General features: G+C 36.4%; 1 protein-coding gene across 2 annotated transcripts; it reads right to left on the bottom strand.

Annotated features, from left to right (window-relative positions):
* Positions 1-12,384: 12,384 nt before the first annotated feature.
* RGS13 (regulator of G protein signaling 13) lies at positions 12,385-36,643 on the bottom strand. 2 transcript variants are annotated; one of them, XM_032136764.2, is made up of 7 exons: positions 36,473-36,643; positions 35,152-35,221; positions 34,609-34,648; positions 28,229-28,297; positions 24,647-24,708; positions 14,324-14,490; positions 12,385-13,358 (listed from the first exon to the last, which is right to left on the bottom strand). In XM_032136764.2, the coding sequence occupies exons 4-7, from the start codon at positions 28,291-28,293 to the stop codon at positions 13,173-13,175; spliced, it is 480 nt and encodes a 159-aa protein (XP_031992655.1). In that variant the 5' UTR covers positions 28,294-28,297; positions 34,609-34,648; positions 35,152-35,221; positions 36,473-36,643; the 3' UTR covers positions 12,385-13,172. The 2 variants fall into 2 exon arrangements, with proteins under 2 accessions (XP_031992655.1, XP_031992656.1); XM_032136765.2 differs by lacking the exon at positions 34,609-34,648.
* Positions 36,644-72,089: the final 35,446 nt, after the last annotated feature.

Raw genomic sequence — 72,089 nt, forward strand, 5'->3', positions numbered from 1 at the left:
AAGTCAAAGAATATGATTTTAACTCAAAAATATTAAAGTACTAAGGATAAAACAAATATGTCAAGATGCATTAATATGAATATAGGCGTGTAGCCATTTGATAACTATCATTTAAAATTGTTTTAATGAAATAAAATATTTAATAATTAAAAAAATCCCCTGAGAAAAATTAGCAATATTTAGAGTATTATTAAGTTAAAATAATCTGAAACTATTTTAACTATTTGTAAAATGAAACACATACTTCCATACAGTATTCTTGGACAGACAGCACTTAAGTGCAGATACAATTTAAGTTTAACTTCTCTGTTTCTAAGTCAAATACTTCAGAAGAACTCTTATAATTAGGGGTAAATGCAAAATATAATAAATAGATCATTATTAAACTCCTCATGAAAACTTCACCTTTTGGAGAAATTATTCTTGAAAATGAGTCCAAGTTACAGAAAAGAAAATGATGAACACATTAGTAATGGGATGTAACAAAACGTGGATAGCACGTGGCTTACTCAATCATCTCATCCTACTTTATTTTATAGATGAGGAAGCTGAAGCTTACTGGTCCTAAATGTACAAGAACATCAGGTGAATGAACAGATGCTAATCCAATTGCCTTGTACCTCAATCCAAAGCTTTTTGTTTCATGACACCACATGGCATCTTCTTTGTCCACCATGATGTGGAGGTGCTGAGGGAGCAGGGCAGAAAGCCTGTATTTAGGAGGTAAAATCAGAATATTAAGCAAAACTGAAAACTCTAGACTTACTCTGTTTTGGAGTACAAATATCCATCTATTCAAGGGGAAAAATAAGTAGTAAAGAATGCTAATTATTCTGATATCATTTACTAGTTATGTCCATATTAGGCTGATTTCATATAATTTGAATGAGAAAGACCCATGGTGTTCTGAAAGTGCTTGAAGCATGTGTATTGTGGCCATGCATTTGTATTAGTTCGTTTTCATGCCGCTGATAAAGACATATCTGAGACTGAGCAATTTACAAAAGAAATAGGTTTACTGGACTTACAGTTCCACTTGGCTGAGGAGGCCTTACAATCATGGTGGAAGGTGAAAGGCACGTCTCACATGGTGGCAGCAAGAGAGAGAATGAGAGCCAAGCAAAACAGGTTTCCCTTTATCAAACCATCAGTTCTCATGAGACTTAGTCACTACCATGAGAACAGTATGGGGGAATCCGCCCCCATGATTCAATGATCTCCCACCAGGTCCCTTCCACAACATATGAGAATTATGGGAGTACAATTCAAGATGAGATTTGGGTGGGGACACAGAGCCAAACCATCTGTGTAACATTTCCTACTTGCCCATATATTTATGGGTGTGTGTGTATAGATAGATAGATAGATAGATAGATAGATAGATAGATAGATACTCATTCACTGATGGAGTGAGATGAGGAGAATCTGAAATGTGGAAATACTTTTTTTTCCGCCGATAGTGGCTAGAAATCATCAAGTTTAGATATCTAGGACTTCAACCTGTGTTTTTATACTGGCATTTTTAAGAGAAAATAAATAAAATCAAGTGGCTTAGATAAAATTGGACTACTGTGGTAACATCTTCCACAACTAACAACAGTTCACCTTAATCAATCGTATACTTTTTAATGAAAATAATCTCTTTTACAGCTAATTCTCTATCTTGGAAATGAATCCCCCAATATTTATTGTGTGGAATATCACAAATAAAATTTCTCATATTTATATCCAGAATAATGGTAGTTTACTTTCAATATGGACAACATGCCTATAATAATCCTTTTGCTTCTTAGTAGGAATTCTAGTTAATACTCATTTTCATATCATATAGTTTGTAAGCATTTCAAATTAGTAATGACATTTCAGTTGAATTTGAGACCCAAGAAACATTTTTCATAGTAGAACTAAATATCTTCAACAAAAATTTTCTACGTTTAATTCTTTAGAAAAATAATTTTAAATATTTTAGGTATTTTATTTTTCATCAAAAGTATATTTATCCATTTTTACAGAACATTTATCCTGTGCTATGTGCTGAATAAAGAAAATGAAACAGATGTGAGTTTTTTCCTCTAAAATATTCTTACAAGTGCTAAGAATCTGCTATGATAGTGATGTTAAAACCTGTCTTTCTGTAATTGATAGAAATATTAAATGGAAGTCAATTAAAAATTTAGAAGTTCAGCTTTTAGAAATTATTTTGAAAGAAAATTTGATAAGCACATTTATTCACCTATTCATTCAGCTCACCTTTCTGACTTTGGAAAAGCAAACCAAGAATTCTTGGTTGGAAAAGGAATTAGAAATTGTTAGAAAAATCAAGGGAAAATTTAATATATTTGTTAATAATGAAAACAACCAGAATTATCCCTGCTTTATTGATGAGATAACTGAGCCTTGCTTTAAAGCCTGCTCTCCCTTCAACTAGCGAACCATACTCACTAACTTATACATTTTCCTGTCCCTATTTGGCTTGCATTGTCACACTGTTTCCAATATCAACAATATTTAGTAGAACTAATCTTTTGTTTGTCCAGTCTTTCTATACATTGGATAGAAGATTTGCTCAGTTGTTAAAATTCAGATCATAAGGCTCTATTTTTTATACATGTATTATCCTGAAATTTTACATTTTTTGTGCAATCCAGGAATTACTTTTTAAAAGTTGGCAGTGCTAAGTTACAGAGTCAAGGAGATTTGACACCAGATTTATTCATTTCTCATTGATGATGAATTGACTGATTCATTTATTTACTCATTCACTCATTCATTTATCTATTTTTTTTGAGTGTCATATGTTTCATGTCCTCTACGTAACAGTGAGGATATGATGTAAAATAAGATACGGCTGTAGTCTTAAGAAATTTATATTCTTCTGTTACCTTCTGGCCTCCGCAACAGTGAACAATATTACTCAGTGCTCCAAGAATCTTAATGATACCCTATTTTCTCCCATCCATTGTAAATCATACAGGTTCTAACACTTTATACATATTATCACTAAAGTTTAAATATAGTAAAGATACAAATACAAAGTTTAAATACAGTGAAGTTTAAATACTGTAAAGAGTATTAATATTGCTCCGGCTTCCAAGACGGCCAAATTGGAACAGCTCTGGTCTACAGCTGCCAGCAAGATCAACGCAGAAGATGGGTGATTTCTGCATTTCCAACTGAGGTACCTGGTTCATCTCATTGGGACTGGTTGGAAAGTGGGTGCAGCCCATGGAGAGTGAGCTGAAGCAGGGTGGGTTGTCGCCTCACCTGGGAAGTGCAAGGGGTTGGGGGATTTCCCTTTCCTAGCCAGGGGAAGCTATGAGTAACTGTACTGGAGGAATGGTACACTCCTGCCCAAATACTGTGCTTTTCCCACGGTCTTAGCAACTGGCAGACCAGGAGATTCCCTCCCATGCCTGGCTTGGCAGGTCCCATGCTCATGGAGCCTTGTTTGCTGCTAGTGCAGTGGTCTGAGGTCAACCTGGGACTCTGGAGCTTGGCGAGGGGAGGGGCATCCACCATTACTGAGGCTTGAGTGGACAGTTATATGCTCATAGTGTAAACAAAGCGACAGGGAAGCTTGAACTGGGTGGAGCCCACTGCATCTCAGCAAGGCTTACTGCCTCTATAGATTCCACCTCTGGGGGCAGGGCATAGCTGAACAAAAGGCAGCAGACAGCTTCTTCAGACTTAAACATCCTGCTGACAGCTCTGAAGAGAGAAGTGGCTCTCCCAGCATGGCGTTCAAGCTCCGATAATGGACAGACTGCCTCCTCAAGTCGGTCCCTGCCCTCCGTGTAGCCTGACTGGGAGACACCACCCAGTAGGAGCTGAGAGACACCTCATACAGGCAGGTTGCCCTTTGGGACGAAGCTTCCAGAGGTAGGATCAGGCAGCAATATTTGCTGTTCTGCAGCCTCCGCTGGTGATACCCAAGGAAAATGGTCTGGAGTGGACCTCTGGCAAACTCCAACAAACCTGCAGCTGAGGGGCCTTTCTGTCAGAAGGAAAACTAACAAACAGAAAGGAATAGCATCAACATCAACAAAAAGGACATCCATACCAAAACCCCATCCAGAGGTTATCAACATCAAAGACCAAAGGTAGATAAAACCACAAAGATGGGGAGAAACCAGAGCAGAAAGGCTGAAAGTTCCAAAAACCAGAAAGCCTCATCTCCTCCAAAGGAACACAACTCCTCACCAGCAAGGAATAAAGCTGGATGGAGAATGAGTTTGATGAGTTGACAGAAGTAAGCTTCAGAAGGTTGGTAATAACAAACTTCTCCAAGCTAAAAAAGCATGTTCTAATCCATCACAAAGAAGCTAAAAACCTTGATAAAAGGTTAGATGAATGGCTAACTAGAATAAACAGTGTAGAGAAGAGCTTAAATGACCTGATGGAGCTGAAAACCACAGTATGAGAACTTCCAGAAGCATATACAAGCTTCAATAGCTGATTCAATCAAGTGGAAGAAAGGATATCAGTGATTGAAGATCAAATTAATAAAATGAAAAGAAAAGATTAGAGAAAAAAGAGTGAAAAGAAACAAAGTGTGCAAGAAGTATGGGACTATGTGAAAAGACCAAATCTACATTTGATTGGTGTACCTGAAAGTGATGGGGAGAATGGAACCAAGTTAGAAAACACTCTTCAGGATATCCAGGAGAATTTCCCCAACCTAGCAAGGCAGGCCAACATTCAAATTCAGGAAATACAGAGAACACCACAAAGATACTCCTCGAAAAGAGCAACCCCAAGACACATAATTGTCAGATTCACCAAGGCTGAAATGAAGGAAAAAATATTAAGGGCAGCCAGAGAGAAAGTTCAGGTTACTCACAAAGGGAAGCCCATCAGACTAACAGTGGATCTCTCAGCAGAAACTCTACAAGCCAGAAGAGAGTGGGGGCCAATATTCAACATTCTTAAAAAAAAGAATTTTTAACCCAGAATTTCGTATCCAGCCAAACTAAGCTTAATAAGTGAAGAAGAAATAAAATCCTTTACAGACAAGAAAATGCTGAGAGTTTTTGTCACCACCAGCCCTGCCTTACAAGAACTCCTGAAGGAAGCATTAAACATGGAGAGGAACAACCGGTAGCAGCCACTGCAAAAACATGCCAAATTGTAAAGATCATCGATGCTTTAAAGAAATTGCATCAATCAACAGGCAAAAAAACCAGCTAACTTAATAATGACAGGATCAAATTCACACATAACGATATTAACCTTAAATGTAAATGGGCTAAATGCCCCAATTAAAAGACACAGACTGGCAAATTGGATAAAGAGTCAGAACCCATTGGTGTGCTGTATTCAGGAGACCCATCTCACATGCAAAGATGACATAGGTTCAAAATAAAGGGATGGAGGAAGATCTATCAAGCAAATGGAAAGCAAAAAAAGCAGGGGTTGCAATCCTGGTCTCTGAGAAAACAGACTTTAAACCAACAAAGATCAAAAGAGACAAAGGAGGCCATTACATATAATGGTAAAGGGATCAATTCAAGAAGAAGAGCTAACTATCCTAAATATATATGCACCCAATATTGGGGCACCCAGATTCATAAAGCAAGTTCTTACAGACCTATGAAGAGACTTATTCTCCCACACAATAATAATGGGAAACTTTAATGCCCCACTGTCAATATTAGATCAATGAGACAGAAAATTAACAAGGATATCTAGGACTTGAACTCAGCTCTGGACCAAGTGGACCTAATAGGCATCTACAGAACTCTCCACCCCAAATCAAAAGACTATACATTCTTCTCAGCACCACATCACACTTATTCGAAAATTGATCACATAATTGGAAGTAAAACACTCCTCAGCAAATGTAAAAGAACAGAAATCACAGCAAACTGTCTCTCAGACCACAGTGCAATCAAACTGGAACTCAGGATTAAAAAAACTCACTCAAAACCAACCACCTACATGGAAACTGAACAACCTGCTCCTGAATGACTACTGAGTAAATAAAGAAACGAAGGCAGAAATAAAGATGTTCTTTGAAAGCAATGATAACAAAGACACAGCATACCAGAGTCTCTGGGACACATTTAAAACAGTGTGTGGAGGGAAATTTATAGCACTAAATGCCCACAACAGAAAGCAGGAAAGATAAAAAATTAACACCCTAACATCACAATTAAAAGAACTAGAAAAGCAAGAGCAAACACATTCAAAAGCTAGCAGAAGACAAGAAATAACCAAGGTCAGAGCAGAACTGAAGGAGATAGAGACATAAAAAACCCTTCAAAAAATCAGTGAATCCAGAAGCTGGTTTTTTGAAAAGATCAACAAAATAGACCACTAGCAAGACTAATAAGAAAAGAAAGAAGAATCAAATAGATGCAATAAAAAATGATAAAGGGGATATCACCATCAATCCCATAGAAATACAAACTACCATCAGAGAATACTATAAACACCTCTACGCAAATAAACTAGAAAATCTAGAAGAAATGGATACATTCCTGGACACATACACCCTCCCAAGACTAAACTAGGAAGAAGTTGAATCCCGGAATAGACCAATAACAGGCTCTGAAATTGAGGCAATAATTAATAGCCTACCAACCAAAAAAAGTCCATGACCAGACGGATTCACAGCCAAATTCTACCAGAGGTACAAAGAGGAGCTGGTACCATTCCTTCTGGAACTATTCCAATCAACAGAAAAAGAGGGAATCCTCCCTAATTCATTATATGAGGCCAGCATCATCCTGATACCAAAGCCTGGCAGAGGCACAACAAAAAACAGAGAATTTTAGGCCAATATCCCTGATGAACATTGATGCGAAAATCCACAATAAAATACTGGCAAACCGAATCCAGCAGCACATCAAAAAGCTTATCCACCAAGATCAAGTTGGCTTATCCCTGGGATGCAAGGCTGGTTCCACATATGCAAATCAATAAACGTAATCTACCACATAAACAGAATGAACGACAAAAACCACAGGATTATCTCAATAGATGCAGTAAAGACCTTTGATAAAATTCAACAGCCTTTCATTCTAAAAACTCTCAATGAACTAGGTATTGATGGAACGTATCCAAAATAATAACAGCTATTTGTGGCAAACCCATAGCCAATATCATACTGAATGGGAAAAAACTGGAAGCATTCCCTTTGAAAACCAGCACAAGACAAGGATGCCTTCTCTCCCCACTACTATTTAACATAGTGTTGCAAGTTCTGGCCAGGACAATCAGGCAACAGAAAGAAATACAGGATATTCAATTAGGAAAAGAGGGAGTCAAATTGTCTCTGTTTGCAGATGACATGATTGTATGTTTAGAAAACCCTATCACCTCAGCCCCAAATCTCCTTAAGCTGATAAACAAATTCAGCAAAGTCTCAGGATACAAAATCAATGTGCCAAAATCCCAAGCATTCCTATACACCAGTAACAGACAGAGAGCCAAATCATGAGTGAACTCCCATTCACAATTACTAAAAAGAGAATAAAATACCTAGGAATCCAACATACAAGGCATGTGAAGGAGCTCTTCAAGGAGAACTACAAACCACTGCTCAATGAAATAAAAGAGGACACAAACAAATGGAAGAACATTCCATGCACATGGATAGGAAGAATCAATATTGTGAAAATGGCCATACTGCCCAAGGCAATTGATAGATTCAGTGCTATCCCCATCAAGCTTCCACTGACTTTCTTCACAGAATTGGAAAAAAAACTCCTTTAAATTTCGTATGGAACCAAAAAAGAGCCCACGTAGCCCAGACAATCCTAAGCAAAAAGAACAAAGCTGGAGGCATCATGCTACCTGACTTCAAACTATACTACAAGGCTACAGTAACCAAAACAGCATGGTACTGGTACCAAAACAGAGATATAGGCCAATGGAGCAGAAAAGAGCCCTCAGAAATAACACCATACATCTACAACCATCTGAGCTTTGACAAACCTGACAAAAACAAGCAATGGGGAAATGATTCCCTATTTAATAAATGGTGCTGGGAAAACTGGCTAGCCATATGTAGAAAGCTGAAACTGGGTCCCTTCCTTACACTATATACAAAAATTAACTCAAGATGGATTAAAGACTTAAATGTAAGACCTAAAACCATAAAAACCTTAGAAGAAAACCTAGGCAATACCATTCAGGACATAGTCATGGGCAAAGACTTCATGACTAAAACACAAAAGGCAATGGCAACAAAAGTCAAAATAGACAAATGGGATCTAATTAAACTAAAGAGCTTCTGCACAGCAAAAGAAACTATCAGCAGAGTGAACAGTCAACCTACAGAATGGGAGAAAATTTTTGCAATCTGTCCATCTGACAAAGGGCTAATATCCAGAATCTACAAAGAACTTAAACAAATTTACAAGAAAAAACAAACAACGCCACCTAAAAGTGGGCAAAGGATATGAACAGACACTTCTCAAAAGAAGACATTTATGCAGCCAATAGATACATGGAAAAATGCTCATCATCACTGGTCATCAGAGAAATGCAAATCAAAACCACAATTAGATACCATCTCACTCCAGTTAGAATGACAAACATTAAAAGTCAGGAAACAACATATGCTCTAGAGGATGTGGAGAAATAACACTTTTACACTGTTGGTGGGAGTGTAAATTAGTTCAACCATTGTGGAAGACAGTGTGGCAATTCCTCAAGGATCTAGAAGTAGAAATACCATTTGACCCGCCATCCCATTACTGGGTATATACCCAAAGGAATATAAATCATGCTGCTATAAAGACACATGCACACGTATGTTTATTGCGGCACTATTCACAATAGCAAAGACTTGGAACCAACCCAAATGTCCATCAATAATAGACTGGATAAAGAAAATGTGGCACATATATACCGTGGAATACTATGCAGCCATAAAAAAGGATGAGTTCATGTTGTTTGCAGGGACATGGATGAAGATGGAAACTGTCATTCTCAGCAAAGTACCACAAGGACAGAAAACCAAAAACCACATGTTCTCACTAAGTGGAAATTGATCAATGAGAAGACATGGACACAGGGAGGGGAATAGCACACACCAGGGCCTGTTGGGGGGTGGGGTCTGGGAGAGGGATAGCATTAGGAGAAATACCTGATATAAATGATGAATTGATGGGTACAGCAAACCAACATGGCACATATATACCTATGTAACAAACCTGCACTTTGTGCACATGTACCCTAGAACTTAAAGTATAATAATAAAAAAATTAATATTCTCATGAAACTTTTACATCTTATAATGATAGGATAGTCTGCGAAGGCTTATTTCAACAGCTTTTGAGACATTGATATATAAAAATCGTGTATATTTAAGAGGTACAAGTTGCTGTTTTGATATATGTACATATAGTGAAATGACCATCATAATTTAGTTAATTAACATATCTATCCCTCCACATAGTTACCATTTGTGTGTGTGCATGTGTGTGTTGAGAAGATTTAAAATCTATTCCCTTAGCAAATTTCAAGTATACAATACAGTATTGTTGACTATTGTCACCATGCTGTACATTAGATCTCCAAAACTCATTCATCGTGCATTACTGAAACTTTGTATCCCTTGACCAATATATCTTCATTTCCGTCTCCCTCCAGCCCTTGGCAACTGCCATCCTACTCGACTTCCATGAGTTTGACTCTTTAGATCCTACATACAATTCAGATCATGGTGTGTTTTTTTGTTTCTTGTTTTTTTTTTTTGAGATGGAGTCTCGCTCTTTCACCCAGGCTGGAGTGCAATGGTGTGATCTCGGTTCACTGCAACCTCCACCTCTCAGGTTCAAGCAATTCTCCTGCCCCAGCCTCTTGAGTAGCTGGGACTACAGGCACCCACCACCATGCCTGGCTAATTTTTGTATTTTTAATAGAGATGGGGTTTCACCATATTGGCCATGCTGGTCTCGAACTCCTGACCTTGTGATCTGCCTGCCTCGGCCTCCCGAAATGCTGGGATTACAGGCATGAGCCACTGCACCCAGCCCAGATCATGGTGTCTTTTGTAAGGTCTTGCTTACTTGGTTTAGCAAAATGTCTTCTAGCTCCATCCATATTAGCACAAATGGCAGAATTTCCTTCTTTTTAAAGCTGAGTAATCCATTGAGTATGTGTGTATAACTTTTTCTTCATCCACTCATTTGCTGAAGGACATGTAGTTTGTGTCTAGTTCTTGGCTGTTATGAATAATGCTGCAGTGAACACGGGGGTATAGATATCTTTTTGAGATATTGTTTTCAATTCCTTTGGATAAATATGAAAAAATGGGATTACTGAATCATATGGTAGTTTAATTTTTTGAGGAACCTCCATACTGGTTTCTACAATCTCTGAGGGCTTTTCTTGGAGCTAGAACACCAGCTTCAGCAGTGAATGGTGTGGGAAGGCCTAAGTTAAGGGAACAAGTGGGAAGGCCAGAGATAGTTCCCGATTTACAAACATCTGAACACATGATCTTAGAAGAGTGTTTTTGTGGCAAAATTCTGTTTTGAATATATGGCATTGCATTACATTTATGAAATCAGAAGAAAGGCAATGGAATATCACACAAAACCCCTCAGTTACTGAAGAACTAAGTAATTTAAAAGTACTTTCTGGCCGGATGCAGTGGCTCACGCCTGTAATCCCAGCACTTTGGGAGGCTGAGGTGGGCAGATCATGAGGTCAAGAGATCAAGATCATCTTGGCCAACATGGTGACACCCCGTCTCTACTAAAAATAGGAAAATTAGCTGGGCATGGTGGCACGCACCTGTAGTCCCAGCTACTTGGGAGGCTGAGGCAGGAGAATCATTTGAACCCGGGAGGCAGAGGTTGCAGTGAGCCGAGATCGTGCCACTGCACTCCAGTTTGGTGATAGAGCAAAAGTCTGTCTCAAAAAAAAAAAAAAAGAAGTACTGGCAGTAGTCAGGATTTTGAAGCTGGAAAGGAACTAAGGTATTATCTATTTCAATCACCTCATTTTAAAGGTGAGAAAACTGAGCAGCAGGGAGAATAAGTAATTTGTATAATTTTCTATAGTTTACTTAGACCTAAAGAAATTTATATAGCTAACCTGGGAAATCCAGAACTGAAACCCAACTTTCTTAACAATGAATTCAGTATTGTTTCCATTGTGCAGAATTAAGTGTATTTTAATTGTATCAGTGATGCTTCTTTGTTTATTCACTCTTTTTTATTTTTTATTTTTATATATATTTTTTTATTATTATACTTTAGGTTTTAGGGTACATGTGCACAATGTGCAGGTTTGTTACATATGTATCCATGTGCCATGTTGATTTCCTGCACCCATTAACTCGTCATTTAGTATTAGGTATATCTCCTAATGCTGTCCCTCCCCCCTCCCCCCACCCCACAACAGTCCCCGGAGTGTGATGTTCCCCTTCCTGTGTCCATGAGTTCTCACTGTTCAATTCCCACCTATGAGTGAGAACATGCGGTGTTTGGTTTTTTGTCCTTGCGATAGTTTACTGAGAATGATGTTTTCCAGTTTCATCCATGTCCCTACAAAGGACATGAACTCATCATTTTTTATGGCTGCATAGTATTCCATGGTGTATATGTGCCACATTTTCTTAATCCAGTCTATCATTGTTGGACATTTGGGTTGGTTCCAAGTCTTTGCTATTGTGAATAGTGCCGCAATAAACATACGTGTGCATGTGTCTTTATAGCAGCATGATTTATAGTCCTTTGGGTATATACCCAGTAATGGAGAAATACCATTTTTTTTTTTTTTTAACTAGGCTTTTTTGGTTTCAGAGCTGGAGGCAAGGTGGTTTAGTGACTTAGCCCTCCTTAGCACCTATGCTATGATTAGCTGTGTAGTTACTCACATTGCTCATCTTTTAAAAGTGGACAGTGCTATGGAAAAACGCCTGTGATTTCATGAACTACAGAAGCATCTGACTCTAAATTTACACTTCTAGGTAACAATAAAATGTAGTGACTCATGGAATAAATAATTCAGTGGTAAACCAATTAGTGAATCACTAGAAAGACAGAAAAAACTTTGCATCTGCAGAAGGGTAAAATAAGTCTATTTTAAGCCACTTTTCAAAACTAGGAGAAAGTATGCATATTTTAAAATAGTTCCAAGAGGGAAAAATCATTTTTGAATGTTTTCTTCCTTCGGGAATACAAGACTTGAAATTTCTAATTTGTTCCCTTTTAATTACAAAATGGAACAGATCAACTTTTACACTTGTAAATATTACGATGAGCTTCTGATTATGGACGTTGAATCTGGATTGTTTTAATATTTTGAAGTCATAGGAAGGTAATATCCAATGAATGTGTTAAATTGTCTACACTTTCCAGGAAATCTATGGAAAATAAAAATATTATATATTCTCACTGTATAGCAAATTTAGGCCTTTTGAAATTTGTACTGAAATATTATTTTGTCTTTGAAAAAAATAATGTAAGTCTTTAGTTGATATTTGACTTTATTGATTTCCAAGACCACGATGAGTTCACATTGTAAGGAAAAAACATCTCAAAATATAGAAACCATATTTTATATCCTTATAGCAATGTAAATGCAAGAGCAAATGAAGAAATTCGTACATTTTTTGTTAAAAAATCATCAGAAATGTTTTACATGTAGAAGATACATGTGATAAAGAAGTTTGTTTATGAACATAATAGTAGGAAAATTTTATAGATAAAATGTCTCTGAAGAACATCTTTTTGAGTTTCTCATGGTATAATACAATTGATTGTACTGTGAGTAGCATTCGTCTATAAATTCAAGTTATTTAGAGTACTCTATAGAACATATTCATGCTAGAAACACAATTCATATAACAACAATTTTTAAAGAACTAATTTGTAAATTATGACACCAAATTTCATTAACAAGGAAATATCCATTAATTGACTACTACAGTAAAAACTTCATAATGCTTGTATCATGAAGAAAGACCTTCCTTTTCCTTATATATTTATTGAACTACATAGGTATGCTGTACATTTTGTTATTCATGTTATAAGAATTCTAGATTCCATTGCTTTTGAGATATGTTTCTTTTTAGGAACTAAAAATCAACTTACAGTTTTTTTTTCTGTTTTATTTGTACTGTGTTCCTGATTTTGTGGGTTTCTAAATAAAAAGATCAAACCCACCTCTTTCAATATACCGTTTTCTATTTAAACTTTTGAGTTATATAGTCAGAAACTGTTGTTGGACTGCATAGTTTTCAAAAGTTTTTGGTACATTTCTGACTTAAGAAATCTGGGATAGGAATCCCTTTCCATATGCATATAGACTATTTTCTGAGCTTCTTCAAAACATGTTTCAGTGGGTTCCTGAATGTTCCTGATGATAGTCTCTCTTGTCGAGCTGTCAATGTTAATCTGAAAAGTGAAATTACATGTACGGCGTAAGTAAGCATAGTTGAAAAAAAGGCACCTATAATAGAAAGGTTTAATTTATTCCCTGCTCTCCTTTTCAGTGGAATAGGGTAATTTTCTTTGTAGTTTTATAGGCATCTAAGAAGATATATAAAAAATAAACATTTTGCTTTTTTAAAAGTAAATATCCAACTCCACATCCAAGAGGAACAAAAAAAGAAAAATATGAGGCTCAAGGCCAGGGAAGTTTCCGAAACCCTTACTCAGGAAGATGCAGTGGTTTCTTCGTAGCAGTCTACAAATCAGGAAGTTTGTAAGACAAACGTCTTTTTAAAGAAAAGAGAAACTGGTGCTTTTTAAAAATTTATCTCCCTTAATAGTCACAAATGTTGATTTAACTGAATATGCTCTGAAATGGGAAGAAAATGAAGAGAAGTGGATAAATAGAGGGGAGAAGTGGCTATTTCAATAAACCAAGTATTTTCCAGACAAGAGTTCTGGGGAATATGTCAACAATGTCAGCTTGCCCTGCACGGTAGAAATCTCATATACTGTCCTCTCTCTTCATTCCCTTAACAGACTTTTTATTTCTCATTGCCCAACAACACAGGATTCTCAAATGTCTCTTCATGGTATTTATAGTTCCTGCTGGGAAGGCCAATGCTTTTGCCACAGACTCCTTTTTTCTTTTTAAGTTTCCTAGAAATTAAGATAATTTAATGGGGAGAAGCTTTGGAGCCAGATAGATTTAATTTTGAATCTTAACTTTACCACTTAACGGCTGTGTGACACTGGACAAGTTCTCAGAGTCTCAGGTTTCTTATCTGTAAAATAAGGTTAGCAATACTGAATTTATAGCATTTTAGGAGATACTGGATGTAAAGCCCAGCACTTATGGATGCTTGACAGATATTAGTGCCCTTGCAGGGATGAACTGATTTCCATTCTTGTCATTGTCAGGTAGTTACCTCTCTAGGCGACTGTGGCTGGATGTAAATCTTATAAAGCTTCTTTGCCCTAGAAATTCTGCTCCACCGTGAGGCAATTTTCTTATAGGTTTCACATGCCATCCAGAATTGAATATTCTCGTCACTGTGCTCCATTTTTAAATATGCTGCATAGACTACTGGACCATCTAAAAGTAGAGGGACAATCAGTTTATTTTCCTGGGTCAAAACCACCAAAGCAATCTAAGCAATACAGTTAAAAAAAAGCCTGATTAAAAACTCACAAATTATTTAACAAGTAAATATTTTATATCTATGTCTATATATCAATTTTCATGTCTATCACACACTTAGAGCTAACATCTGAAGCATGCTTTGACAATGCTGATCACTGGTGAGGTCATCCCTTTATTCTGAGTCACTCAGAGCAAAATGCCCACCAGTGTGGATGAGTCTAGGATAGATAGGACAGGAGACATCAGAGAGCCCAGGAAAAGGACTTAAGCTGCTCAGGAGGACAGGGCTCTAATCATGAAGCTGACATGAAAAATCTAAGACCTCATGCCAAACTGTAGGGTAAGAGCAGGGTTTCGAATGTAAACTTGTAGGTCAAGGTCAGGTGAAAAATATCCAAGCCATGTAAGAGTGATACTCTAGTTAGTTTGTACACCCTGGAGTGTTTCTCAATGTCCAATCAGAGCAGAACATAGATAGATGAAAAATTCGACTTCATATTCATGGTTTATGGTTCAAGCCAGAAATAAAGGACCAGACAAGGAATGAAAAATCAGACACGATGCTGGAAACTATCTCAGAATTTAGTACAGGACAGGGATTATGTGCAGCGTAACCATCACATGACACTTGATGACAGAGATTCTTATCTTCAGCTCTGATCTTAAACTGCCTTTCTGGAGTGCGTAGATAAGGACAAGCCTAGGAGGAGCTTTTCCAATTGAGACACTACTTTGTAGGTACTAATATTTGAAAAAGAGGATTAGGTGAGCTCTCACAAATCTAACATATTAATTGGAATCTTTGGGAGGACCAAGTATTCTCAATGTTCAAGATATTAATTTTTTTTGACTAGACTAGACTAGAAAGTCTCTTCACATATCCAAGGAATTGGATTGCTATATGATAAAACAACAATGTAACTTTCAATTGATAAATGTTAAAAGAAATGTTTGTGTAGGCACACTGAGTAATAACCACCTAGAGACTGTTAGCATAGGATATTTTGTTTACAAAAAGATGTACATAATTTAATACACCTTGATGAATTTGGACATAAGTATACACCCAAGAAACCATCACCACAATCAATGCCGTAAACATATCTATCACCTCCAAAAGTATAGGATTTTGATTAACACTATCTTGGTCAATATCATTTACTATTATGAGAAATAATGGTAGCCAGATGGAATGGAAATGATGAGTAAGATCATATTTTCCTGAATCTTCATCTAAAAGATCAGATCAAATTTTCTAGCACTAGAATGCCAGGCTCCTTGATAGCTTGGCTTTGTTAGCAGTGATATAGGAACAAAAATAACGAAGTATTTTGTCTTCAAGCAAAAGAACTCAAATAGAAGAGATCTCTTCTAGGGAGGCATTGGAGTTGGGGAAAGCTGAATATAAATATTGCATCCTAGGAATACTCAAAATTGGAACATGGACTATTATTATCACATGAGCAAATGCAGCCTTCAGGACATTGCATGGGATATGATTCAACAAGGACATAACATGAGATGAGTTAAGAGGACAGATGAGATGGAGGCATTATATAAATGTAACATAGAAAATAATATAGATTAGATATTCCTATCCAATTTGAGGGGGATATATTTTAACTTAGATTTCAAACAAGAAGTTGATTTTCACACCGAAGTGACTCTAACTTGTGTCTTGTCTCACTATAGGCACAGAAAGGTGGGAACAGAAAACACAGATGCAGGAATTGGTACTCTGATTCCTAAAGAGATAGCTGAATGGTGGCAAACCAAAAAACAAACAAACAAATGAACAAATAAAAAAAAACAGAATGAAAAGCTGTTTCTGGCTTAACAAGTAAAGTTGGAAGCCAACATTTATATGGTTTGTACTTAGCTATGGAACAGAAAGAAAATGAGATACCAGATAAAAACCTATGGATCATGGAATGAGAGTCAGTCATGCAGCCTACTTGGATGGGTTGAGTGGATGAGTAGGTAGAGGTAGGAAAATGATCTGAAAACTAATATTAGATTCCAAGCTAGTATTCTGAATTTGTGTTTATGTTTAGCTTAATTGTGTAGTAAAATGTTTATAGGTTATCATTTTAGAACCAACTGTATCTGTATCTGGCTTCTTTAACTTTCTTCCTGATGGATTGGAAGAAGTATCCCTGCTTCTTTTTGGGCTGGCCAAATGGTTCTACAATTCTTGTCATACCAAAGTCCTTTGCTAATGAAGCCATATATACATTGCCTTATCTATTTGTCTATCTATCTGTCTGTCTATCTATCATCTATCTTTTTTCTGTCTTCACGATCTGTTTCCTCTATCTATTTATCTCTCCACACATAAATACACATATTATAGATCCCAAGTTGTATTATTCTATATATACTGCATGGATATATGGTATTCTATATATACTGCATAGATATACAGTATTCTATATGTACTATTAAAAATATGGTATATTTCAGATACTTGATGTGGCAGATTGTAGTATTATTCCTCAGTTATTTCCTGACCTTTGTGTAAGGGGATTATACTTCCATGTCCTGTTTATATCAGCATTGGCCATTGAACTTGTGTTAGTCAATGAAATACATGCAAAAGTGCCACGGACACGTTCAAGCAGAAGGTTTACGAACTATCATGTGGTTCTATTTCCCATGTCCCACAGCCACCACAAGAAGGGCATATTCTAGAAAAGAGCTGCTCCTTTAGCCCAAAGGCTGGAATGAAGACATGGAATAGAGCTGGAGCTGACCCTAGCTGTTGTGTATCATGAAAAAGAAGTGAACCTTTATTACTGTAAATCTCTAGGATTTTATGTCACTTGTTACCGTGTGATGACTAGCAAATGCTGAACTGGACTACTTGAGCCTGTCTGATATTTCAGATATAATTCTAGTGTGCAGAATGAGTGGACTTATGTGATTGGCATACTTTACAGAATTCTGTCTTCATCAGGCTAACTTTTGTCTGAATATGCTGCAAGTTACTCAAGCTAGCGGCTGAAAATGCATTTGTGTAAAAGTGTTCCAGCAATCTTAGTAATTATTAAAGTCAGAACTGAATTGCTCTCTTTAGAATTTCAATTGATTCATACCACAAGTGAATTACAAGGTGGAAAAGCCTTTTCTAAATCAGGCAATGTAGGCTGTTCTGAAGTTTTAAATGATACTCATTCCTGAACATTATGCTCAGAAGACTGCAATTCTGCTTGAACAGAGTGAATAAGTGATAAACAACAGAATTGCTCATTTAAATTGGGAAGATTGAAGAAATGGCTTATGTCATACATAGTGTATACTTTTTCCTTAAAAAGTGAGAGTGGTGCCTTTGGGAATCTCTAGCCTGTTCTTTTAAAACTAGTCACTAAAATTAGTATTTCTATGACACACAAGGTGACACATGCCAGTGTTCTTGATGCAGATGGGAAATGTGAGCTTTCTCATGGCTGAGTCAGAACAGTGGCCCATCTATTCCAGAATTATTTTTTCTGTAAGACTGCAAGGCTTACACCAGGCGGGAAATCCCAAGGGTGCACTACGTGGCAGTATCATTAGAAATGCCTCTAAACCAATTTAAAATCCATTTTATTTTCAATCTTTACCACTGGGGATAAAGCATTTCATAATTCTACCATAATATGTGTGGAGTTTTACAGTGAAGCTTCAGTTTTATTAAAATTCTCTGTTGTGGCTTCTATGCTGTTAATAATTTCTGATTTTTCTTCTACCTTTGTTATTAATATTAATATTACTAATAATATAAACGCAGCTTAAAGAGCTGTGGGTCGTTTTTTTTCAAATTTATAGTCGTTTATTTTAATAATTTTTTTTTAAATTTTCTATTTAAATTAATATTTGTTATTTATGGTTGAAAATAAAATGTGTAAATATATTGTTGTCTTCAGAGGAAAATGTTCCATAATGGCATACAGTCAGCCCTCTGAATCCTTGAGTTCCATATCTATGGAATCAGTCCTCTGTGGATCAATAATTTTTTTTAAAATTATACTTTAAGTTCTAGGGTACCTGTGCACAACATGCAGGTTTGTTACATATGTATACATGCGCCATGTTGGTGTGCTGCACCCATTAACTCGTCATTTACATTAGGTGTATCTCCTAATGCTATCCCTCACCGCTCCCTCTACCCCATGACAGGCCCTGGTGTGTGATGTTCCCCTTCCTGTGTCCAGGTGTTCTCATTGTTCAATTCTGTGGGTCGTTTTTAATGCAGAAAACTTCTAGTAAAGTAATAACTACTGTTAACAATTTGGTATATTTCCTTTTATTCTTTTAATCCTTTGTTCATGAATAATTGCCTACCTAACTAGAATTCATTTATCTACACAAACACAGATAGACACTGGAATGATCCTATGGGCATTATAATATGAAAGCAATTTGTATCATTCTTATTCTTTCATAGTTAATAGCACATAGCAAACACTTTCTCCTTTTCATTTTTAATGATCATATAATAGTCTGTTGATGGGGTAGGCCATAACATATTTAGCTACTCTATTATTATTGTTTTAGATTGTTTCCCTTTTTCTTGGTTATAAGTTATCCCATATTGAATATTTTGGCTTATAAACTTTTTCACCTCTATTTTCTTAGGGAAAATAATTGATTTAAAATAGAATTTTTAGATTGAAGATGTAACATTTTTGGAGACTCTTGATACATATTGTAAAATTACTTTCAGAAGGATTTCATTATTTTTCATTCCCAATGGCAGTGTCAGTGTTGACTTACTCCACCTTCTCCAATCTAATGGGGTGAAGTCAGTAACTTGTTATTGTTTAAATATGTATTTTTAAAATATAATGCTTAAACAGTTTTGCATTTTTACTGACCATTTCTTTTTTTCCTGTGTATTCCAATTCTTTTGTCTATTTTTTCTTTGCATTGCTAGTGTTTTCTTAAATTTTTCAGATCTCTTTATAAACTGAAGACACTATCTCTGTTACATTTATTGCGTTACCTTCTGTTCTCTTTTACGTATTATTTTTGTTTATGAATTTTGAGGTATATTTGTAAACCATTGAATCCGAAGAAGCCTCAATTCATCTGTCTGATCCTGCTTTCAATTTCCTCTGTACTTTTATTAGAGAAAAATCTTTAAAGCAAAAATCTATTATTTATCCCCCTCAACATTTCCCATTGCCCAAGTGACAAAGGCCACCCCTCTTTGCTGTGGTTTCCTTCCATTATCCTCCCATTCACCTGAGAACCCTTGGAGAATCAGGACTGCAACTTATTCATCTTCATGTACCCCGTGCCTCAACACTGCTTGCTATATAGCAGGCACTGAATAAACACATGTCAATTTGGGCTTTTGGATCCCTCATGTTTCTGTTTTGAAATGACTCTCTATGGCTCTTGAAAAGTGAAGAAGCAGACTTTAGTTATTCAACATCTAGGAAGCACTAAAGACCACAGGTTTATATCTGAAATGCTATTGCTTTTTGGTTTTCTGAAAGCAATACCAAAAAAAAAAAGTACTAATTGGACAGTGATGTCTATTCCAGGCCAGGTTTTTTTTCCCCCTTTGCAAGGTGAAGAAGTGCATGAAAAGTTTAAAAAGACAAAAAGTGCTAAGTGGAAAGTGTAGAGGCAAGGCAGTGCAGGTAATATAAGGGTTGATGAAGGGAACCATGGCAACAGCAGTAGTTAGCAGAGATTAGAATAAGTGATAGTGTAGGAAACTGCCAATCACACTGTGCAGCAAAGGAGCTTGCACAGATGAAAAAAGCTGAGAGAATGACTCTGTCTTTGGGATCAGGATGTACAAAAGGGAGCAACAATAACCATCAGTAACTTCTACTGCCTGCTTTGTGCCATGATGCTGATGAAAATGCACCAGCCCACACAGATGGTTCATGATATGGAGCAGGCTTCATTGCCTTCAGCAGTATGACAACCCCACACTGTTTAACTGGCATTTCTAAGGTGGTCTGCATGGGATTGTGGTAATTTAGAAAGGGTGGAAAATAGTACATTCAAAGATGATTTTGATCAAAAGATTGAAGCAAACTCTGTGATTCAGAGCACTTGCTTATCCGGAATGGCTTGATATCTGCTCTGCGTGTGTGCTGGGGCAACCTGAACAAACCAGAGAAAAATATACAACTGTGGTCTCGCATTTGAAATCATAACTTCAGATTTTAAACAGACACTCAACACTGCTCAGTCATCCAATGAGCTTTCCATAGTATCATGGTTCTCTAAATCTGCAGACACTATTTTATACCTCCTCCCCTGTTATGTTAAAACATACTAACGCATCCTCTCCTGAGCAATCTACTGGCAACCTTGCCTGAAACTTCATTGAGAGCACAGATTAATCAGATGGGTATTCACTGTCTTCTCTCCAGAAATAACCAGAGTACTTCCATCTGTACTCCTCCTTTATAACCTCTCTCCTGAGAGGCAAGTATCCCTGTTCCTTTTTGGGATGGCCAAACAATTTTTTTTCTGGTTCCCTCCTACTTTTGCTTTTTCTATCACTTTGCATTCCTCTATTGTTCTTATAAGTATCTCCACTCTCTTCTATGTCATCAGTTTCTTCCCCATGAATGGTTGCCATCATCCTACAAATATATTGCTGTATTTCCCAAATATAACTAGTAACAACTATTGACTCAAACTTTCGGTATTGACCTCATTCCCGCTTCCAGTCTCTGCTTTTTTCTCTGCAGAACTCCACAGCAAAACTTGTCAAGGATTCCTTATGCTGTGTATCGCTTCCTCTGGTTCTACCTGTCTCCACCATACCCATGAAACTGCTCTTGTTGAGGCACTGTTGACTTCCATATTGCCATGTCTAGTGGTCACTGTTCCTTCCTCACCTCGGCTGACTTCTCAGCAGTCTTTGACAATTCACAGCTTCCTTCCTGAAACACTCTCTTCTTTGGCTTCCACAAGAACGCACTATTTTCGTCATTCTTACCTCACTTTGTGCTCCTTTTCCATCCACTTTGCTGACCTCTCTGGTTACCTGGACTTGGAAGTAGCACACATCTAAGTTTCATCTCTGGGTGTGTTTTCCTCTATCTAACTCTCCCTCTCAGTGATCTCATAGCCCTATGACTTTTGTTAGCATTTATATGCAAATTACCCCCAGCCTTGTCTTCCCCACTGAGTTCCCTAATTTTACCTGAGTTACTGTAGCAGCCTTCTAGCTAGTCTCTCTACTTTAGTTCTATTTGAGTACATTATGTTTCATATAAATAACAAGGAAATCTTTGATATTTAAATATACAAATAAAAAATCTTTGATATTTAAAAAATTATTTGCGAATAATGTAGCATTAAATAGCATATCTAAAAGGTATCTAAGTTGCTAACATTCTTAATTTCTAATTAACTTTTGAATTTTGCCATAGTTCTGTTCTCAAACTGACGGTTTTCTTGGATCCCCTTTTCCCACTAAGATGTTGAGTTTAATTGTATTTTGATGACTATGACTTAATGGCTCCCCAAAACATCTCTAAACCAATTTCGGTTCATCTATTGAGACACAGGCTGATATGTTTCCTTTTCATGTGTGTGTCTGAGCTACATGTTCTTAGAAATAATGTTTTAATCTATGTAAAATATGCGTCTGCATATCTCAGCTAGAGCATGCATTTTACTAATGTCCTTGGTTAATGTAAACACATTTTTATTCTCTGGCACATTTAATATTTGTATTTTTAGTTTTGTCTTACTGGTTGGATCATCCATAGAGTGATTTGTTTTATTACTTATTATGTGATTGTTGAATTTTTACATGAACTTCATAGTAATATCATTTCTGGAAAGATTCTTACCCTATTTTTGCTGGCTTTTATAAAGAGCAGTATGATGTTTTCCTATTCTCATCTTTGCTAGAGCCTTTGCTTATTCTCATGACACTAGAATTCTAAATTGCTGATTCTAGCGAGGCAGATGACCACTTGAAATCCTTGCCAAATAATTAAGCCTATTCACTTTGTTTATGAGGCTTCCAGGACTGGCACAGAAACTTACATAATATAGCTTGGTGTTTTGAACTTTTCTCACTAATATTTTTCTTGTGTTTATTCATGGAACATTTATTGCATGCTCATTGGGCACAAAGCACATTTTCAGTCTCTCAGGGGTTTGAAAGGTAAATGAGAGGCAAGCTGTGCTCTTAAGGAATTTATAATCTAGGGAGAAAGCCCCTATATAAACAACCCAATACGCAAACTAGCTACAATTAAAAGCAGAATAAATGTTGATACTAACAAAATAGAGATAAAGGAAAAATTTCTAAGTAGTTTTCTGGAGAAAGTGGCACTTGAATTTGACTTTCAAAGATGAGCACAGTAACTAGAGATGAAAAGGATTTGAACAAAAGCCTGGAGCAGAAGAATCATAGATGTACAAGCAGAAAATGAAGTGACCCACATTGCTGGAGGGCATGTTATGTGACAGGGCATAGCTAGAGAAAAATTTTAGAAAATGTTTTAGGTTAGGGTGTAGAGAGTACTAAATACCAAGATTTTGGACTTGTTGGTAGGCAGCAGAGAAAAAAGAATGATATTCAAAGACGTGTACTTTATTACTATTAAAAGAAACTACCAATTATTGTGTGCTTAATCTATATTAGGCATTGAGCTAGATGTTTTATATCTCACCTGCACAATAAACCTGAAAGGTTAAGTGATATTCCCATTTTGTAGATGAAGAGTATGAAACTCCAAGCAAGAGATCAATCTAGCAAGGTGGCAAAATGTGTATTACAGAGGATTGGGACAAAAATTTACAATATAGTTAACTGAATATACACTTTTGTCTGTTCATCCCATTTCAATGTTCTAAAATTGACCCAGAAGATATGTTTGTTTAAAATTCACGTTCATGCTGGCAAATTGGATTATAAACTATGAGGAATATCTGAAAAGTGAAAGGCAGTGGTGATTGCATCAAAGAAAGAAACTATAGCCCCAGATGCCCATTGGAAAGGCATGCTACAAAAGATGAGAGCTCAGGTGGTGACCCAAGCCTATAGAGGTAGATCCAGCCCTAGGGATGGGGCAGAAGTAAGTGCCAGAATGGTTGATTAACGTGTTTCAGCAGGAGTAGCCAAGTATCTACACCTACTGCCGTTACCCTCTGGGCTGGGCAGTGACAACTGAGTCCATACTAAAGAGGGTCTTGAGTCAGAAAGAGCAGGTAGTGCCTCAGGAGTATGGCAACCCCCGTGAGGAACAGGAGGTACCTTGCCCAGAATAGCCACTGGTACACCCCACTAGTTAAAGCATGTAAGTAGCACAGCCAACTCTCCTTCATAGTCCATAGCTCTAAACAGATAAAACATTCACAGAGAGGCTAAAATGGGATCTTAAATGAAAAGATGGGTCTATAGGCAAAAATTAACAAGCATTGAGGGGAACCAACTCCATTTAAAAAAAACTACCAAATTCAACAGGAGAATTTTCTGTGACTACCCCCTGCATTTTTTTTCTGTACCTGTCTTCTGGTTTTATCATTTTCTACAACGGGCCAGCTTTTCTGACTCCAAACGCAATTGACTATTCTCTTGAATGCACGTCCTCCTTTATTTTTCCTGCATTGAGACCATGACTTTATCTCTGTCACATCCATTGCTGATATCTCTTATTTATACCATGTTAATGTCAATAATTACCTACAACTATATTCAGACCCATGTATAGTCCCACTTAAATCAGACACTGAAAAAGTTGAAACAAACTTTGGGGAGGAGTTTTAGAACAGCAAGACTCAAATTTATTCTTACTTTTGAAGGCAGCAAGAACAGTGAGTTAAGTTTTTTTGTTTAATACTAACTTTAGAAGGCTATGGTATGCGTTACTATTTAAGCATATTTTCCAAGGGATTTTGTGTATATACTTGTGAAGAATATTCACAGTGACTAATCTTGTTTTAATTAACAACAGAGAAAATAATAGTGGTTGACACAACAAACTATTTTCAGGTTTTCTTTTTTTAACTGTGTCAGTTGCCAGTTAGAAGGCTGTGAGAAGAATAGCATACATTCATCATCTGGCACCCCCACCTTTACCTCTAAGAATGGAACTCGCTAGTTATTCAAAGATGACAGATACACAATACTCACATTTTGTAGCCATTAAATTTTCAAAAGACTGGGCCCACTGTAACACTTCCTCCAAAGTAAGGCTTTGAAAAGAAACAAAAAGCACTGATTGGGCTAAATATTCTCAAGGTTTTTGTTGAACTAAGTAAAATTATATTATCTTGAAAATGACACCAAAATATATTTACATTCCATTTGTGTGTGGTTTTGGTTGGAAAGTTATTTTCCTGTGATATTTTACATTTTATTTTTACTATTTAAATTTTTTAAATTACAAAAATTATGCAAATAGTATAGACTTGAAAATATAATTTAATAAATATTATACAGAACCATAGTCCTGTAATCTCCCTATTAATAAATTGCCACTATTAGTATTTTGATGTAGTTTTTTAAAGTCTTTTTGTTATGTTTGTATTTGTGTGTTTTTAATCAAGAAGTAATCACATTAGGTGTGTGTATACTTTATGCATTTTATGTCATAATTGTATTAATCATTTGCAGTGTTATAATTTATAATTACAAATGTGTAATCATTGATAGTCATATTGTTTATGGTGATGGTGAAATATGCTAAAGGGGGGCATTCCATAGTTTACATAATTATTGTCAAACAACATATTGATTTTTTCTCATTTTTCAACCATTAAAACTCAAATGTAGCCCAGCTGTGTTTAAGGCTTGCCATGGCCACATGATTAGAGTAATTCCAGGGCACTAGCAGTAGAATCAAAGTTGGTTAAAAGAGGCAGATTTTTAAGGTTTTTGGTACAGACTGCCAAATTGCTTTTAAAAGGGTTATGCACTGTTTGCTGCTGCCACCAGCCAAGTGTTTACCTATTTATCTCTTAGAATCTTAGAGTTAATCCACAAAACCTATTTGCATGCACCCACATAATACAGTTAGTAACCCTAAAGCTAGTATTTTCTCAGTCTCCTATTTGCTAGAATTTTTTTGTATCAGTTTTAATTTTTATTAAGGTGTATTATGTCAAGTTACATTTTACCTAAACAGTATAAACAAAGCCATTTACCATTTAGAAAATAGTTGTGAAAGATTCCAGAATTTGGTTCATTTTGGTGAGCTTCATGAGGTGAGTTGGCAAATTACTGTATTCTCAAATACAAGTAACTTTATACACCATGGAATACTATGCAGCCATGAAAAGAAACAGTATCATGTCCTTTGCAGGGACATGAATGGAGCTGGAAGCCCGTATCCTCAGCAAACTAATGCAGGAACAGAAAACCAAATACTGCCTGTTCTCACTTATAAGTGGGAGCTGAATGATGAGAATATATGGACACATAGGGGAGAACGACACACACTGGGGCTTGTTGTAGGGTGGGGGTGTGGGAAGAGCGACAGCATCAGGAATAATAGCTATTGGATGCTGGGCTTACTACCTAGGTGATACGATGATCTGTGCAGCAAACCATCATGGCAGACATTTACCTATGTAACAAACCTGCACATCCTGCACATGTACCCGTGAACTTACAATAAAAGTTGGAAATAAAACAGAAATAGCCAATGTGTTTATTGCCATTCAGTTTATGGTGCATTCTTAATTGTTCTGCTTTCAACAACTAGATAATTGAAGATGGCTATAGACACATGCAAGCACTGTCCATTGGCTATACCTAAAATTAGCAGGCTAAAAATTTGTGCTGCAGGAACAGCCATCAGCATTAGCAGGTTCTTAACACAATGGAGGAGGATTAGTTAAAGAGATTAAAAAATATCCTAGAACATGGAAAAATATTGGGAGTCCTTAAAAGTTCAGATATCTTTTGTTTTCTAAAAATTCAGATGGATCCTGCCAGTTTTGGATGGACTGCTTGCATCAGTACTGAGGCTTAACAGTGTACTGTGTTAAGATTGCTTTCAAAAAACATTTCCGTGAAATAGTATCTGAGTCATTGTCCTTTCCTCTTGTTACAACTTTAGAAAAAGTAACCTAAAATAACCTTTTCAATCTGGTGAAATGGAAAGAGCTAGGCAAGGTTTATTGAATGCCTGTCCGTTCTAATCATTCCCATTATATAGGGAAGAATAAAATCAACACGAGTGAAGAGTCATCAATGTGTTGGGTTAGCTTAAAATTAAGTGTTGATAATTGTTGGTAAGAGAGTTCTTTTGTCTCTAAGACTCACGAGATTTATGGGGAGAGATGATTGGAGTAATTATGGTTGGGGGTAAAAGTGGGAAATACAATTTGTTTTTAATTGAACCCTATTTTTGCTTATAATTTTTTTCCGAGGTTCTCACAAGTTTAATGCTGGCCTATGGCTATCTGGGTGCCTTTATTAGGATTATTTGAAATACCTTTTTTCCTGATACAAGTTCTCCCTTGTGTCCTCTCCATTCTTCTGGGCGGATGGGCAGTGGATACCAAACAGATATGAAAGCATTTTAAGATACCATGATGTTGTAGACAAAGGAATGAAGCATGTTTGGAGTCTCTGACAGTCCTAGGTTCTAATCCCGGTGCTGTACTTAATTGTCCTTGGTCTTACTTAAAATCTTCAAACCCTAATTTTATTGTCTATATAATAGGGATAATAACGTCTATGGCACAATGTTATAATGAAAATTAAATTAGGTCATGAATGCCAAGCACCTATTAAATAACTGTTATCTGGCAGCTTTCCATGAATGTGATTTTTTATTTTTTTGGTCTTCCCCTTTTCTCGTGGTGAGTCTATAAGGCAGATAGAAGAAATGCGAGCTCTGACAGTGATCCTCTATGGGAATCATTAGAAGAAAGGAGAGCTGTCCCTTAATTAGCAGGTTATACCTTTGTCCTTGGATGCACCTGTGCAGTGCAGTAGCATTCACTGGTCATTTAAAATGCTGAGCTTTGCGTCTTACTATCTCCTCTGACCACCACTGCAGCATCCTCCTTGCCACACAGTAGCTTGTAAGCCTTTTTGGACATTTTGGTATTTTAGTGAAAGAGCGTTCATGCCAGGGGCTCTGACCATACAGAAAGGTGTGGCCAGAACTGAGGGCTGAACATGGGCTATGTTAGGCACTCATGGTTAATCTAACAGGGATTCTCAACTTTTGGGAATTCTTTCAGGTGAGGAAATCCAATGTAATGGTCTGTTACTTTTCTCGGGCATTATTCTTTTCACTGTTCTCATCCAAATGGCTACATTTTGAGTTATAGAAAAGTGTGGAGAAAGGGACTTGGGAGCTTGGTTAACATTTGATTCCTCCTCCAGTCTCACCTTCTTTATCTAGGGATGAAGCTTTCTGGCACTTCGTATGTGGAGGGTTGGAACCAAGAAAATATTTTGGATTGAAGAATCTCATTTTAACACAAACAATATTCTTTGTTTTTAAAAAAGAACAGAGACTATTCATAATAGATTCTAAAGCATTTAACTTGCTGAATTCTTAAGTGTAAACCATGAATAATGAAAACAAGAATCTTAGTAACATATGACTGCTCTTCTGGTGAAATAACTCATGTGTAAATGCAAATTTTACTTTCTGAACAAAATATGTTACAATAGCAGTTTAATAAATATGTACCTATTTATCATCTGATAAATATGCTTTATAATTACCATAGACACTTAAATGCTACTTACTTTGAAGGGGGCCTCTTAGATTCATCTCTGCACATCTTACAAATCCAACAATTCTGCGTGCTCATTTTTCTAAGGAAATACAGTATATATTTGTATAATTTAGCCATTTAAAATGATTATATGTTAGAGTCAGTTTCTAAGGAATATACAATATTATAAATCATAAAAAAAGATGGGTTCTTGAAGTTAATGGAATACAGTCACTGGGGGAGTTGGGAGGAGAGAGGAGAATAAAATGACTCATCTCTCATAAATATTTTATAAAAATATATGTGCTTAGATTTGTAAATGACTTTACTCAACTGGCCTATTTATTAAACAATGAGGTTTAAAAAATACCAATCTCTGAAAAAGATCTTTTCATTTAGAGCTTACCAATAATGAATTTACCAACTCCCAAGGCTTCCCTTTTGGGGCAATTTTTATTTTTATTTTTATTTTTTTGAGACAGGGTCTCACCCTGTCACCCAGCCTGGAGTGCAGTGGCATGATCATGGCTCACTGCGCCTTGACATCCCCGGTCTTAGGTGACCCTCCCACCTCAGCCTCTGGAGTAGCTGGCACTACAGGCATGCGCCACCATAACTGGCTAATTTTTGTGTATTTTTGGTAGAGAAGGGGTTTCACCACATTGCCCAGGTTGGTCTCAAACTCCTGGGCCCAAACAACCTGCCCACCTCAGCTTTCCAAACTGCTGGGATTGTAGGCATGAGCCACCGTGCCCAGCCACAATTCTTGTTTTTAGAAAGCTCTCTCAATGTATTAAAAAAGAGCCTCATTTTAACTGGACAAGTAAAATAGTGTAAATAGCCAAATAAAAAATAAAGCACCTTCTGAATGAATTTTAAGGGTGCTGCTTATCTGGTTTTATCTACTCTGGGCACAGTAACTTTGACTTTAAAATTCAGTTAGAGTTTATTCATCTCAGGCACCTTTACATAGCAATACATATCATAGAAGGTTTTTAACTCAGGACTTTAAAAAAACAACTAACAAATTTGTTAAGAGTTGTTAAATCCACATTTTAAAGCTGGAAATGGTTTGTTAAACATACATACATACATATATAGTGAATTATTAAGGATAAACAGTGAATTTTTATATCAGTCTTTATGATTCATTCAACAGTCTGTTGAATACTTGTTATGTGCCAAGTTCTGGCTGCCTGTGATCAATATACATCTTGTCTCTCCTCTTCTGTCCTCACTGACAAGCAATTAAAATACATGTGATGGGCCAGGCACAATGGCTAATACCTGTAATCTCAGCACTTTGGGAGGCAGAAGGGGAGAGGATTGCTTGAGCCCAGGAGTTCTAGACTAGCCTGGGCAATATGGTGAGATTCTGTCTCTACAAAAAATAAAAAAATTAGCTGGTCATGCTGACTTATGCCTGTCGTCCCAACTACTTGGGATGCTGTAGTGGGACAATCACTTGAGCCCAGGAGATGGAGGCTGTAGCAAGCTGTGATTGCACCACTGTGCTGTAGCTGGGGCGACAGAGTGACACCCTATCTCAAAAACAAAAAACAAACACAAAAAACCCTGAAATGTGATGGGGACTTGGATACAGTAAGTACAGGGGTCGTGAATACATCTAGGAGAAGAACCTAACTAAACCTGAGGGGTTAGTGAAGGCAACCCAGTTAAGTATTATCTGAGCTGGAACCAGCAGGATATCCATGAGTGTGCTGAGTGAAGGAGGGGCAACTTGAGCAAAGATTAAGAGGCAATGAGTTATGTCCCATTGAGGAAATAAAAGGAATTTAGGCTCAGCACTGTGGCTGAGGCCTGTAATCCCAGCACTTTGCAAGGCTGAGGCAGGAGGCTCTCCTGAGCTCAGGAGTTTGAGACCAACCTTGGCAGCATAGAGAGAGACCCCATCTCTCCAACCAAAAGAAAAAAAATTTAGCTGGGCATAGTGGTGTGCACTTGTAGTCCCAGCTACTCAGGAGGCTGAGGTGGGAGGATCACTTGAGCCCAGGGGGTTGAGGCTGCAGTGTGCCGTGATCGCACCATTGCACTCCAGTCTGGGTGACAAAGAAAGACCCTGTCTCAAAAAAAAAAAAAAAAAAAAAAAGAAAAAAGAGGAATTATGTTCCACATGAATTTAGAGTGTGGCAGACAGAGTGAGACAGTGAGCTGAGAGGCTTACAGAGTTAAGACTGAACCAATAATCATGTTTAAAAATGTTCACTGCAGCAAGAAAGTGGTGGGAGAATTTGTAATGCTAGGCAGAGGCCGAGCATGTTGAACCATACAGGCCGTGGATTTCACAGTAAGAAGCTGGGAAATCATTGCAGGATTTAAAATTCAGAATAGACATGTTAAGATTTGAAATGCATTTGTGAGTAGAATGAATTGCAGTGTGGCAAGAGTGTCATCAGGGAGACCAGTTAGGGGGTGACTGCAGGAGTTCAGGTGAGGGATGATTAGGAAGGTGGCAGTGGAGATGGAGGGAAGGAGAGAGATTTTAGACATTTTGGAGGAAGAACTATTAGAACTTGTTGACCCATTGGATATGTAAGGTGAGACAGAAGAGAACAAGTTGAGGTGAGAGATTTGGCTTCAGGAAAAAGGTGGGCTATTTTCATAAAACACTTAAGAGGAGCCTCCCCCCCGCAAAAAAAATGATGAGATGGTCCAGGAAGAGAGTGTGAACTGTAAAAAGCAGACAGCCCAATATGAGTTTCTGAATACAAATATTTAAGAGAAAGGCTGTGTAAAAGGAGCTTGCATCAGAATAACACAGTATCACAGAAACCAAGGAATGAGTTTATCAAAAAGGAAAGAGTGGCCAATGGAGTGTTACAAGCTGGGAAGCGATTAAGACAGCAAAGGATCAGAAAATGTCAGATTTGTACACAAGATGCTCATTAATGACCTTGCTGAGAGTGGTTTCAGTGGAGCAGGGAGGACAGAAACAAGAAGGAGGAAAGCAAGAGAAAATGAAGCCCAGGACAAATGAAAGGCTGCTTGTAATTTCTGTTTGCCCTCCTTCCCTCTCCTCCTTCCTCCCTCCCTGCTTTCCTCTTTCCCTTCCTCCCTCCCTTTTCCCTTCTCTGTCTCTCTCTCTTTCTCTCTTTCCTTCTTCCCTCCCTCCCTTCTTTCTTTCTTTTTTTGTTTTCTTTCTTTTCTTTCTTTCTTTCTTGCTTGCTTTCTCTCTCTCTCTTTCCCTTCCTTCCTTCCTTCCTTCCTTCCTTCCTTCCTTCCTTCCTTCCTTCCTCCTTCCTTCCTTCCTTCCTTCCTTCCTTCCTTCCTTCCTTCCTTCCTCCCTCCCTCCCTCCCTCCCTCCCTTCTTTCTCTCTCTCTCTTTTTCTTTTTCTTTCTTTCTTCAAAGCTGTTGATAGAAAGACGTAATAATGACAGAGAGGCAGATTCTTGTCATTTGACGATTCTGGCCTGCATGTCTCTCTAGGAGGCATTGTTACAATAAAGTCAAGTTACAATGTGAGTGACATGCTCTAAAGCTGGCAAAAGGTACATAGACAGAGGTTGAAAACACAGAAGAAAGAAGGAAAACCAACAGAATTTCACGTTCCTGAAGAAAAAGGAGGGGCTAGCATTCAGAATGCAGGAGTTGAGACATTGGAGAAGTGGAAATACAGGAAATAGTTACTATTCTCTTGTAACTAGTGAAAATATAGGTATAGATTCAAGTTCGTTTGCAGGTTTGGAGATAAGAACATATGAGAAATGTGGTCTGATTAACTTCATTTTCTATGTAGGTCTCTACTATAAGTGAGGAGGACCAAGAAGCAATAAAGTTATTTGTATCTATAGGAAGGAAGAAAAAAGAAGGGGAATAGATTAATTCACTTATTAGGACTCTTTTGATTGCAAATAGAGATTCACAATATTTAAGCAAAAGGGAGAGTTTATTAAAGGGATATGTTTGTTTGTATAGTTAGGTTCTAGATGACCTTAAATACCAGACTAAAGATGTTAGACTTTATTTTGTTAGTAGAAGTAATCCACTGAGGTCTTTAAACAGCAGTGTGATGAAAATAAAAATCTTTTTCTAGAAAGATAAATCTGACTAAAAATGATCAACACTGAAATTAATTGAGACTAAAAAACTGTTACATTGACTGGCTGTCAATAGCTGGTCCTGTGTGTAATTGGACCTTGAACTACATTAGTTCAAATTTCAAGCTACTTAGTTCGAGTTTCAAGATTACTCATCTCTATGATCACCTATAAAATGTAGTTACACAATGACTCGCAGCTTATCTTCTAAGTAGGAGGATAGGAAAAAATTTACTTCCTTCACGTGTCTTCTCTGTGAGTATAATTAGTCATCCCTGTCTTGTACTGAGACTTGACCTCTCCCCTACCCTCTATTTTTAACAATAGTTTTTCTGTCCCACTGTCTTCTCACTTGATCTATTGGAGCTATGTGTACACATTTTCAGACCTTTTATTGTGGTGATTTCAAATGTATGTCTGTTAATGGGTTATCATATTTTCTTTTATAAATTTAATGAAATTGGCAAAAGCAGAATGGTCTTAGTATGCAACACTCACTAAGGTCTGAAGTATAGTGAAGGTAAACTAATTTCTGGATGCACTAGAGTTTAGGGGCTTCCCACAGCTCCTGCGAGCTGACAGAGTATATTCAAATAGTTCTGGGGTCTGAAGCCAGACAGACATGTGCTTGAGGTCAGGCTCTTATTAGCTGTGTGATCTGGCGCATATTAATTAAACCTCAGATTCTCATTTCCTTTTCCTTTTCTCCAAAATGGAACTGTAAAGATTAGAAAAATTGCATGTATGCAAAAATTTTCTGTTCCAGTATATTTGATTTTCCTTCAGCTACTTGCATGCTCTCACTCAGGAAATAGTTCCTAAGTTCTTTTGTATGTACCAGGAAACATATATTCTGTTAGACCACATTTCTTCCTCTTTTTAAATTTCATCTCAGCTCTCACAAGTTTTCCGCATTAACTTTATTCATTCTTCAACATGCCAGCATATAATCTGCAAATCCTCCTTCTCTTCATTTTTGTTGTTCCCGTGTTTCTGTATTTCTGTTGTCCACACATTATATTAATGGCTGAGCCCCAGCTTTAGAATTAGTTGGGACTACAACAGGGATTTACAGACATCTGGGTGTGTGTATCACACTGATGGGTTGGGGCTGCCAGAAGAGCTCAGGCATGGTTCAGTGTTACGGAAAAAAGGGACAAGAGGACAGCCCAGCCACAGCTTCCCTTTAAATGCAATTATTTAGGTTATTCTCTCTATGGAGATGCCTGGTCCAAAAGGAAAGAGAAGGCTGAGATCCAACCACACTCCCCTTGCCAGGTGTGAAGCCAAGTGGGGCTTCATCCATGTGGTGAAAAGGCTACTTTTTAATAATTCCAGTAAAGATTCTGTGTACACGAATAGTAGCCCTGTGCTCAGCTACATACTGATTCAGTGAGGGTTCTTTGCTCCAAGCAACTTATTAGTTAGGTGACATTGAAAAAGAAGCAATATATATAGATATAATGTTATTTATATTTCTGATTTATCTACTCCTACTAGACTTTAAGTTTCCTAAATTGTTACATTCGAATGTTATTTGATGATTACATATAAGTAGTTGTTTATATGTTGGTTAGCATTCTAAGTCAAACATTTACAGATTTATTAAATTATGGAATACAAATAGAATATAATGTCATAAAAGCATCAATGATTAAATTGCAGAAAACATTTAGTGACAGAATTGTGTATGACATGTGTTATGCATAGAATAAATAGACCCTAAGAGTTGTTATGCATAGAATAAATAGGCTATAAGAAGTTCGGGAGGCGGAGCTTGCAGTGAGCCAAGATTGCGCCACTGCACTCCAGCCTGGGTGACAGAGCGAGACTCCGTCTCAAAAAAAAAAAAAAAAGAAGTTCTCTGGTATTCCTGTCCTTTAGGAAATGGGACTGGAGACTGGACGCTGTCCCAGTGACTAGAGTTCCGCTCCTGTGCCCAGAGCCTGGTGCTTTCCCGCCTGTATTCTAAGATTTCTGGGACTGAAAGTCCATCCACATGTCTGTGTTTCTCTCTATTGATTACTACTGGAATCACACGTACCATGTACCACTATTTTGTTGCAATATCACAGAACCTCCCACCCCTATCCTTATAATGCTCTCTACATTGAAACAGAGATAAATTCAAAAATACTTAACCCAGCTTCAGGTACAAAAGGTCAGATTGACCACCTGAGTTTATTATCTCTTCCAACCCAAACACTAGTAATATTATAGTAAAGGAACATGTAAGGCTTAAACTGAAGGAAAAAGGAGATTAACAAGGGGAAAAATAATGACAAAATATTCCAAGGTAATTTTGGAAGATGGAAGGCAGATGCCCAGAAGTAGAAATTAAAATTCTCATACCTCTAAAATGAGAAGAGAAAAGGCAGCCTTAGAATATCATCTGACAAAATAAGAAAATATAATTCACAGTCTGAGGACAAAGAATTTGCAAAATAACCAGTGGTTTAAAAAGAAGTATCTACAATCCTGCATTCAACAATATTTATCATTAAATAATACACCTCAATGGACAGTTTAATAGCACCAATATAGAGTGGCAGAGTGAAATCCCTTCACATTTACAATTGAGAACTTCTAAGAAATATTCTTGGTAATTCCATAAAGGGAACGTTCTAATTTTTTACAAAAGTAAAGTTCTTTAGGATAAGGATTTGATTAAAACATCCTATTGATAAATTTATTTTGTTAGTTAAATCCAACCAAGGGCATCTTTAGTTGTACCCTTAAAATTAGAGTTCAAGTAGTCAATACTGATAAAAATAAAAAATAACTTTAAATATTTTATAGAACTACAAATCTACTTTGGCAAAAAGATAATTCCCGGTGAAAAAGTGATCTAAATTGGCATGACGTAGAACTAATTTAAATTGTGGATAAACTCACCAAGCTTCAAATAAACAATGATCATTTTTTCTCATGTTGGTGGTATAATATGTGGAAACATTCCAGTGACCTAAAAATAAAATAACAACAAAACCAAACAAAAACAAAAAGATTATTGTGTGCTTCCTGGAGAATGCATATTTGGCAAAGATTACTATAAATGCTCTTAAGTTTTAAGTAAATACTTTTTCCACCTCAGAAATGCTGGATTATGGTTATTCCCATTTTTATTTATTAACTCTTTATCTAAAATTGTGTTAATATCATGGCTTATTATAAAATTTTCTTTACTGTTTTATTTGTATTTTCCATTGCTTTTTATTTAAATAATCTATATTTATCTTAACATTGTGTATTAATTTGCTTTTCTTTTTTGTTTTTCAATACCCTCTTGGTAAAACTAGTGTGTACTTTTGCAATCGAAACATAGAGTGTTTAGAACAAATTTAGGTCTCCATCATGATTTTGCCTCCACTGTTTTCTCCTGATAATTATTTAAAAGAAATACATTTCACTGGTAGAATCTAATTCTCAGAGTGATTATAAATGCATTGGTAATGGATTGAGTTGTATTAGTAGTATGCCAGAATTAGATTTGTTTCCTCCATTATTTAAATGAAATCTTAAAGTATTATGAAAATAAATAAATTTTCTTAAAGCAATTCTGTCTGTTTACATATATCTGCATTTAAATGTTTCTTTATTTTATGATATAGCATGTTACATAAAATTTAGTAAAATTTGGAGCAATTTATATTTTAGCGAGATTTTGTTTACCACAGCACACAAATTTCTTGTCCTTTAAAAAATTCAAGAAATTTATGCATAGTTGTGCTTAAGCATAACATAAAAGAATAAAAATATTCTACAAAATCAAGATTAACAATGTTTCAGATAAACCTTACAATAATCCACACCTGGGTTCAGTACAGTTAACAAAGTGATGGAACTAATAATTTGGTAATGCATGATTTTTGAAACAAATAATTCAGATATGTCTGATTTTATAATATGTTTTTATCTAAACATATAAAATGAAAAATATTTAAAATGAAAATATACACAAAAACATATAAAATGAAATAATGTACTTTAAAACTGTAGCATTTCCTCTGTTGCCCAACTTAGAAGATTCATTTATATAGGGAGTGACTCTAAAGCCAGGCAAAAGAATATGTGTTTGTTAGTTTGTCTTTTTTTCTTAGAAAAACCTCTGCTAACACTCCCAGAAGTTCTACCATTGAAATCAGCATCTGCTAGTCATTTATAGCAAGCCAATAGTCTTGTATTTATCAACTATTTTATAGAATCTCATACTTACAAATATATCCTGTCGAGCAGTCCACCATGCTAAATTTGATCTCCTCTTTGTTATGATCCGTTTGAAATCAGGTTCTGAAATTTTATGAGACACCCAGCATTTTATTTTTCCCAGCGTAAAAGGATTTTACTGTCTCTATAATTACCTTCGATGGCACTCTGGCCTCAGTATGAATGTTCTGTTTTTACACGCATGTATCTATGCAAAGAGAGGTTTTGTTGAATATGGAAAGTAGTGCTGTAGGACTCCAGTGTATTACTGATAAAGAGGTTTTATCTAACATTATCAGACCATCTGAAGTGATCAAATGATTAGAAGCAGCAGCTCCATGAAATCTTCAAAGTAATACTCAAACATTTTTCTCCAAAATAATTTTTCTAGTTTTAGAAAATGTATAGTCTAAAGTAAAATTCCCTTTTAAAAAAGAGAGAGAACTGAGTACAAACACATAGGACATCACTGCAAACACATGTTAGCAAATGGTTGAGAACTATTAAAATCAATCCATTTGTAATAGATTACTAGGGACTTTTAACAACTGAAGGATCTAAAGCAGTATCTTTTCTAGTTATACCTCTCTAGTTCCTACAACTGGTCCTCTACAGCAGTTCTGGACTCCGTTGTTCTACAGTTTGTTAACATGCCTTCAAAATCTGAATTGAACACAGTGCTTAAGATAAGGTCTAATGAATACAGAATATGGTAAGATTGTGAATGCCCTTGTCCTGGATTTACTCCAATTGTGTGTGTGTGGGGCGGGGGGGGAGTGGGGGGGACTGGGGGGAGGGAGAGAGAGAGAGAGAGAAAGAAACAGAGAGGTGGGAGTAAAGAAATGCTAGAATAAAACAGCAGTAAAGAAGATCAAAATGTGGTTGATGGAGTGTTTCTTAAAATATTTAGGGGCCCAATGAGATAGAAGATTAACCTTACTTGTCTTTTATAATTTTGAGATTCAAACCCAAGAAAACTGAATTTGTCAAACCTGAGAGATCAGTTTGGGACTAGAAAAGGAAAGTACACTTTGGAAAGTCAGAAGCTGCGTAGATGTAGCAATAATGTAGGAAGTGAAGGGCAGGTTAGCCTTAGCTTGGGAGGATCTGGGTTGTTTGTGGATAGCACTCATTTTCTCTGGGTGCTAGTTGTGCGATTTCCTCCCCACCTCAGGACATTTGGGATGCTGGATCTCTGCAGGAAATCATCAGTGTCATAGTCAAGACTTTTCCTCACCCCAAATAATTCATTTTTTTGGGATTTAGGAATGTTTGCTCTTTCTCATGGTGTGGATGCAAGGAGCTGGCAAGAAGATTCTGGAAGTAACACCCTGTGCGAGTGTGTTTCAAAGCTTGCTTAATGGAGTCAAATATGGGAATCTCCCTACAGAGTAAAACTTCAGTATTGACAGGAACTGAAAAACAAATAAATCATAGAGTGAAGAGTAACAGCATGAGTAGGTGGAAATTCCTGGAGGAATTCGAGAGCAATGTGTAGATACTTGTGGCAGATTTCTAAGCATGGTTTTGTTTCTCTGAAACAGTGTAGTTCAAGTTCAGTTAATGAAATCAGAACAATATAATGCTTTGTACGGCACATAGGTGGATCAGACTAATTCAGAGCTGTCAGGTTAGGGCAGGTAACAGGATTATGCTTTCGTTGGTGTAGCTTGGGAATGCCCTTTCCATTGAAAGACTGTCCTTCTGATGAACTGATCTGCTTACTCTAGAGCACTTTTACTGTATTTCAATTTCAGCCAATGTAAGTCCAAAGTAACACAAGTTCAAATGTGCACAATGAAAAATATTTAATATTTTTATGTTGAAAGTTCAAAATGAACTTTACAAGAGCAGAAAAATGAAGTATTAGAAATTATAAATTCAGAATTTGCCATTTATATCTTCTACAAAAAGTGGAGAAATATAATTACTGGTTAATGTTTGTGATGACAGCTTGAGAAAGAAGCCTACTATTTTCAGTGCATCCTATTTATACTATATAGTTGTTGCCATTTGTTCAGAGGGTGGCTCTTTTCAATATATTCTAGAAGCAAGATAAACTCTTGGACACTGGGGCGAATTGTCCGGTGAAATGTATCCAGTAGGCAGTGGTTTGTGCCAGTGTTTGGCAGAAGACTGGCTTCTGCTCCTGCTTTCCATGGACGCTGATCTGTCCCTCTTAGCCTTTCAGCTCTGTCCTCTCTGCCTTCATTTTCTTCCATGCTTCTTTGCAGAGCATCGTCAGTCTGTCTTCATACACTCATTGTCTGCATCTTGGAGTGGACGACTCAGAGACTTGACCAGTCTCCTGTCCCCTCTGGTTTGCTGCCAGTTACAAACAATCTAACTTTGGTTTCTGATTTGTGTGAACCCAAAATATACTGACAACAAAAATTAGGAAGAGATTACTGAGCATTCAACACCATTGTTAGCACAAAATAAACCTCAGTAGCAATTAAAGTTAGTTATCAATTCTGTGTGCATTTATTCAGATGATTTGCTTTAAAGATGTCTTTAATTATAATCATGGTCCTGTTATGCTGTAAAGTTTAGTCACTAACTCCCAATCATTCTTAGTTCCCTTTTGGTAGCTGCTTTAAATCCATTCTCTTGGCCCTTCCAGAAAGTCGGCAGTGCTCTCAGGTTTCAGATCTCCAGCATGTAATTGAAAAAACCAGTGGTCCTACTTGGTTTCTATTTTCTCCTGAGCACTTGGTGGATTATCTTGTCCTTCCTGACTAAATTCTGGGGAATTCATTCAAATCTTACTGTTTCCACCAGTGTATTTGGGGTAACATTAACATAGGAAAGTGTTCTTTTCCTGGAAAAAAAACAAAGGAGACACTCCACAGTTGTTTAATTTGCACTGTCTGTTAGCTCTTTTGTACTTTCACATTGTTTGATCAGTGAAATTCTCTAAGGATGGGGTTAAGGGCACGTCCCTTTGAAGAGGATTTGCACTGGCTCTGTCAGGCAGCCCAGGCACTTCTCTAACACAAGACTGCTTTGTTATTTTCTTAGCTTAGGTTTCCTGGACCACACAGGTAGGGTAAATTTAAATTACAGACCTAGTTTTATGCTGAAATAGACATGTTCCTGTCATCAGTTTTTGTAGGTGACTTATTTTTTTTCTGTCTGCTGTTTCACTGAAGGTATAGCAGTTCAAGAGCCCCCGGCTCATATTAGGAGAACCTTTGATTTTGTTTTCTGGCTTGCAACAAATCTTAAAAGCCAGATCTCTAGGTTACTGAGATTAGCAAATGCTGAACTCAGCTAAACTTTAAATGCCAGTTCATCATTCTGATTTAGGATTCCCTCTGTTTTTTTTCTTGATTTCTCTTAGTTTTTGCAAGCTTGCCTATGCATTTAAATGGGGTTGTTACATATTTTTTTTCTAGCATTTCTGGATGTCTGTTAGAGAGAAGATTTTCAAGATATGTCTCGTCTACCATGCTTTCCTTTTATATGAGATAATGTTATATACTCATTTTAGATAAAAGTAAATGCAATAAAATGTCAAGGAAATTGGAACTGTAGCATTTCCTTGTTATCACAGATGGAAAGCATCGTTTGTTTCTTTAGATGCGGAATGCTTTGAACATACAAGGCCCACTCATGTGCAATTGCAAAGCTGAGGCCTGTTTCCAATCACCTAATCAACTCACTATCCCTTATTCTTTAGATAAGCCTGTCCTGTTCTGCCATGTGCAAAGTATATAAATTTTCTACTATAGAAGTGCAGAACAAACATACTTGTGCCACATTTCCTGGTTTTTTTTCTTATCACAGAAATTAAAATGGTTTTTCTGTAGATCACTATTGAAATACTTTTTGTCTTATTCTTGAAACAAATCTATCCTCAGGACTTACGTGGTGTCTGGTGACTCAGGGCAGTAGATGGCTAGGTAGTGAATCAGAGGCAGGGAAAATTTTAAAAGAAATAGGTACCTCAGTCAGCTGATAGGAGAGACTAAAAGAGCACAGAGCTCAGAATTAGTCTGCATTCCTTCTCTCTCCTTTACCAAAGGAGTCTCCTACTTTTCTCATTCATGCTTCAAATGCATATGTGGACATAGCATTTAGACTGGTGTAGTAGATGCTCAATAAATATTCAGAGAATGGATGGATATAGTCTTTTTTCTCCCAACAGGATTTATCCAAGCTAAAAACTACCCTACTCTTCATTTTAACCAATTTTCACTTAGATAAAAATTATGGGGTGAAGTTTGGGAAGGATTATATTGTACAAGCTTCCCATATCTTATACTTTCCTAAGAAGTAGTTCTGCCTCTCTGACTGTAACCTTTTTATAACCTATAATTTGTGTAGTGGTTAATGAGATATATCTGGAGATGCTTTGTAAGTATAATTTACGCAAATATATATTTTTATGAGGCATGCAAATTTAAACAATGGTGTCCTTGTGACTTAGTCAAACAAGGAACTAGAATAAAATACAAGGCAAATGTTTTTCTTTAGGATTATGACACTATATCTTAAAACCTCTGAAAGATATGATAATGCAGATAAGATTAGATAAAACAAGTTTAGTTTTGTAGAAAAGGCAAAGAATTTTAAAAATTGCAATCCCAGAAGCTTCGGAAACCTACTTTGATATGCTTTCCTCCATACAAAAAGTGTTGTTTAATGCCCCCTCAAGTTTGAATATTTAAGGAGTTGCTTTAAGAACTGTAAAACTAGTGCATCAACTACATGCTTTTTGCAGATGTGGAAAATATTTTCTTAAAACATTTTTACACAAAGGAAAAGTAATTTTGCCCAAAGAAAATAACATCCAAAGGAAAACGAAGAGTGATTGGTGTTATAAGACATATAATCCTTGAGGCCTGGAACTACATAAGGCATCCTGAATGTACAGCGTGGGGCCAATAGAGATTATACAAATGATTTTTATAGATGAAGCTGAGCAAAGGGGCAGAATGGGAAGAAGAACAACGGGGACCGAGACACGAGAAGGATGACTTTTGTTTGAAAAAGAAAATGTTCAGGGCATTAAAAACACATGCCATTTTTTTTACCCCATAACATTTTCAAACACTACAGAAAATAATATCTAATAAACCATGAAGCTTATTTTAACTCTTAAAAACTTCCAAACAAAGGAACTTAAGAAAAATGGCATTCTAGTTATATTTTCCCCCAGATCAGTGGGAATTTATTCCATCTTATTGCTTTTCCAAGGGAGTAGGCAGAAAGTAAATAGAAATGGGAAATTTGTATCGATTGTTTGCTTTCCTTATAACCTTTGCCGAAGAGCTTTGTGAAGGCAACTTTTCTAATAAGGAAGGTATTTTTATATTTAAATATTGGTTGTCTGTGTAGGAAGTGGAAGAGCTTGTTTCAGAGACTGCTTCTCCAACCCCATTTTAAAGTAGAAGTTCCATCACGGACATTTAGAGGTTAAAGGAAATTTAGATAATCTAGTTCAAAGCTTTCATGTAATTGAAGAAAGAAATTGATCTCTTGTGCGTTGCCCTGAGCCACACAGTAGCTGAGATACAGCTGAGGAAAAAACTCAGGCTGCCTAACTCCTGCGTTCTGTGTACTTTAAGGTCCTCATTGCCTTTCTGGCTTACTTCTGGTTGAAAATCAAATAATCGTGTGTATCTTACATTCTTATCTGAGTTTAGGTAGTAGCCTAAAGTTTTTAGGCCCATGTGTCTTTGTATCTATCTCCTCTTCTTCTTTCTCTACTAGAAAGACATGTGACAAGATGCTGTGGTTACATGAATTCTCCCTACTCTTGCTTTATTTTATTCATTGCAATTTATTCCATGTTCAGTCTCTGGTCTTTTCTCTTGAGTGTTATTAACATGGTTTCTATTTGATTTGAGTAAATGGAATATTATGCTTCTGAATCTAATTTTTCTGCCTCAAATGATGCAATTTGAGCATCATTCTTTAAAGACACACAATATATGCTGCCTTCTTATAATGAAATATCCGAAAGAAAATATAGATTAAAGAATGATTATTATCATTGAAAATGATTTATTTTACAAAAGAATTCCATAAGAATTCCTTTAGCTAATTCTTCTAGTTTAAATGTCTGAAATTCAGTTTATGCCCAGTATTCAAGCACATGACATAAAGCAAAATACGTTGGCTTTATACATTTTATGAATTTGCTTTATGAATTTTATGCATATTGAATTTGATGATAATTAGAAAAACACCCAAGCTTTTCTAAACAAAGAACTCCAGCAGCTCCAAAACACTTGTTATATCTGATAACATAAACAATAATATACTTAATAATATATTTCTTATTATTTTATTTCACTTTCTGCCAAGGCCTGGGGAAACATTCAAATTGCTTATGTCCGTGTTTAGAAATCACTGGAAAATCAGACATGCCTAAGAAAAAGGGGTCAAAAAAGTATTGTGAAACAGTGGTAACTAAGGAATATTCCACTTAGATCTGTTCCAAGTCAAGCAGTGTTCCAAAGGGACCAAAGGGACCATGTGGCTTTATTTTTAGGCTGCAGTTCATTGACTCGGGCTGTCACTTCTGCTAATTGGCATAGCTGCTCTTAGCCTACAGATGTTTTATTGGGCCTAGATAATGGGAAATTAAACGTTTTATCTGTCATTCTGGAAAAAATAAGCTGATTACTCTGTTGAGAAGACCTTGCCCAGGGTCAAGCTTTATTCTAAGGTGGACCACATGCAAAATTATTTGTAGATACTGAGATTCACACAGTCGACACACACAGGGATTACCTTGGCCAATAGGTGATGGATTAGTCAATACAAATGCAACAGAGATTTTGGAGGCCATACTTGAAATGGGAATGTGAGGATTAGAAGACCTTCCAGGTACAATCAGTCTAGTGGATTAATTAGTAGGTAGCTTGGTCTCTGAGAGGTTGAGACATGAGACTATCAAATGGCAACAGCCCATGATATAAACCAATGGAGCCAAGGGATAGGCAAAAAATCACTGGAGGTTGTTGTGGGGAGAGAGGAAACACTTCATGATTGATGAAGACACCATGGTACACATGTTTAGAAGGGTTTAGAACCCAGGAATAAGAGAGACTGGTCTAGCTTCATGTGCATGTGACATGTCCCACAGTAACACAGGGCCACAATTTGGTTTTAGGGCTCTGTTGTCACTGTCTTAATATTCTTGATTTTGAAGCAAAGGACCTTTCATTTTCATTTTGCATTAGGCATCACAAATTATTTAGCTAGTTTTGCTGGAAGGGGACATAAAGCTAAGGGATAGATACCAGAAGACAAATTTTGTGTACATTTTAATTTGGGTTGTGGAAAATTGTATTCTCTATTAAAGGGTTTAGAGGAGTGCATTCAAATAATACTCCGAACAGTTGGATAAACTGTCACGAGGGCATTTGGCTGTGAAGTTGCAATGAGTGGAGAGGCATTGACATTGTTGCTGATGGTGATGTTCCTGGGTGAATAAAGGACAGTGTTGAGATTCACAGGGTAGGAATAATGAGGTGGTGGTGGGGGAGGCAGAGTCAGGACTGGGGTCTCAGAAGCCTACTGTAGAGCAGTAGCAGCTGGGTGAGAAATCTCTAACAAGGGTCATTAAAGTTGCTTGGGCAATTGCAGTTGATCTAATTAGGAGGCTTGATGAGTAAACAGAATTTAGAGAGTTGCACTGTCCTTGTTCACTGGCACTGAAGACAAAGTCACTTGGCTGTCAGTGTTCCAGATTAGTTATCAGAATGATTTTCCATACTAGCTTTCCTCTAACAACAAACAGCTTTAATGTGATAGTATCTGTCAAGTTCTCTCTGGGTCCCTAAGAGATAGGCTCTTCATCAGTTACTTCAGTAGCCTGTTCTTTCAACAGAAATAAGTCAATTTGGAGTCCTGTAGAGTTGCCTAGGAAGATATGGTTTGGAGTTTAGGAGTTCAAGTGTTCTGGTTGGTAGTTCTCTAGCGAAATAAATATAGTATCTCCTCCTCCCCAGAAAAGCTCTAATATATTACCTAGTTATACTTATTTCCTGACAAAATTAAGGATGGGTTCAGACACAGGACATTAGGTCTCTCAGATATTGCAGATGGGCACTGTTTAATCTAGAGGATTCATAAAAATGATAGTTTGTAAGCTCTGGGAGCATTGCAAACAATTTAGGTTGACTCCTTAAATTTTCAAATGACAAAATTGAAAGAGAGAAGGGTTGTGCATGGCCCAGGTTTCACAGCCAAGTATGTAGAGACATATCTAGTGACCATATCTGTCAGCTGCTGGGTCAGGGTTTTTGTCTGCTATCACACAGGTTTGTTATGGCTATATTTGAAGAGTTCTGTTTCATTTTGTGTTTATAGATGCACCCAACACTATTATGAAGTATTTATTAATCAAAGTAATAATAACAATAACTACCGTTTACATAGAGCATGAAATGGGCACAATGAGCTAGGAAGTTTACCTAATCTTTTTAACATCCTTGAGAGGCAGATTCTATTATCTTCATTTTTCAGAAGAGGAAATTGAGACTTAATGTCACATGGCTCTTAATTAGATAAACTTTAGGAAGTCTTCAACCTTCCAGTAGTTTCTGGCAACTATTCATCTCTGAGCAGACTCCAGAACATTAGTGAATGCTGTCCCATTTTATCCTCACTGAGCAAAAACTAGAGCACTAATTATAAAGATATTTATCTTACAACATTAAGGTTTTGTTGTAAGGAGTCATTATGAACACAATCATAGCTATATTGGGTCCTATATTGGTACATTAGAGATAATTTATAATTATTTATATATATATATGTATGCTACAGCTGTGAATAAGCAGAGGAAAATGAGTGAACTAAAGTGAGAGATTTCTTGTATTATTTAAATTAATGATATTTAATTTTATCTTTTTTTCCAGTTGATGGCATAGAAGACTTAATTTCCTCCTCATGATTAATCTCTCAGTTGGAGGGTATACTCACTCTTACAAAGAATCCAGGTGAGAGGAATGGGGAATTAATAAGAACTAGGAGAGTACCATTTTTATAGAAATATAATAGTGACATATATATCTGCTAACTATCTGGGAGACATACCCAAGCAAAATATTTTGATTATAAGAAAGGACAATATTTGAAATCAACTTAAGCAGAGCTGACTAGAAATGGAAGGACACCTAAAGGAATTAAAAGGTTTTTCTAGGTTACACTTGCCCAAGTTATGTAGCATTCAGGCTAAAGGTAAGCAAAAGTTAGAACATATACATTCACCCCTCTGCAGGGAGCAGAGAAGAGCAGAGTGGAAATCCAAGGAGTGTGGTAGATGTCAGTTGGGGGAAGTGCTGTAGCCTGGTATCCCCTTTATCCTGCAGCTCTTTGCCAACCCTGCTCAGAGACAGAGAGCAGCATATCCCCTGAAATGAACTCAGGGCCCTATTGTCAACTGCTGTCATTTACGTTAAGCAGCAAAGCCATTAGACTTAATTTACCTAAACTCTTCCCCTATAGCATTCTTCCTCTATAACATTCATGGTCTGCTAAGGTTGCTGTAAGCAAAGCAAAGTATAAAATAGCACGCAAGTTCCTGTTTGACAAGTGAAATACCAGTTTCTTATCTCTCCCCAGGGACCTCTTATAACGAGAAATTGGCCTTGTGAGTTTTGAAACTTTTCCATTCACAACCCTGTATGTCTTTTATTATTTTGTCTTTTAAAATTAGCATGCTATTTTAAAAAATATAGAAACCAGGCTTTAGAAGCACAACAAGGGCATCTGCTTTGCAGAAACTACTCATTAGTCCCTGTCTCTTCACCTTGAATTTTCAGTTGCTGCCAAAGTAGAAAAATATGCAAATGCATAACCTGTGTATTGAGTATGTTTTTATCTTGAGGCTTTCCTATATATCTAAAGGATAAATATTTGTTTGTAGATTTGATTGCTGTTTCTCTACAAGACTGTGCTTGTGGATTCTAGAATGTGGTATAGCCTAGAAGGCATGATAATTCTGTAAGGTGATTATATGGTAGCTGGTACCTTGCATTGTTCCTTCATCACTGAATCATCCAATAGATTTTATTGTTAATAATGGCCACAGTTTGTACATACTGAGTTTTTGAATTTAGGTGGCAATTTGAAATTATTGGAAGAATGAGTCTTCTGATTTTATAGATGCCCCTCATTTGTACCCTAAAGACACTCTTGTCTTTATTTTTGCATTACTGTGCTTGTCACCAGGTACTACATTTGCATGCTGAATTGTCTGTCTCCTTCACTGGACTCTAAGCAATTTGAGAATAGGCCTTGTGTCTGTCTTGTTCATTACTGGGTCCTTGGAACAAATTAGTGCATGGCCCTCGGTGGGTACTTAATAAATATTTGTTTAATTGAATCAATACTTTTAATGTAACTTTTTAATGTACCTTTAATATGACAGGCATCATAAAGAGTGCGTTAAACACATTTTCTCATGTAATCTTCACAACAACCATATGAAGTTGTCATTTTGGTCTTTATATTAGAAAAAAGGAACCTAAACTTCAGAAGGGGTAAGCAGCATACTTAGGTCTTCCATCTGAGCTGTGTAGTTTGGGATTGGGACTATGTGACTTCAAAGCACATATCTTATTTCCTATACCACACTGCTTTGTGTATCAGAGGTAGAGTGATATAAAAATCACCCCAGATACTGATGGGAACTTGCAAAACATGAGAGATGGAGAAGTTTGTAGATATGTTGGCAAAGGAGTATTGGCAGAGAGTTAGCCCCTTCAAAATTTTCACAGAGAAATTCTCTTCATTGACTACAAGTATTTCTTCCTCTTTAAATAAACCAGAAAAACCTTGTTAGTTCATTATTTCTGCAGTTTGAATTGATATGATATACCTAAATGTTGTAGTTGTAAGTAAGGATGGCATAACCATTACTATTCGATTTAATTGACATTATCAAGCAAGTACTTTCTGAGAATGATTTTGAGTGGGATTGAGGATTGGGGCAGAACAGTGAACACAGGTAGTATAATACATCTCTTATTTTCACAAGCTTACAGTATAATTGGTAATAAGAGTAATCAAATTACTAGAAAGAGAACATAATAAATGTAATCAAAGTTGTAAAATCTATACAGGATATAAAAGGAATAAGAAATTAGATTTGTTTGTGGATATCAGAAGTATATTACTGACGAGGTAGCATTGTAAAGGTCCTTGGAAAATGGGCAGCATTTAACAGTTTTATGTGCTGTCCATTTGAAGATGAATAAAGACATGGTCTCTTTCCTTAAGAAAGCCAAGACTCTTTACAATTTGGCATGTTTTTGCAGTGGCTGGTACTGGTTGTTCCTTTCCATGTTTAGTGCTTCCTTCAGGAGCCCTTGTAGGGCAGGCCTGGTGATGCTAGGAAGAAACTGCATCAACTAACGAGCAAAATAACCAGCTGACATCAAAATGACAGGATCAAATTCACACATAACAATATTAAACTTAAATGTAAATGAGCTAAATGCTTCAATTAAAAGACATAGACTGGCAAATAGGATAAAGAGTCAAGACCCATCAGTGTGCTATATTCAGGAGACCCATCTCACTTGCAGAGACACACATAGGCTCAAAATAAAGGGATGGAGGAAGATCTACCAAGCAAATGGAAAACAAAAAAAGGCAGAGGTTGCAATCCTAGTCTCTGATAGAACAGACTTTAAACCAACAAAGATCAAAAGAGACAAAGAAGGCCATTATGTAATGATAAAGGGATCAATTCAACAACAAGAGCTAACTATCCTAAATTATATGCACCCAATACAGGAACATCCAGATTCATAAAGCAAGTCCTTAGAGACCTACAAAGAGACTTAGACTCCCACAAAATAATAATGGGAGACTTTAACACCCCGTGTGTCAACATTAGACAGATCAACAAGACAGAAAGTTAACAAGGATATCCAGGAATTGAACTGAGCTCTGCACCAAGCAGACCTAATAGACATCTGCAGAGCTCTCCACCCCAAATCAACAGTATATACATTTTTCTCAGCACCACATCACACGTATTCCAAAATTGACCACATAGTTGGAAGTAAAGCTCTCCTCAGCAAATGTAAAAGAATAGAAATTATAACAAACTGTCTCTCAGACCACAGTGCAATCAAACTAGAACTCAGGATTAAGAAACTCACTCAAAACTGCTCAACTACATGGAAACTGAACAACCTGCTCCTGAATGACTACTGGGTACATAACGAAATGAAGGCAGAAATAAAGATGTTCTTTGAAACCAATGAGAACAAAGACACAACATACTAGAATCTCTGGGACACATTTAAAGCAGTGTGTAGAGGGAAATTTATAGCACTAAATGCCCACAAGAGAAAGCAGGAAAGACCAAAAATTGACACCCCAACATCACAATTAAAAGAACTAGAGAAACAAGAGCAAACATATTCAAAAGCTAGCAGAAGGCAAGAAATAACTAAGATCAGAGCAGAACTGAAGGAAATAGAGACACAAAAAAACCCTTCAAAAAATCAATGAATCCAGGAGCTCATTTTTTGAAAAGATCAACAAAAGTGATAGACGGCTAGCAAGACTAATAAAGAAGAAAAGAGAGAAGAATCAAATAGACACAATAAAAAATGATAAAGGGGATGTCACCACCGATCCCACAGAAATACAAACTACCATTAGATAATACTATAAACACCTCTACGCAAATAAACTAGAAAATCTAGAAGAAATGGATAAATTCCTGGACACATACACCCTCCCAAGACTTAACCAGGAAGAAGTTGAATCCCTGAATAGACCAATAACAAGCTCTGAAATTGAGGCAATAATTAATAGCCTACCAACCAAAAAAAGTCCAGGACCAGATGGATTCACAGCCGAATTCTACCAGAGGTACAAGGAGGAGCTAGTACCATTCCTTCTCAAACTATTCTAATCAATAGAAAAAGAGGTAATCCTCCCTAACTAATTCTTTAAAATTTTATTTTATTATTATTATACTTTAAGTTTTAGGGTAAATGTGCACAACGTGCAGGTTTGTTACATAGGCATACATGTGCCATGTTAACTCCCATTAACTCTAAATTTAGCATTAGGTATATCTACTAATGTTATCCCTCCCCTCTCCTCCCATGCCAGAAAAGTCCCTGGTGTGTGATGTTCCCCCTCCTGTCTCCATGTATTCTCTTTGTTCAATTCCCACCTATGAGTGAGAACATGTGGTGTTTGGTTTTTTGTCCTTGCAATAGTTTGCTGAGAATGATGCTTTCCAGCTTCATCCATGTCCCTACAAAAGGACATGAACTCATCCTTTTTTATGGCTGCATAGTATTCCATGGTGTATATGTGCCACATTTTCTTAATCCAGTCTATCATTGATGGACATTGGGTTGGTTTCAAGTCTTTGCTATTGTGATTAGTGCCACAATAAACATAGGGTGCATGTGTCTTTATAGCAGCATGATTTATAATCCTTTGGGTATATACCCAGTAATGGGATGGCTGGATCAAATGGTATTTCTAGTTCTACATCAATGAGGAATCACCACACCGACTTCCACAATGATTGAACTAGTTTACAGTCCCACCAACAGTGTAGAAGTGTTCCCATTTCTCCACATCCTCTCTAGCACCTGTTGTTTCCTGACTTTTTAATGATGGCCATTCTAACTGGTGTGAGATGGTATCTCATTGTGGTTTTGATTTGCATTTCTCTGATGGCCAGTGATGATGAGCATTTTTTCATGTGTTTTTTGGCTGCATAAATGTCTTCTTTTGAGAAGTGTCTGTTCATATCCTTCGCCCACTTTTTGATGGGGTTGTTTGTTTTTTTCTTGTAAATTTGTTTGAGTTCATTGTAGATTCTGCATATTACCCATTGTCAGATGAGTAGGTTGCAAACATTTTCTCCTATTCTGTAGGTTGCCTGTTCACTCTGATGGTAGTTTCTTTTGCTGTACAGAAGCTCTTTAGTTTAATTAGATCCCATTTGTCAATTTTGGCTTTTGTTGCCATTACTTTTGGTGTTTTAGACATGAAGTCCTTGCCCATGCCTATGTCCTGAATGGTATTGCCTAGGTTTTCTTCTAGGGTTTTTATGGTTTTAGGTCTAATATGTAAGTCTTTAATCCATCTTGAATTAATTTTTGTATAAGGTGTAAGGAAGGGATCCAGTTTCACCTTTCTACATATGGCTAGCCAGTTTTCCCAGCACCATTTATTAAATAGGGAATCCTTTCCCCATTGCTTGTTTTTGTCAGGTTTGTCAAAGATCAGATAGTTGTAGACATGCGGCATTATTTCTGAGGGCTCTGTTCTGTTCCATTGGTCTATGTCTCTGTTTTGGTACCAGTACCTTGCTGTTTTGGTTACTGTAGCCTTGTAGTATAGTTTGAAGTCAGGTAGCATGATGCCTCCAGCCTTGTTCTTTTTGCTTAGGATTGTCTTGGCTGTGTGGGATCTTTTTTGGTTCCATACGAAATTTAAAGGAGTTTTTTCCAATTCTGTGAAGAAAGTCATTGGTGCTTGATGTGGATGGCACTGAATCTACAAATTACCTTGGGCAGTATGGCCATTTTCACCATATTGATTCTTCCTACCCATGAGCATGGAATGTTCTTCCATTTGTTTGTATCCTCTTTTATTTCACTGAGCAGTGGTTTGTAGTTCTCCTTGAAGAGGTCCTTCACATCCCTTGTAAGTGGGATTCCTAGGTATTTTATTCTCTTTGAAGCAATTGTGAATGGGAGTTCACTCATGATTTGGCTGTTTATCTGTTATTGGTGTATAAGAATACTTGTGATTTTTGCACATTGATTTTGTATCCTGAGACTTTGCTGAAGTTGCTTATCAGCTTAAGGAGACTTTGGGCTGAGATGATGGGGCTTTCTAGATGTACAATCATGTCATCTGCAAACAGGGACAATTTGACTTCCTCTTTTCCTAACTGAATACCCTTTATTTCCTTCTCCTGCCTGATTGCCCTGGCCAGAACTTCCAACACTATGTTGAATAGGAGTGGTGAGAGAGGGCATCCCTGTCTTGTGCCAGTTTTCAAAGGGAATGCTTCCAGTTTTTGTCAATTCAGTATGATATTGGCTGTGGGTTTGTCACAAATAGCTGTTATTATTTTGAGATACATCCCATCAATCCCTAGTTTATTGAGAGTTTTTATCATGAAGGGCTGTTGAATTTTGCCAAAGGCCTTTTCTGCATCTATTGAGATAATCATGTGGTTTTTGTCTTTGGTTCTGTTTATATGCTGGATTACGTTTACTGATTTTCGTATGTTGAACCAGCCTTGCATCCCAGGGATGAAGCCCACTTGATCATGGTGGATAAGCTTTTTGATGTGTTGCTGGATTCGGTTTGCCAGTATTTTATTGAGGATTTTTGCCTCGATGTTCATCAAGGATATTGATCTAAAATTCTCTTTTTTTGTTGTGTCTCTTCCAGGCTTTGGTATCAGGATGATGCCGGCTGCATAAAATGAGAATCCTCCCTAACTCATTTTATGAAGACAGCATCATCCTGATACCAAAGCATGGCAGAGACACAACAAAAAAAGAGAATTTTAGACCAGTATCCCTGATGAACATCAATGCAAAAATCCACGATAAACTACTGGCAAACTGAATCCAGCAGCATATCAAAAAGCTTATCCACCATGATCAAGTGGGCTTCATCCCTGGGATGCAAGGCTAGTTCAACATACGCAAATCAATAAACATAATCCATCATATAAACAGAACCAAAGACAGAAACCACATGATTATCTCAATAGATGCAGAAAAGGCCTTTGGCAAAATTCAACAGCCCTTCATCCTAAAAACTCTCAATAAATTAGGTATTGATGGAACGTATCTCAAAATAATAAGAGTTTATTATGACAAACCCACAGCCAATATAATACTGAATGGACAAAAACTGGAAGCATTCCCTTTGAAAACTGGCACAAGACAGGGATGCCGTCTCTCACCACTCCTATTCAACATAGTGTTGGAAGTTCTGGCCAGGGCAATCAGGCAGGAGAAATAAATAAAGGGTATTCAGTTAGGAAAAGAGGAAGTCAAATTGTCCCTGTTTGCAGATGACATGATTGTATATTTAGAAAATCCCATTGTCTCAGCCCAAAATCTCCTTAAGCTGATAAGCAAATTCAGCAGTCTCAGGATACAAAATCAATGTGCAAAAATCACAAGCATTCTTATACACCAATAACAGACAAACAGAGAGCCAAATCATGAGTGAACTCTCATTCACAATGGCTTCAAAGAGAATAAAATACCTAGGAATCCAACTTACAAGGCACGTGAAGGACCTCTTCAAGGAGAACTACAAACCACTGTTTAACAAAGTAAAAGAGGACACAAACAAATGGAAGAACATTCCATGCTCATGGATAGGAAGAATCAATATTGTGAAAATGGCTATACTGCCCAAGGCAATTTATAGATTCAATGCCATCCCCATCAAGCTACAAATAACTTCTTCACAGAATTGGAAAAAATTACTTTAAAGTTCATATGGAACCAAAAAAGAGCCCACATTGCCAAGACAATCTTAAGCCAAAAGAACAAAGCTGGAGGCATCATGCTACCAGACTTCAAACTAAACTACAAGGCTACAGTAACCAAAACAGCATGGTACTGGTACCAAAACAGGGATATAGACCAATGGAGCAGAACAGAGGCCTCAGAAATAATACCACATATCTACAACCATCTGTTCTTTGATGAACATGGCAAAAACAAGCAATGGGGAAAGGATTCCCTATTTAATAAATGCTGCTGGGAAAACTGGCTAGCCATATGTAGAAAGCTGAAACTGGATCCCTTCCTTACACCTTATACAAAAATTAATTCAAGATAGATTAAAGACTTAAATGTTAGACCTAAAACCATAATAATCCTAGAAAAAAACCTAGGCAATACCATTCAGGACATAGGCATGGGCAAGGACTTCATGTCTAAAACACGAAAAGCAATGGCAACAAAAGCCAAAATTGACAAATGGGATCTAATTAAACTAAAGAGCTTCTGTACAGCAAAAGAAACTACCATCAGAGTGAACAGGCAACCTACAGAATGGGAGAAAATTTTTGCAACCTACTCATCTGGCAAAGGGTAATATCCACAATCTACAATGAACTCTAACAAATTTACAAGAAGAAAACAACCCCATCAAAAAGTGGGCAAAGGATATGAATAGACACTTCTCAAAAGAAGACATTTATGCAGCAAAAAAACACATGAAAAAGCAAATCAAAACCACAATGAGATACCATCTCACACCAGTTAGAATGGAGATCATTAAAAAGCCAGGAAACAACAGGTGCTGGAGAGGATGTAGAGAAATAGGAACACTTCTACACTGTTGGTGGAACTGTAAACTAGTTCAACCACTGTGGAAGTTGGTGTGGTGATTCCTCAGGGATGTAGAACTAGAAATACCATTTGACCCAGCCATCCCATTACTGGGTATATACCCAAAGGATTATAAATCATGCTGCTATAAAGACACATGCACACGTATGTTTATTGTGGCACTAATCACAATAGCAAAGACTTGAAACCAATCCATATGTCCATCAATGATAGACTGGATTAAGAAAATGTGGCACATATACACCATGGAATACTATGCAGCCATAAAAAAGGATGAGTTCATGTCCTTTGTAGGGACATGGATGAAGCTGGAAAGCATCATTCTCAGCAAACTATTGCAAGGACAAAAAACCAAACACCGCATGTTTAGGTGGGAATTGAACAATGAGAACACTTGGACACAGGAAGGGGAGCATCATACACTGAGGCCTGTTGTGGGGTGGAGGGAGAGGGGAGGGATAGCCTTAGGAGATATTCCTAATGTAAATGACGAGTTAATGGGTGCAGCACACCAACACGGCACATGTATACCTATGTAACAAACCTGCACATTGTGCACATGTACCCTAGAACTTAAAAGTATAATAAAAAAATTTGCAAGGTAATACTAAGAAGGTCAGATAGGACTTTGCGCTTTGCTAGAGGAGTAGTAAAAACTTCTAATATAGGTGGCCAGCAGTCCGTGAGCCAGGGGATTTAAAGTGTGTTTATCTGGTCCTATAAATGGATTAAAAGTTTGTTCCAAGATAGGATCCAAAAGGGCTTGCAAGGATTCATAGGAAACTACCCCAAGTAATTTAAGTTTCTGTTCAGTTGACGTAGTTTTCATGGGTAGTCAGAATGCTTTGAGTATATACTCCATGAGGTTTGGAAAGGGAAAGCATTCTTCCCTGAAAAGTGGAGTGGATTGTTGTAATACACACCAATATTGGCAAAGAAAAATCAGCCAGCATTTGTGTTGGGTTATATTGAAATCACGTCAGAGACTGAATAATTAAAACCACTCTGAAGGGAAGTTTGTTTTTCCTTCTTGCAATGCACATATGACTCTGGCACAGAAAATGTTTTACTAGTTAATTTTGCTTCATTTCCCATTTAAGATTTGTCACAGTAAATAATCCTTTCTCAAGTGGCAATATCCTGAACATAAAAGACAGTGAATGCTGTCTGGATATTAGGCAATCAGTCCCATAGTGGGTTCAATCAGTTTTTCCTTAGATGAGAACTATAAAACACAATAAAGTAACACACATAATTAAAGAGTAGGAATGTTTCTATGGTGAGGATGTCCAGAGATGGTTTTGCTAATAGAAAGAAAATGGGATGTTAAAGATGTTAATTAGCTGTGCTGTGGCAACAGCTTTTTCCACAGTGCTAAGCTTCTCTATTTGCCTTACATGTTTACAGCTTCATGATGTTGGCTATGAAAATACAAACAGTATCAATATATATTTTAATTAAAAATTATCAATAAGTCATTTTTAATAGCTTTCATGAGGAGTTATTTACATACCATAAAATCATTCATCCTTCTTGTAAAAATTGAGATTTTGTGTGTAAATATATAGTATTTGTGCAACCACCACCACAATCCAATTTTAGAACATATCACTCTTGTAAGATCCCACATATCCACTTCCACTCTCCACCCTCCCTGAGTCCCAGGCAACCACTAGTCTATTTTCTGTCTCTATAGATTTGCCTTCAACATACAAATATAGGATGGAGGGCATAATTCAACCCATAATATAATAATAATAACAACAATTATAATAAATACTCATTTGGCATAGAATATACTAAGCACTGATCTGTAAGCCTACAAATCTATAAAATAGATACTGTGATTATCCCTGCATTATAGATGTTTTAAAATTGGGGCATAGAAAGGTCATACAGCTAGGAAATAGTGGATTGTGGATTGGGTGTTAGAATCCAGGCCATCTGGCTTCAATGTGTACACTCTTATACCCCAAAGTATACTGTACCACTCCCTAGGCTTCACAATCTGCCCAAATAGCCTTTACATTATAATGAAATGGAAAAACTCTTTGATGATGGACAGTTGACAACCCTAGTCTGTTAGGATGGCATTATGAAGGAAATTATATTCCTCCTTAACATGGAAATAAAGATTCAGAATGGTCCTTGATTTCTGCTGAAGAGAGAATACATTATGTGAGATGAACTGACTTATAACGTAACGCTTTTATTAGGTTGAACCATATGAAATTGTGTTTTTATAAGGTAAAAATGATAGCATATGGATAACTTTATGTGGTTCTATCTTTACTCCTGTTTAAGCCAACTTTTGTTGGCTTCCACGACTTGTCTTTTCTTGGTAGATCAAGTAGGCAAATCACTTTATTTCTCTGAAAATTTCTTTACCTTTCCACAATCTACCACTCCCACCTATCCCAAACATCTGGGCAGCCAGACCTGCAGCTTCCACTGCTTCAGGGAAGGATGATATACAGCGTGCAGGGGGCAACTACAACAACAAAATAGGATTACTGGCTTTCAAAGTTCAAATGCCTAAATCAGAATATAAAATATAAATTTTGAGGGCAAGTAGAAATTTTTCCACCTCTGTTCCCAGGTTAAAGATTTTTAGTATCAGAGAAGGAAAGAAAAAAGTCTGAGTAGCAGCAAGAAGCTTCTTTCCTGAGAAGATGAGAGCCAGTTACTAAGCAATGGAATGTATTAGTTATTACTAATCCTTATAATAATTTTCCTCAAGAAACTAATATTTGTTACTTAGTTATAACACACGGTGGCTATGCCTTCCTGTCCCAGGCCAATCCTGGAAGTGGAGGAGGGTGAGGGATGACAGAAATGTGTCCTATTTTTTGGTTATTGCCATGGATCACATCAAGATGCACAGTCCTCCCGGAACTACACGGCTTAAGTTACATTGTGGTTTATTTCATAGTAAGTCTAAACTTACTGACAGAACATACGTCCACTTTAAAAAAATAAAGATTTTTGCACACTTAAATTTGTTAAATTTCACACTTAACAAATTTTTTTTTTATTATACTTCAAGTTTTAGGGTACATGTGCACAACGTGCAGGTTAGTTACCTATGTATACATGTGCCATGTTGGTGTGTTGCACCCATTAACTCGTCATTTAACATTAGGTATATCTCCTAATGCTATCCCTCCCACCTCCCCCCACTCCACAACAGGCCCTGGTGAAATTTCACACATTTATTACTTGACAGATTATGGTTTTAAATTTTTAAATATTAAAATTCAGCTGTTCTCTTTTTTTTACATAAAATAAATGTTCCAGGTTTTTATAGACATAGTGCTAAGGACTGAGGTTTCAATATTTATAAGAAAGATTCTATTTATAATATATTTTATTGTAAGCTATAAGGTACTTTATGAAGCACTTAGATAAATATTTACAATATTAGGAATTAAAGTATTTTCAGATCATTTTGACTTTATGTGTTAAAAAAGTCATGTACTATGTGAAACAGCAGATTATACAGATAAATAAGACAGTCTGTATGCTTATTTGCATTTTGCTTATTTTTTTATGACTTTAATCTCTATTTGCAACAATTTAGGCAGGTTTACAGATTAAATAAGTTCTGAATATACATGCTGATAGAGGTGAATATAGCGAACAAGACAAAGATAGAAAGTTTTACTTGGGCAAGCTTGAGTTAAAGAGTTGCCAGGTAAACAAATCCCAAATAAGCAACATGAATCATGGTCAATTATGACATATGGAAACCCTTGATGTAGAGATAACCAATTTTGGTGTTAGAAAGAGATGGATCTGTATTCCCAACTGAGTCATCAAACTATGTGCATGATTATGAACAAGTTACTTTATATTATAAATGGTAGTTTTCTGAGGAAAATTATTATAAGGATTAGTAATAACTAATACATCTCAAGTGCTTAATAATTGATAAATTTTATTAATATTATTTTGTTGCTGATAATATTTTCCCATGATAATGCCGATTCACTATATATACCTTTAAAAGATTAGTGATCATGGCCATTATTCGGCAACAGTGTTTTCACTTATAATGGAAAGCAATATTTTATCTGTAGTTACCCTTAGCTTATGTACACAGTTGCTGTCAACTCAAGGAGATTATGAATGAATAGGAAAGAAGGTGACTATTTTTATTTCCAGCAATTTTTTGAACCAACCAAGTAAATGAAAATGCTTCCATTACAAAACACAGAGATTTTCTGGCTAAAATAGTTTTAAAATTATTTTAAATTCATGGCTGCTCTTACTAGTAAGAAAGGAAAATTCTCAATTTCCTATACAAAGTGGGAATTGAAAATCTTAATGGTAGGATGGAAAACTGGAATTGTGACTCAACCTGGCAAATAATCTTTTTTGTTTCTTTCCTGGTTAAGGAAAAAGAAGGAAGCTAGCACCTGGGGTATGATGCCTGTACATGTGAGAAGTTTGTATTGAGATCCACCAACCCTCTAATCTGTGTTTTTCAGAGGGATAACCATCAGAAATAGGTTGAACTAGAAAATATCTTTCCAGTGGCATAGGAGACAACAAGAAAGCTTAGCTCTCTTGGCCCTGGGCTGCAGATGAAAAAAATGAAGCCTTCCGTGAAAATTTGTAATCATGGTAATGGGATTTAAATTTACCCTATCCATGAGCTCCTAAAATTCTCAAGTGAGGAATCAATGTAAAAAGTAGTTTGGGTTGGTAATATCCTTGGGGCACCTAGCAGAAGGCAGACTATATATCCCTGGAATGACATCTGTTAACACAGGCCACACAAGACTCCTATGGATAAATCTATGCTGAAGATGAGCTTAATATCCAAAATTTACAAACACACAAGCAAACAAACCCTAATGAAAAAATACTAGATTAAAAAAGAAGTGAGATTAGATTCCTAAGAACTTCAGCTAATAGAATTGCTGAATAGAAACTATAAAACAAAAATATTTAAACTGAATAATCTATTTTAAAAAAAGATTCTCAATTTTGAAAACAACAAAACCATATTTCAAAAGATTAGGCAGATGTGGAAAAAAAAACAGATGACTTCTGGAGGTAAGAAATATAATCACTAAAAAACAAACTAGTGGACAGATTAAACAACAGATTAGCTAAAGGAAGAATTTGTGAACTAATAGATGGACCTAAGAACATGATTCAAAAAATAGCATGATGATATAACAAGATTAAGTATGTAAGGTAATTTGGTGAGAATTTTCATATCTAATAGAAGATTAATAAGATTCACTATGTTTAAATCCTGAGCAGAAATCTATCTGTCTGTCTATCTATCTATCTATCTATCTATCTATCTATCTATCTATCTATCTATCTATCCATCCATCCGTTTATCTATCTATACATCTATCTTTATATCAGTACCTCCGATAAAAATGTAGAATTTTGCCAAAGTAAAAGAGAAAAAAATCAATAGTAATTAGACTTAAATAAAAGATTGCTTTGAAATAATAATTGCAGATACTTCAGCAGCAAAAACAGAAGCAAGAAAATAATGGAAAATTTTCTTCAAATATTAAGAGAAAACAACTACACATTCTGTATATATTTAAAGTTTTATACATACTATTTGATTCTCAATGAAAGATTCAAATGCATATACTAAAGAAAGAAAAAAATTAGAGCTACAGGGAGATTGAGGTGCAAAAAAGAAATGATGAACAGAGAAAATGGTACATGTGGAATTTTACATACACAACTATTGTTTGTATGAACAATAGTAATAATTTCAGACCGGGCGCGCTGGCTCACGCCTGTAATCCCAGCACTTTGGAAGGCCGAGGCGGGTGGATCACGAGGTCAGGAGATCGAGACCACGGTGAAACCCCGTCCCTACTAAAAATACAAAAAATTAGCCGGGCTCGGTGGCGGGCGCCTGTAGTCCCAGCTACTCTGGAGGCTGAGGCAGGAGAATGGCGTGAACCCGGGAGGCGGAGCTTGCAGTGAGCCGAGATCGCGCCACTGCACTCCAGCCTGGGCGACAGCGAGACTCCGTCTCAAAAAATAATAATAATAATAATTTCAATGATATGAAAAAAATTGGAACTAAAATGCTGCCAACAATAATGAGAAGGTTAAGAGGGGCTTGATGAGAGTTAAAGTGTCCTTGTAGTGGGAATAAAGTAGGTATTTTTAAAATAAACTTTATACTTTGCTATGTGTATATTCATGCCATAGTTTTGTGGGTTTTAAGGGTAAGGAAATCCCGCCACTCAATAACACAAAAACCCAATTAAAAAGAATTGTATAGACATATTTTCAAAGAAGACAAAAACATGTAACAGGTATATGAAAAGCTACTCAGTGTCACTAATCATCAGGGAAATGCAAGTCAAAACCACAATGACATGTCATCTCACACCTGTTAAGAGGCTACTGTCAAAGAACCAAAGACTAGTGTTGGTGAGGATGTAGAAAAATCAGAACCCTTGTACACTGTTGATGGGAATGCCAAGTGATCTAGCAACTATGGAAAACAGTAAGGAGTTTCCTCAAAAAATTTAAAAAAACTACCATGAGATCTAGCAGATTTTGTGTTTAACCAAAAAAATTGAAATCAGGATTTTAAAGAGATATTAGCATTTCCATGTTTATTTCAGCGTTATTCACAATAGCCTATATATAAAAATAACCTAAAGAGCTGAGTAAATGGATAAAGCAAATGTGGTATATACATACAATGGAATGTTATTTAGCCTTAAAAAAGAAGGAAATCCTGCAATATGCAACGAAATGGATGAATCTTAAGGAAATTATGTTAAGTAGAGTAAACCAGTCACAGGACAAACACTGCATGATTCCACTTCTATGAGAAATAATCTATCTAAAATAGTCAAACTTCTAAAAGCAGAGAATGGTGTGATGGTTTTCAGAGAGTGAGAGAAGTAAGAAATGGGGAGTTGCTAATCAATGGGTATAAAGTTTCAGTCATGCAAGATGAAGAAATTTACAGATCTGCTGTACAACATTGTGCCTATAGCTAACAGGACACTGAATTGTACTGTGCACTTAAAAATCTGTTAAGAGGGTGGATTTCATGTTAAGTGTCTACACCACAATAAAATGTAAAAAATATAATGTAATCTTCAAAAGATTTCTTAAAAATTCCTTATGCATTTAGAAACTAAAACAAAATAAAACAAAAACACACTCTAAATAATGAATGGATCAAACAGGGAATCAAAATAGGAACTGGAAAATGTGAATAAAAGATGAATAAACATGTCATGTATCAGAATTTGTGGGAGAATGCTTAAGTGATTTTTTTTTTTTTTTTAAGAGACAGGCTGCAGCATAGTGGTGTGATCATAGATCACTGTAAACTTGAACTCCTGGGCTCAAGCAATCCTCCTACCTCAGCCTCCAGAGTAGCTAGGGCATGTACCACCATGACTTTTTTTTTTTTTCTTTGACAGAGTCTTGCTCTGTCCCCCAGGCTGGAGTGCAGTGGCGCGATCTCGGCTCACTGCAAGCTCTGCCTCCCAGGTTCACACCATTCTCCTGCCTCAGCCTCCCAAGTAGCTGGGACTACAGGTGCCTGCCACCATGCCTGGCTATTTTTTTTTTTTTGTATATTTAGTAAAGACGGGGTTTCACCATGTTAGTCAGGATGGTCTCGATCTCCTGACTTCGTGACCCGCCCACCTTGCCCTCCCAAAGTGCTGGGATTACAGGTGTGAGCCACCGGACTGGCCCACCATGACTTCTTTTTTTTTAAAGTTTTGTACAGATAGCCTCTGGCTATGTTGCCCAGGCTGGTCTTGTCCTCCTGGCCTCAAGCAATCCCCCCAGCTTGGCCTCCTAAAGTGCTAGGATTGCAGGCATTAATGACTGTGCCAGGCCTAAAATGATTTTTTTAAGGATAAATTATATGACATTAAATGCTTATATTTTAAAAAGAAAGAAAACTGTAAAATAATGAGCTATGCGATCAACAAAGAAGATAGGGAAACAGTACCAAAAAAACATATAAATCAGAGGGAAAGGAATAGTACACAGGTAAAAGCACAAATTAATGAAATAAAAGCAATTGTCATAATTTAATAGAAAGTGAATACAAAAAGGGTTAAGAAACAAATTTGTTTCTACATAAAAATACGGAAGTGTTTCTGACAAAAGTGATATAGTAAAAATAGAGAGATGACCTTTAACAATATTAGGGATAAGAAAAGGTCATGGCTACAGATCTACAGTTCTAATAGATATGAAACAGAATCACAGGAGAATACTATGACCAAAAAATAAATGGTCATATTTCTACAAAAATGTCACTTAGCTGACTAAAAAATAATTAGAAAATCTGAATAGATCTTTAACTATTATGGGAATTAAATGAAAGTTTGAATATTTTCATCTCCTAATGCGTCAGCATACCTCCTCCTATACCCGTGTCTCCATCCACACTCACAAAACCACAAATCCAGCTCCAGTTAATTTTACAGGAACCTTAATCAACTATGCAAAGAACAGGAAATCCAAATATGACATAAACTTTTCCAAAGAGTAGAAAATGAGTATATCTCTAAACACATTTTATGAAACTAGTAAAACCTCTGTATCAAAACCAAAGAAAGACAATATGAGAAAGGAAAATTATAGGCTCATCTTTAATATGTAAAAGAATACATTAGAACTAAATTGGGCTTGTTTTAGAATCAAGGAAGTTTTACTGTTATAAAATAGTGTATTTCATCGCATTAATAGATAAAAGCCATGTGATTATCCCAATAAGTGCAGAAAAAGTATTTGATAAATATGCAATACTGATTTACAATAAAGAAGACTAGGAATAAAGGAGAAATCCCTTAATCCTATGAAGAGTTTCTACCAAAAACTTACAGCAAATGTCATATTAAGAATAAAACCTTTGAAGTACTATCCTATTACTGTCATTGTTTCTATTAAATGTTTGCTGGAGGCCACACCTAGTGCAAAGTGCAAACAAGTGTAACTATTATCAGTGAAGAGACAAAATTATTATTGTTATAGGGAAGGCCTATCGGCTTACTAAGAAAATCTAAAAAGGTCATATAGGCAAATTATTTGACACTAAAGAAAGTTTAATTACACTGTTGAAATACAAGATTAACACGTAAAAATAATCTGCTTTTCTTTATATAGCATAAGCAAAGATAAAATATAGCTTAAAGCATAGCATTTAAAATTGTGAAAAAAATTATATAGAACCTAGGAATAAATTTAACAAGAGATGTGCAAGAGTTTCTAGAGAAAACTTAGTATTTTCATGAAACAGAGAACCTAAATAAGGAAGGAGCTATATTATGTTCATGGAGGAAAATATTATAAATATAACTCTGTCTTCATTAACCTATACGTTCAATGTAATTCCAAGCAAAATTACAGTAGAGCTATTTCCTTTGACTTTGACAAGTTCTTGCTATAATTCATACCTCAAAAAAGAGTCAAAAATAATTAAGGCATTTTTCAAGATGGTGGAGAGAACAGATATCCAGGTTTACTCTAAAATTGTAGAAATTAAAACAGTATAATATCTGTGCACGTAAAGACAAATAGAAAAATGTACAGCACAGAACAGCCCTACTCATATGGAAAAATAAAATACTACAGAGGTGAAAATCAGAGCACAAAAATATGGATTATTCAATAGTTTGATGTTGGGATGATTGATTATCTATATAGAAAAAAAAGCCCATGACCTTAGATACCAGCCTTACATTATACCCAAAACAATGGGTTAAAGGTAAAAATATTAAAGATTTAATTAAAAAATTAGTACAGAACCTGTTATGACCCCGAGCTACAGAAAGATTTCTTAAAGAAAAACAAAGGTATAAAACTTAAAGAAAAAGATTGGTAAATTTTACTACATTGAAATTAACAACTTCTGTACAAACAAATTGCAGAAGAATATATACTTATATAAACATTTATATAATGTTTTAAAACATGTAAACCCGTACATGTATTGCTCCTGGTTATATGTGATAAAAATATAAAGACATGCAGGTGGATTATAAACTCTAAATATAGATAGTGATTTCTGATAGAGATGGAGGCAGGGGATAGGTATATGGGGTCTTAATTGTCTGTGCAGTATTCCATTTTTACTAAATAAAATATGACAAAATGTTAAGATTACAAAAATAAGTGATAGATCCATGGGTGTTTTACATATTGACTTACAATTTTCTCTATGCTTGAAATATTTAATAATCAACTTTTTTTAAAAAAAGAAAAAAATGAAAACAACTATAAAAAGAGAAAGATGGTAAGACAAAGATGGTAAGAATTTGTGTGTGTGTGTGTGTGTGTGTGTGTGTGTGTGTGTTGGGGGTGCCTAGTGCAGAGAGGGAGGGATAACTGTAAAATGAGTTCAAACGTTCAAACTATCATGACTAGAGCTCTTCAGATGTAGACAGTGGAAGTCTGTGAGAAGACTTAATAGAGTTATGCAAAATTGTAAATTTCTAGAATAAAGTGAAAAAGATATGCTTATTGAATATTAAGGAAAGATGCTAGTGGTTCCTTTTTCATTTTAGTGAAGCAACTTGAGGAAACATTCAAAATTAATATCATTTTATTTAATAGCTAATGAAATTACCAAACATTTCAAGATTGAGACTATAAATGAATTAAATATTAAGTACATATTATGAATTTATGATCTAAAAGAAAATATATGTGTCAGAAAAGCTGATATATGTTAAACCTTGAGTTCAGAATGGAGCATTTCATACTCTGTTGTGTTAGGCACAGGTGCCTAGATGAGGAAGGCCATGTGACTGACAGCAATTTGTAGAGTCTCACATAAGAAGTTGCTCAAAGGCCTGTAAATTCTGACCTTCTCATGTTACTAATTATAGAATTGAGGCACAGAGACATTGCACAATTTGCTCAAGGACACAACTAATTTGAGGCACAATCAGGACTATAAATCTATGATTTCCGTTCCAGGAATTTTATGTTAAGTGATTCTGCCTTATATTTTTATAAATTTAGAGAGTTAACTGATTAAAATGCCTACATTCACTTTGAACTTGCATAATGTTATTTTCTTCCTTTTTAGGTATGATTGACAGCTAATATATTATCTGAAGATTTAAGTATAATTTTTAAAAAGTGGTCTTAATGACAGTTAACTTTTTTCAGAGTTTCTTTGTGACAGTAAAGAGAAATTTTATGTACTTATTTTATTTTAAAAATGTGCCAAAATCCACAAAAGGAAACATTATCACTGTATTTATTTAAAAAAAAATTAAAAATCATTTACATTGGTCAAATTGGGGATTTCAAAATATGCCCATTAGCCACTAGGTGTCATCATAGGCCATTGTAATTAAAAGCCAGTATGTAATTTCCTTGAAAAGTTAATAGCAAAATTTTTGCTGAAATATTGACCCTTTTATAGATCTAGATACATAACTCTATATTAAAATATTTAATAAATATACTAGGGATAAAAATATATTTAAATAAATATAAATCAAATGTTTTTATATTTGTATTGAATATAGTAATAGTCTATATTTAAGCACTAGTGGAAAGATTAATCAGAAATAGATTTCACATAGTTATCATCATAGCCCATGAATAAGAACTTATGATTATAGTACTGAGGATTTTAGTGACGTAAACACTATGTTTAATCAATGTTAACTAATGACAACATTTGTCTTACCTTGGGATTCCACTTGCATGTTGCTTTGTCACGAAAGAGAAGGTTGGGGGTAGACACAAGATCAGCCGCTATTGGTTCTGTTTTAGGGTGGAGGAGGAACATCAGAGGCAGTAGTTCTGCAGTCTTGAAGGACATTATTGGGCCTGGCTGACTGGAAGCAAATCAGGCACCTATTTACCCCTTTACGCCAGTTTGTGATACTATGCTTCCAACTCATATAAAGGTTTGTTTTCTTCAAATAAGATGTGAACTTGCTGGTTCTTGGCTGGACATGAAGGTGTTAGTGAGTTTTTAGAATGGTTCTGTCATGTTCCCCATGGACTTTGAGTATATAGTCACTTGTTTCAGAAAAGGAAACAAGGACAGAAAAAGAGGTTTTGGGTTCTCTTCATCTCTACCATGGCATTTTTTGGTTCCTATTTGTCATTCAATTTGATTTCTCAGTACCGAAACTTCTTGAAGAATCCCCTACCTTATAATATGGAGCCCATCTCCCATTACATAAATAAAAAATTACAAATGTTTCAGCCTTTCTTTTAGCTATGACATGGGCACATGCCATAGTATCTGCCAGTCAGATGTGTCTGTGGCAGGATGTGAATCGAAAGTTAGTTACATGAAAAAAGAGGAACTGCAGAATGCTGCCGGCGAGAGTGGTGAGGCGGTGACAGCTACAACACATGTCAGTGCTATGGGATCCAGTAGCAGCAGATGGCGCTTGGTGTCTGGGGTTTTGGCCCTGAAAGCAGCAGTGTGTGTGCCCAGCGGTGGTGGTGATGCCAATTTGTGGGACAGTTTCGCAGCAGGATTTGGGAGGAGGTTTCCAACTTCTGGGCCTCCTAGAGATGATGAGAACTATCCAATAGTCTTCTAATACATAAATTCCTTCCATGCTTAATTACATGTTTGTCTTGCATTATTTTTGCTGTAATATTAAAGAATTCCTAACTTATATACTTCCCATTTCCAAAGCAGAAAAACACTGATGCCTACATTGTGATAAAATAAGGCCTATCATGCTTTCTTACTTTCCAAATTATCCGTAAATTTCCCTCTTTTCTGCCAATGATGAGCTGGATAAAATGGCGGTGGCAGTTGTGGTGGAGGCGGAGGTGGTGGTGGTGGGGGTGTGTGCAATGTATGGTTTGTGAGAGTGTGTACGTTTGACAACAGGGAAGATTTCTGCCATTAGAGAGATGTCAAAGACCCAGGTGCTGCCTTTGATATTTATTTTGGGTTTGTTTAAGTGTTCTGTCTTTTCTTCATCGCTTAGAGCAGCATACACAAGTTATAGCACCAGTAGCCAGGGAATGTCACATGTTTTATGTAGAACAGTGGATGAACACAAATAAGGGCTCTGAGTACTTGCCCATCAGCAGTAATAGGTTGCAAATGCCAGCAGATCTGTTGGAGACCTACTCTCTACATTAAAAGCACCTGAACCTCAGACCTTGAATTCAAATATCTCATTATATATATATTTTTACTATGATGTATATACCTGTTGTTGGAAATTGGGTGTTTTTTTTTTGTTTTTTTTTTAAGAGCATTTTGGTTAGGAGCACTGGGGCCTGACAGAAATGAGTTAAATTCCAGTGTTGTCATTTAGTTGCTGGGTGAATTCCAGCATGAGTTACTTAAACTTATGTAAAAATGAATTTTTAATTACAAAAATAAAATACAAAACTATTTTCTTTATGAAATGTAAACAATTGCAGATAAAGCTAAATAAAGCTTGTGACACTTCTTTAGCGCCCCAGTGTCTTATGGTCCCCAGAGGCAAACACTATCTCCCTTTTCCTCATCTGTAAAATAACTATAATGATACCTATAATACCTACTTGACAGGCTTGTGGTGAGGCTCCCTGACTCAGGAAACCAAATTAGAATGCCTTCCCTGATCTTCCAGATGAGCTCAGATAGCCTTGCTTTATGATCCCATGATAGACACTCTGTACTTCTTGATAGCAAATTTACAACGGTTATTTATTTTTTTAATTACAGTAGAGTATTATTTACCTAGCACATTCAGGATTTGGTGTATACATGATTGATGATATATCCAGAGTTTAGATAACCTTAATCCCAAAGCACAGAAGAGTAGGGAATAAAAAGGATGTCTTGGCCTGTAATATATGTATTCCATGCCAAATGTATGTTTGTGTGAGTGTGTGTGTGTGTGTGTGTGTGTGTGTATACACACATATATTTGCATTATTGTTGCCCTCAACAGTTGAGGAAATATGAATTTCAATTCGCTAACCTATGTATCTAAAAATTAAAATTTCTCATCTCCCCTTACCTAATTTCAAAACCTGATTGTTCTGGGTTTTCCATATAACTGTGGTATTAAGGCAGGAACAGATCACCTGGTCCTGGGTTGCCATCCTCTGTTTATGCTGGAGTCCCTCCACACCACCTTCTTGTTCTGTTGGTTGAGCTACTCTGATGGCCTTGTCATCTCTGATCCTGTAGAGTCTCCAGTTGCTGGCCCAGTTGGGTCATTGCTGAATGCCCCTTGTCTCTGACGAAAACCCTTTTGAGTCCAGTCCTCTAGCAATTTCCATGCTCTTCCATGGCTCGAGCAGTGGAGCCTTCTACAGCTTCCCAAGCCCAGCTGTCTAGAGACCCCATGTAGTTCTTTCTCTGCTATGCCTGCATTGTGATGGGGTGGAGAATCTCTGCCAAATATGCTGCTTTTTCAGTTCTACCCAGCACTTATTTATTTATTTATTTTGAGGCAGGATCTCTCTTTGTCACCCAGGCTGGAGTGCAGTGGCACGATCTTGTCTCATTACAGCCTTGACCTCCTGGGCTCAAGCAATCCTCCCCCTTCAGCCTCCCAGAGAGCTGGAACTACAGGTGTGCACCACCATGCCTGGATAATTTTTTGTGTTTTTTGTAGAGACAGAGTTTTGCCATGTTGCCAAGCGTTCAGCACTTTCTGTCAGCACCTGGATTCTTAGAACTACCTGGCTGTTTTGTAATATTCCTCCCCTGCGATAAATCCCATTTCGTAGGTTGGGCACTTTGTACTTGTTTTCGATTCTCCTTGAAATGCTCTTCTCATAAAAACACAAAGCTCACCTCTTCAGTTCCTTCAGGTTCCAGCATTGTCTCATCACAAGGACTTTCCCTGAACACACTTACGTAAATCTTCTCTATCTCCATATTCTCTATGCCTTTAACCCCTATTATTTTTATTTTAGTATTTATTGCTGATTGATTTCTATTTCTTTTTGCCTCACTTCCTCTCTATTTTTATTATTATCACTATTATTATCTGTTTCCCCAAGATAATACAAATAATTAAGTTGCTGAAGTTCATAGGACTTGAATGTAGCTCTGTTTGTCTTCAAGTAGATGCTCTATCTGGGACAATACATTGCATGTGTTAAACTCCTTGAATACTCTAAGACACTGTCAAAAACTCGTAAACCCACAATAGTAATGACTTTTTAACCAATACAACTGACCAAATATTCATCAGTCTTTGTCATATTTTCTTCATTAATACTGTAAGTAACTAAAGTGGCGAAGTACATGCATCCATTAGAGACACAGTCTAGGTAGGAATTCCAGTATGAGAAATACTGGCCTCCCTGCTTGAGACTGAGTCTAGGGTAGGCAGAATGCCCACCACCCAGATAGACAAGCAATACAGAGATCTCCACTAAGAGGCTTCTGGTCCACGCCAGTTTGCAGCTCCTTCCATCCATCCTTCCTTCCTTCCTTCCTTCCTTCCTTCCTTCCTTCCTTCCTTCCTTCCTTCCTCCTTCCTTCCTTCCTTCCTTCCTTCCTTCCTTCCTTCCTTCCTTCCTCCTTCCCTCCCTCCCTCTTCTTTCTTTCCTTCCTTCCTTCCTTCCTTCCTTCCTTTCTTTCTTTTCTTTCTCTTTCTTTCTTTCTTTCTTTTTCTTTCTTTTCTTTCCTTCCTTCCTTCCTCTCTCCCTCCCTCTTCTATTTCCTTCCTTCCTTCCTTCCTTCCTTCCTTCCTTCCTTCCTTCCTTCCTCTTTCTCTTTCTTTCTTTTTTTCTTTCTCTCTCTCTCTCTTTCCCCCTCCCTCCTCCTCCCTCCCTCCTTCCCTCCTCTCTCTTTCTCTCTCTCTCTTTCTCCTCCTCCCTCCCTTCCTCCTTCCATCTGTCCCTCTCTCTTTCTTTCTGTATTTCATGTAAGATAGGATCTTTCTATATTGCTCAGGCTAGTCTCAAACTCCTGGCCTCAAGTAGTCCTTCTGCCTCAGCATCCTGAGTAGCTGGGATTATAGGCATGTACTGCCATGCCCAACTATGAATTCCAATAGTAGCATTAAATACTATTGTTTAGTTTTCAGTGTTTTTATTTAAAAATTCAATTAAAGTTGAAAATAATAGCAATTAATTTTCATTCCATAAAATTTGTTTGGAAACACTTTTATTAGATTAATGTTAGGCCAAGAACAGCTGGCTAGCCAATTTTTATAACAAAACTTAATAGACTTAAGGAAACAGTGGTCTATGCCTGTCTCGATGTTGTAAGGTGACCTAAGTGTTTTCAAGATTACCAAAGTATTATAGAAATTCATGTTAAAATGATAAAGAGAAAAACAACAACACACACAAAAAAAAACACATTGCAATCAAGCACGTCACACATGTCTAGATAAGAATGATGACTCTTTGTGTGGAGTTAGATGTCATTAAAAAGCATAGACCATGATTTAAAATAGTTGCTGTGGTCAGACATGTGATACCACAAAGCGGAAGAAGTCTAATCTTGAGCCACATGTATTTTTTAAAATCCATCCTAGTGCCCATTTATTTATAGAAACAAGCTTGGCCATTCATTAGTAACCAAGGCAGAAAGAAGTCATCTGATATTCATGCACAAATTTAGCTATTTCCATTTGAATGAATATAATCTTGAAAGATTTAGTTTTTAAAAGTTCTATTTATTCATAATAATTAAATTTTATGTAAAACATTACTTGTAAAACATTTTGATATAAGTTTTTTAACACAATTTTTGTAATATCTTGAGGAAGACAGGGCATTTATTATTGTTATCTGTATAAGTGAGTAAATAAACTAAAGAAGTTAAATGACTTGTCCTAGGTCACCTATTTTTTTCTTGGTGGAGCCCAGATTCAATTTAGTCCTCTACTCACAAAGACTATAGACTTGGAATAAAGTTAGAAACCATCAAAAAGCATTATCCAGGTCCATTTCTTTGCATACAATCTATACATCATTGAAATGAAATTTATCTCAAGAATCTGTTGTCAGCATGATTTGGTATTTCCTGGAATTTTACAATTATAAAACTAGATTCTAGAGATCTAGTCTTGCTATCTCCTTTTATTTTGTATTGTAAACGTAGTTCCTTTCTGTTAATCCATCAAAATTTTTTTAATAGTTTATATTTTTAATAAAAAATACTAAATATAGTTTGTTGCAAGTTTGGGCATACGATGCTAAATACTTTTGCACTTTAAAAAATGTACAAGAAATTGACAACATCACATATTAGAACAAGCATTGTAACCTCTTGAGAGAGAATGTAGCCTAAAGTGTTCATCCAAAACCTCCTTACATTGTATGATTTACATTAGACTCTTTCCAATATGTCTTTAGGTCTTCTTAGTATAGATTCTCCAGAAATACCTCAATAGCAGAATAAAATTTATGTGGGAAGATGATTGAAAGCTTGTGACTAAGTTTTTCTACATTGTTGGCATCATGTAAATGCTCTATCTTTGTATCTATCTCTATCTATTTGGGGTTAAATTTATAGTCCAATACTTTGTAATTTGTTTTATAAAAATCTCACATAACTTTCCTGTTTTGAAGTCTCCTGAGTATTAAAATATAATTAATATTTGAATCAAATATATGTTTTGTAACTACCTAGTTGTTAGCAACAATTGCATTATATACCTGAAGCTGAGGGAGTAGAGAAGGATAAAACATTATATAGTGCAGATTCGAGCTATTATATTGTTCAGAGATGATGCACTAGTTAAAAACTAGAATATTCTTGAAGTGGGACTTGAACTGGGATTTGAAGGATCAATTTGGCTTTGGAGAAAAGAGGTATAGCATTCTAAAAATGGAAGACAGCAAACAAAACAAAAATAAACAAACAAAACACATAAGAGTAGAATAAATACCTCTGCGGAGTCTACAATGAGGAGGCTGGGTTTGTCTGTTTACAAGATGAGCCAGATGGCAGAACTTCAGGGGCTACAATCAACGGGCTCCAGTCCAGGTCATCTCTAGGACATGGAATCAAGGTCATCTGAAAAGCGAACACATTGGGCAGCGTGTGAAACCAGGATGGTTGACTGTTGGAAGAAAGGAAAGTGGTGGGTAATCAAGGGGCCAAAACAAGTACAAGCCAAGTTGGAAAAAGGCCACCTATCAGTGGAACTTGAAGCAGCAGTCAATAAACAGACAGTCAGGAGGGCAACAAATTAGTGGAGCTCAGTTAGTGAAGGCCTAGTATCAGTGCCTGGGTACTCAGTAAATTAAGTCAGTATGAGATACTAATTAAGCCTGAGTAATTATTACAGTAAATTATTATGAGATACTAGTAAGAAGAAAAAAAATGAAAGTTACTCA

The sequence above is a fragment of the Hylobates moloch genome, unplaced genomic scaffold (genome assembly GCF_009828535.3).
Source record: "Hylobates moloch isolate HMO894 unplaced genomic scaffold, HMol_V3 SCAFFOLD_18, whole genome shotgun sequence".
Taxonomy (NCBI): Eukaryota; Metazoa; Chordata; class Mammalia; order Primates; family Hylobatidae; genus Hylobates; species Hylobates moloch.

Coding starts and splice junctions, on each gene's coding strand:
- RGS13 (XM_032136765.2), bottom strand. CDS start 28,293: ATGAGCACGCAGAATTGTTGGATTTGTAAGATGTGCAGAGATGAATCT. Junction 24,709..28,228: donor TCTAAGAGGCCCCCTTCAAA/GTAAGTAGCATT, acceptor TTCTTTTCAAAG/CCTTACTTTGGAGGAAGTGT. Junction 14,491..24,646: donor AAATTTAATGGCTACAAAAT/GTGAGTATTGTG, acceptor CTCTACTTTTAG/ATGGTCCAGTAGTCTATGCA.